Below are 71,700 nucleotides of genomic sequence, written 5' to 3'. Positions count from 1 at the left end.
TGAGCCTGGATCCATATTTATTTTTGATTCTGTTCATTGTGGGGAATCCTGCTTCACAGCAGCAGGTTTAGCCACACATACTCTAAATGTTCAGGCTCCGGTCCGGCCAGGTCAAGATCCGCTATTGCAATCGCACCAAACAGGAAAAACAATGGCGAGAAGATCACATTCGTCAAATTAAAATATATTAATGACAGATCGGTAACAACAAATTAGAGCATAATTCTTATATATTTCAAAAAACTAACACAGTTTATTTAAAAGATTGCATGTAAACTACTGGTACTTCCACAGACCAGGAAGCACATTTCTCATCTCCATCAGAAAGCGGCTAGAAAATGGAAAAAAATATATACTGTATTTTCAGTGAAATATAACTAGATCATCAGTGTCGTCCCAGATCTGTTACTAGAATGACTGATGAGCCATAAGTGGAATAAACAGCTGATAAATGCTGTGTTTAAAAGTAGCTAGCAGCAGTAACCCAAACTGACACAGCTCATTGGCTAATTTCTATCACGTGTGGGCTGGTCTTGGCGCTCTGGATGGCTTTACCAAATTAACAGGAGAAGTGGTGCAAGTGAGTTTAGACACTGTCGTCGGACAACATGCGATAATTTATAATTGTTTTAAATCAGGTTGGGTCCAGATTAGCCAGCAGGTGGGTCCGGATCCGGACTGTGGTCCACTAATCCGTGACCTCTGGTGCATACTATTGTCAATGGAAGTGAACTGACCAACATGTACAGTTTATGTTCTGCAGGTAAAATCTAAAATGTATTTATTTTCACAGGAGGAAACCGGAGCACCCGGAGAAAAGCCCAAATCTAAAAGCTAACCTAAAATGTATGTAATTTCAACTTGAAGAGGACACAGGATCACCCTGAGAAAATTAAGGAATCTAGTCAAATTACTCTAAAATTGATCGTGTTTTAGGATTGTTCTGCTTTTTCTTGATAGGCACCAGACCTAACCCTTGACCTTGATGGACACCCGATGGAAGATGATAGGTGGATTTATTGTGTTTCAACTAGAGTGTCATGATTTTATCTAAAGTCTGACCCCAAGATGCAGAAAGCCAAACAGAGAGACACAGAGTTAAAGGTTAACAGGTTTATTTAGAGTATGGTGATGCATCCTGTGCTGCTCTGAGCACTAGGGAGTAAGTCCAGTGTTGCTCTGAACACGGCTCAACAGGGACTGAAAGGTGAGAGGAAGACACTGCGGTTAGTTCAGGCTTAGTGGGAAATTTGAATCTAGGAATTGGAGGAAAAGGTTGCAGACTCACTTCTCCAAGGAAAGGTGTCCTTTATGGAATCCAGACTGAGAGGATTGTACCAGAGAGAGTTTTGCTTGGAGATGGGTGGACTGGTTTACTTAGACTGCGGTTGTTCCTTGGTGAATAGAAGCTGACTGCCCCTCTGATTTCCTGCGGTACTTGAACCGGCTGCCTTGCTGAAGAAACCTTTGCTAGGAGTGAAGCTCAAATGACCTCTTGGGGAAAGTAGATCCAAACCTCCTGTTTGGAAACCCAGCTCAGTTAGAAGCTCAGTACTTCTTGGGGAAAGTGGGTCCAAACTTCCTGCTTGGAACCCCAGCTCAGTTAGAAGCTCAGTTGAACCTTCCAGAGAGAGAAGGACCGTACAATTCCAGTTTGCAGGATGACTTCCTGCCGAGAGGCAAAGACAAAAACAAAGTTAAGACTCAGGTTGACAAAAACTCAGTTTGACTCAGAAAAGCTCAGCCTGGCTAGAGAATCCAAAAACTGGCAAACCCAAACTCAGGTTAGACTCTGCTAAACTAAGCATGGCTAGAGTGCACAGTATTTGCAAGACAAAGACTTAGGTTAGACTCTGCTAAACTAAGCATGTGTGGCAGTATGCCCTGCAGGCTTTGAACGCACCACACAAGTGCTGATCCATTTGGTCGTGGCGCTGGCTGTATATAAAGGGCCCTCCCTCACCTGGTCATCATGTTGTCCTTCCGGTTCAGACCTCGGTGTTTGCTGGCGCAGCACGCCAGCTTCATACGGATGCGCGCTCGAATGATGCGCTTTAAACTAAGCACTGATCAAGCCTTCTTGTGGTAAGAGTTATTTTATACTCTAATTCTGTTAGCCTAGCCTTAGCTCAGCTTTACTGATATATATGCAGGTGTCCCATACAAGCTGCCTGATTCTTCTCCTTGCCAGAGGCACTACATAGAGCTCAGTGGTAAGTGAAAAGCTCATTCTTCCCATGCTTCTAGATTCTATATTTTTTTGACATGCATGTTTGATTAGACGCTGCTGTTGTCCTTGGCTGGCTGTTTTGTCTGCTGTTTCCGGACGCCTACAGGCGGACTGCCGGCCGCCTGTTACTTTGGCTGTCGGCTCCATGCCCGCTGTCCTGGTCAGCGTGAAGCTGCTTCCTGTCTCTCATCCAGTGTGACTGATTCAGGCCAGGCTGTGACTGGCGTGTACAGATTCTTCTGGTGAATCTTTGTGCAGTGTCTGCTGCGGCGTGGGGGTTCATCCCCAAACTGACTTTATTGAAACTACTGCTGCTTGATTTTTGTGAACTGAACGTTTTTTATTATGAAATGTGTGATTTGACTGTCTTTATTTTGACAGAAACGGCCAGCTCCTGGTGTTGGTGGTGGACATTCCTGGTGGTGGTACTCCTTTTGGTTTGTGCACGATTTTCTTTTTGTTTGTTTTTTTTTGCTGTGTTCTTTTGTAGGTCACTACCCTGATTTACACTGCCATCCTGGAGTTGAGCTGTGACTGTTATTTTAATGTGTGAGTGGTTTTAAATTGCTTTGATTGGCAGTCAGCAGCTTAAGAACACTCCATAGGTAATGAGGCAATGAGCTGCAGGTGTGCAGGGAGAACCAAAGAGGATGGGGCAAATAATTCTGGGTGTTTGTATGTAAAGGGTTGGGATGAGGTGTAGGTTAAGAAAGCCATGGATGAGCCAGCAGATCTTCCAGAGAGGGGCATTCCTTGGGACCACTAAACAGGCTCTTCGTCAGAAAATCCTGGCAATTCCTTGACAGCAGTTGACTAATCTCATAGCGCAGTCCGAAGATAATCGGATAGTGGACTAACTTGAACAGTACCGATCCCAGCTGCAATACTGTTCTGATTTCAGCATCGCGTTTGACTTGACTCAACGAGTCGATTGGTAGGTCATAAAAGTTGATTAAATCTTGATGTGGTTTTCTGTCAAGAAAGGAACTTATCCCAAAGTCTATGAGGTAGACTTTTGGCTCCTCTAAATCTTTCCTTATCAGGATATTACCAAAATTAATGTCTTTGTGGTCGATGTTTGCATTGTGGAGGTAAATGACTGCTTGCACCAGCTGTTTTATTATGATCTTGGCATCATTCTCATTGAGGGGAGGTTTTTGCTTCATGAGGTAGACAAGGAGGTTATCACAAGGCACGGGTCTCTCCATCACTAGAATTAGCTCCTCATCCAGATTGTACCAGTCCAGTAGGTACACCATAGATGGTTGTCGCACTGGTTCATCTCTCAGTTTGAGCATGACAGCCACTTCCAGGGGAAGAATTCTACCATTCTCCTCCATACGGGTGTAACACACCATTTTTTGGGGGATGTGTTTGATTGCCACAGGTAATTCATCCTCCCGACGATAACCTGCAAAAACAGACCCAAAGGCTCCTCGTCCCAGTCTATGAAGCTCAACATATTTTTTCCAAAACTCCATTTCTTGAGAATCTGCTTCATTTTCTGATTCAACAAACTTCAACTTTTTCTTGCTCGGTTGTTCAATTATGTCTTCAGCCTCCCTCTTAAGATTCCTCTCTCTTGAATCTTGCTTTGTACTGGAAAGTAGCACTCTGGGGTCCTTAGACTCTTTGCTGGTGTCCAATGAGAGGGAAGGTTTAGTTGGGACTTGCTCCATCGGCTTCTCCGTCTTTATTTTCTTGGCAGGTTGGTCAGTTTTCTCATCTTCTGTCAATTTCCTTTTTGGACTCGCCATGGCCCTAATCTGGTTCTGGCAACTTGTGTAGGGTCCTACCTCCTCAGAGATCTTAGTGCTTTTTCTGCGGGTCTCATGTTCAGCTTCATTCTTAACAAAATCTTTTTCCTGAAACTCCGCTTCTTGAAAATCTGCTCCATTTTCTGTCTCAGCAAACTTCCCCCTTTTCTTGTTCGGTTGTTTAATGAAGTCTTCAGCGTCCTTAAGATTCCTCTCACTTGAATCCTGTTTTGTACTGGAAAATAGTGGTCTGGTGCTCCTAGACTCTTTGCTGGTGTCCAATGACATGGAAGTTGTTGTTGGGACTTGCTCCATCAGTTTCTCCTTCTTTATTTTCTTTTTAGGTGGATCAGTTTTCCCATCTTCTGTCATTTTCCTTTTTGGTCTCGCCATGGTCCTAATCTGGTTCTGGCAACTTGTGTAAGGTCCTACCTCCACAGAGATCTTGGTGCTTTTTCTGCAACGTTTTTCTGCTTTTTCTGCTACGTTCTTAGGACTGCTGTCTTCACTAGACCTGCTCTCTTGTTTTGTTCTGATGGCTGACGCTGTACACGTCTTTCTAGAGTTTTTGACCATCTTTGTTTGTTGTTTAATTTGTTCACCTACAAGGGAAAGCAGCTTGAAACCTTTTCACAGAGCTCTGAAAAAATGCCTGAGGTCCAGTTACAATGCTGGCTATTTATGCAAAACGTGATGTCATCAAGAATGAAGCCACACCTTTAGAATGTTGACCTTTTATGCATCTGTGATGTCATAAAGAAAGTCGCCACCCCTTTAGAATGTTGTTGTAACCTAGCAACCCTCCCACTGTACATTGTAAAAAAGTCAGTAAAATATACAGCAAAACACCTTAAAATAGCAACAGTAAAAGACCATAAAACCAAAAAACTGTCCTTTACTTTATTAAATACATTAAATAACTGTAAATCAAGTGACTAGAAAAAACACTGAATATTACAGTAAAAATATATAAAACTCACAGTCATTTAGCGTAAAAATTATTTAATATGCTAATAATAAATAAATAAAAGTTGCGGTACAGAATTTTTTTTTCTTGAACCTACATTTTTGCGGCATTTGGATAAAACTCCTCACTATGCGGCTGAGTTCTGCACATTAAAATTGACAGGAAATAGGATTGTGAAGCAAGGATGAACGTTGTTTATGTTTAAAAATATAGCCCACTGTAAAAATGCCAACAGTGCAATTTTGTAAAAAAGATAAATTATTAGCAGCAAACGACAAAAAAAGACATTTTATTATAGAAAAAACATTAAATCTCCGCTAATGACAAAATATTAAAAATAAACGAATTGCTCCATTTTTATCTAATGCTTATTAATTTTATGTTTCATTTTTAATAGACAAATGAAAAAATAAAGTATCATTGAAGAAAAGTGTAGCTGCATTTAAAATGTTTGTGACATTGTTTTGTCCACTTGCCTTTTATTTGTGCTGTAGAAGTCTAAACATCTGTTTTACTATTTGAAATCACATAACATGTAAATTACTGTGACAGCTGGAATTGCAGCGGGCTAAAAGAAAAATATATTTTCCCTCCTCTTTTTAAATCTTTGTTATCCAATGAACCACCAATAGGGTGATGCGCTGCTAAGCTTTGCATTGACTGCCTGTAGGAAGAGCCAGAGAGCCGCCATCAGCTAACGGACTGTACCTGTTGAGCTCCCACCACCGACAGTCAATGCGCAGCAAAAATATTTTAGTTGTCTGATGCTTTCCTCACTTGGAATGCCTAAAATTAATATGCAGTACACCCGCCAGGTTTGAGTATTTTAGATGCCATGCAAATTTAATTGTTTCTTGGAGTTTGCTAGGTTTGTTGACTCGTTTTATCAGCTTTATAGAAAACCTACCAGTAAAGTTTTGAGTATAGAAAAAGATAGAAACTGACTGATGAGGCATACAGTATGTGTGTGAGGTTAGCTAAGTGGAAGACATGTTGAGGTGTAATTTCTGTGATAAGGGTGAACAGTCATTAAAGGTGCTGTAGGAGATCTTGGAAAAATGGTTGCGGCAAGCTATATTTTTGAACATACACAACCATGCCTCTCCCTTCAGACCACCCCGTGAAACCAAGCATTCAAAACACATGAATGCGCAGGCTGTCTGCAGCGCGTCTAGAGTAGCTGAAGTGGCACATCGCACAGAGCTGGCAGGGAGACGGACAGCCCTGATGATGCAGAGCGCTATGATCACTCCTCTGAAACAGCTTATTAACGGCTAAAATAACGAAAAAAGTTGAAATCTGCCGGCAAAACATGTTCACTTTTATTATTCTGGTGCCTGCAGATTGGATTACGAACATAAAAAAGGCCTTCCTGCCGCCGCAACAAACCACGAGGAGGCGATCAGGCCATAAGGCGGCTGTTGAATGTGTTTCCTAGTGACAACCCACGGTGTAAACAGAATTAATATTTGAAGGCAGGATGGTAATCTGGATGAACTGCCTGTACTGACAATGTTTTTCAGGTGGACTTTCTCACTTCAAGATGGATGGATGGATGGATGGATGGATGGATGGATGGAGTATCTATAACAACCCAAACACACAGAATTTCTGAATTAGACATCCCCAGTTATTAATTTCATACACTCACCAGATCTGAATGCCCTGCTAAACAACTTCACACCCATGAGTAGAGGTAATGCAGCCTAATGATATTTCCACCACATCAGACACCGTTCCCCCCATGTTAAGCAGGGGAAACACTATCTGAGGGGATTTAGAAGGCCATATGATACCGTTCCCCCTGAAATTAATAAATGGGGATGTCTAATTCTGAAATGCTGTGTGTTTGCTAAGTAGCTGTGGTGAGATCTTTAGGACAAATTGTAAAACAAAAGAAAACGTTAGAAAAGATCTCCCACTGCACCTTTAAGGGCTATGTGCTACACTGCAGCTAGCTTTATAGTCATGAGCCATGATGTGTTTCTAAGTGCATTGAAACTAACTAAACGCAAACATGTAGTAGATATGGAGCACATTTTATATATCAATGACTCTGCCAACACCAGAGTCAATATGCTAAAGACCTAATAGCTCATCTGGCCAGTTATTTTACAGATTTGTCAGCTGGCTGAATCTTATTTTGTCTTTCTTTTGAACAAAAAGGTAGTTTTGTTCTTGACATGACATCGGCTCTGTTCGAAAACCTAGGACGTGTCCTCCAAGGACGCGGTCTACCTAGACTGGATCCTTCGAAGTCCTTGAAAATAAGGAGACCGGAAGAGTTTAGGCTGTGAATTTGACCAGGTCTACCCTTCAGCGGGTTTTACCGCCGTATGCTCTGTTGCTTAGCAACCGTAAACGTTGACACACAAAGCAGGAAAAGAATGAATACAGAAGTTTTCAAAACTGTTTATTTATTTATTTTTTATTGTGAAGTTAACAAAGACTACACTCACAAGAATCCAGAATGGAATAAATGTTCCAACAGCCGGGAGCAGAACAAATCAAATCAAATGTAATGATAGAAACCTTAGTCAGTTAAATAACCTGCTGCTGTCATTTTGCACATCTCTGATGTTGCTGCTATTTTCAAATATCCATTACTGTAAAAATGTCCATAGCTGCATATTGGTTATTTATTCCCCAGTTTTATATTGTTAAAACACTTTCTAGTATTTTATTGTTTATATTTTAACTCTTCCCTATGTTATTCTTATACATTTTTCTAAGGTCCACATTTGTGTGACCATTTTCAATAATCTTTCTGCTGCTGTAAATTTGCCCATTGTGGGACAATAAAGAGATTTTCTATTCTATTCTATAAAAGGGGTAGAAAGATATAAGTAAATCTAAACAATGTATTTATAAAAAACATATCTGCAAAATCTCTAATATTCAACAACAAAAAATACGTAGTTAAGCATATTGTGCAAAACAGCAATAAAAAGATAAAAATCCTATCAGATTTATAGTCCCCACCCTGCAGATATATTAGAATCTGTCCTTTAATTACAGCCAAACCCATTTACACAGTAACTGATTAAAACCTTAAGATAAATCAAACATTACCGCCACATATCTGACTCAATAACCATTAAAACAACTATTTTTCATTAATCTCAGACGGAACTATTAAATGACTTGTATTATATTAAACTGAACTTCCAATTTTCACCACTGTTCGGCGCCAAGTAATCTTTACTCTGATCACAGCTTGCTTGGTCTCACAATGAATCCTGGGATATCCAAGAATACCGAGGATACATCAGACCCGTCCTTCAAATCGGGCAAAAAGAAGGACGCATTTTAAGGCCGCATAACGAGGACTCTTGGAATCCGACCAGACCTCGGCGCCGCGCTATGACGTAATCGGCCTTCGAATCCGGTCTTCTAAGGATGCATCCTAGGTTTTCGAACAGAGCCATCATGTCATGATCTGCTGTGGTAGCTGGCCTTAATTACTCATGCCTTTCACCTGCTTCACTCTTTCCAGCTCCTAATTAGCATTCATCTCATCCACCTGCCAGTTTCCCTTATATTGGGCTCAATTCCAGCTATCATGGCCAGATCATTAGATTTTGTTTTCTGTTCAGTTCTGTTTATTCTAAGGTTCATGTCCTGGATCCTGGCTGCCAGTGGAAAGAGGGTTTTGTGTCTGTCTCGTCTCCTGTTCCTGCCTGTTCTGAATCCCTGTCCAGGATCGGCTTCCTGCTAATCCCCCGGAGCTGCAGCTCCAGGGACACGCATGCCGCGTCAGCTGTCAGCCCATCGGCTGGATCGCACCCCCTTCAAGGGTGATGGACTGAACTGTTACACCAGGTAAGTGACTCACTGACATCACCATATTCTGTCAGATGATCGTGGTCACTTACCTGTCTTTCTCCCACACAGTGTCAGTGATTGTGACTGCATCCACGAGCCACAGATCCTAGCAGCTCTACTTTAGTTTTGTTTGTTTTTTATTTAATTAATTCTGAACTTTCCTACTGGCTGTCTCAACTGGAATACTGGGTCCATTTGTCCCATTTTATGACACATCAAGAAATCAATTCAAAGGCTACATCACTCTAAGGACGTGGTGAGATTTCTAGTGGTATAAAAGCCAGACATTATCTTTTCTAAAAGCTTTCTGAGAAGCTCTCTCCCATATAATCTCCTCCTCTTTAGTCACTCTTTGCTGGTTTGTCATCATTTCTTTGCCCAATTGTTTGGAGTACTCCTGGTCTTTAGTATTTTTGTGGATTTATGTTTTGGACTTTTGGTAAAATAAACATTCAAGTAACCACCTCAAACTTTGTCTGCCTTTGGGTCCTATCCAACAGCCACCTCCTTTGTGACATTATGAGAACAAATTTCCTTTCAGCTCCATGATGTTCAGTTAAAAAATTCTGTTTTTATGTCGCACATCAGGGTCCATTAAAAAGGAGTTAATCTTCATAGATTCACTGACCTATACTTGTAAGATACGGTTAAACTTCTGAAGTTACACTTTGGGCTGAAGCAGTGTTATGTAACACAATTTGAAATGTTAAATGATATCCAGGATGCTCTGAAATGCTTTAATGCTTAAACCCAAAACACCATTAAATAATTTAAGCTGATGTTCCACATAAACCTGTGAATCTATTTGATTAGCTGTTTTATAAAGCACCTAGATACATGACACATGAATAGAAAGGAAACAAAACTGAAATGACATTATTAAAAGTGTTCTAAGCAATTACATTTAATTTCTAAACCTAAAATACATTTCGTTGCCTGTTTCCGCCTATTTTTGCTTTGGCACCACAGCGCCACTTACAGGCCTGGCATACATTTTGCAGCGTTTTCATGCATTCGTGTGGACGATCACATTTATTTTATGTCTCCGTCTTTACGACAAACGTTCTGGAAAATATTAGCGTTTCGTGTTCGTTTTGACTTCGTGTGGACGGGGCCTTAGAGTGGGCCAACAGTGCCTTATTATGGCTTTGAAAAAAAATGCAAATTGAACTGAAAGAACAGGTTCTCCTTTTAGTAATGGTTCGTCATTGAGGTCATTGTTGTCCTGCAATACCCGATAATGGCCTATGCCTCTGAAAAGGAAGTTAGGCTCACTTTTGTCCTAGCTGACCAGGCGCACGCTTCACAGCAGATGCCGCCCCAATCCGCCTATCGATCTCCCGCTCCATTTTCCCCCTCATTCGTGAACAAGACCCCAAGATACTTAAACTCTTCCACTATAGACAGTACTACCTCCCCAACCTGGAGAAGGCCCTCCAAGACCATGGTCTCGGATTTGGAGGCTCTGATCCTCATTCTGGCCGCTTCACACTCAGCTGAGAACTGCTCCAGTGAGAGCTGTAGATCATGCCCTGGTGAAGCCAATAGAACCACATCATCTGCGAATAACAGAGACGTGATCTTAAGGCCACCAAAACAAATCCCCTCAACACCTTGGCTGCAACTAGAAACTCTGTCAATAAAAGGGAATGAAGGGAATCGGTGACAAAAGGCAACCTTGGTGGAGTCCAACCCTCACCAATGCAGACCAAGCTCTGACACCTGTCATACAGAGACCTAACAGCCCTTATTAAAGGACCTGGTAACCCCTCCCCTGAGGGACCCGGTCCAATGCCTTCTACAGATCCACAAAACAATGGAAGATGTGTTGGTGGGATTAAGGAGGCCTTATTAGTTAAATTAAAGTCTACTGTGGTGTTATTATAACTACATTAAAAATATAACTACATTAAAAATGATTTGTTAGTGTCTAAAAAATATATAAGCTTTATACTTTTAATATATTCTTACAGTACAATTAATTAAAAAGCATACTCTGCAGTTAATATTCAATATACTTGATCATTACTTTGCTGTACTACTATCTACCTTGCACATTCTTGCAAAACTATTACCAGTAAAGACTTTAGTGGGACTACTTCCATGCAGGTGAAAAAATATACTTTAATTTATTTTAACCATTTCCAAATTATAGTGCATTACAAATAATACAAAAACGTATGCATGTTAATCTAGATGCTGCCCATCTTTTTCATCTTCTATTTTAAACCCACTCCTCAGGCAGCTGCACGCCTTTTCCTTTCGCTGGCTTCTTCTGAATGGTCAGCAGGGCGCTTATGCAAATTTGTCAGGAAACAGAACCGAAAAAGAAAAACTGGGGTTAGATATTCAAAATATATCCGGTCTTCCTGGCCCCTTCACCTCCAAATTAAGGGTAGTATTGTTTCTCTTTTTACAGATTTAACATAACCTTGATCAAAAAAAATGTATTATTATTATTTTAGTTCAGTGGACCTCACTATGGGGAATGGAGCACGGACAGCTATAGCATTTTAAAACATTATTAGTGCACAATATGTATTTCATCAGATCAACCACAATTGAAAAAAAAATAAAAATAGTTTGTGGGGAGTTTCATAAAGAATAATTTCGGGAAAAAAAGCTTTCCAAATTAATACTATGTAATTTTTCTCAAAGCTTGTGCATGCCTTGTTGATACTGAATATCAATAAAACAACTGGGGTAATCCAACTTTTTATTTCTTTCCTTTTTTTTTTTTTGTGAATTTTATTGTGAAAATCTTGACCGGATCTTCGCTTCGTTGACATCAGCGACTTCAACAGATGCAAAGCTAGCTCCCAATGATTAGCCACGTCATGTTAACTTAGCATTGAATAAGCTGTCAAACATACAAAAAAGACTTGGACTTTTAAGCGAGTTTGAGGAGAGGTGTTAGAGGCACGGAAGAAGGGCTCCTCAACTAAACGTGTGGACCTGGTTGGTCGTTTGGTGCATGGCGCGTGTTTTGAAGCTGCTCTGCTTGTGGAGAAATGTCCTGGGCCGTGAGTAGTGAGGAAACAGGAAGCGATTCTTGTGGGATGGAAGAGGGAAATAGTGACAATGAAGGTTGGAAGATAGCAGCATCAAAAAATGAGAAAAAGCGGAAAAAACAGAGATCAGTTAAAGGGGAATCTAGTTCAGAACAATCCAGTGATGATCAATCCATACATTCCACAGCACAACAAAATGAATTCAAAGTCATATTCAAAGTCGTTAATCAGGCAGACTCTTTTACAAATTGGAATCCGGTTCACTTAACAAAAACCATCAATAAACTTGTTGGAGAAGTCAGAGGTGCCAGAATTCTGTACAGTGGAGACCTGCTAATTAACTGCAGAGACAGCGCCCAGCAAGGCAAAGCAATACGGATCAACAAAATTGACGGGATAAGAGTTCAGTGCAGCTTAATGGAGAACAAAAAGATCAGCAGGGGAGTCATTGGAGGAGTTCCTCTAAAAATTTCTGAAAAAGAGATTCTGGAAAACATAAGAGGTGCAAAAGTAAAAGAAGTAAAACGGTTAAAAACAACAAGAAACGGAGAAAGATCTGACAGTTTATCTGTGCTAATTAAATTCGAAGAAGAGCAATTACCAAGCAAAGTATTCATCGGTTACATAAGCTATAATGTCAAAATCTACAATCCTCCACCATTGAGATGTTTCAAATGCCAAAAATTCGGTCACATTGCAGCAGTTTGTAAAGGGAAACAGAGGTGTGGAAGGTGTGCAGGAGAACATGAGTACGGAAAATGTGGAAAAGAAGCTAAAATAAAATGCTGTAATTGTGGTGGAGAACATACTGCTGCCTATCGCGGCTGTGAAGCAAGCAAAAGGTCTGAGGAAATTAAAAAAATGAAATTTGAGCTCGGAATAACCTACGCTGAAGCTGCAAAAAGGATCCCATCTCAGTCAGAAAAACCCAAACCTACAGTTCAACACACAGCAAATTCCAAACCTCTAGAGAAATCTCTAAAAATTGATGAAGACTCACTTATTGTTAAAAAGACAAATTTTGTTCTTTTCATGGTAGAAGTTATTAATTGTACTGCACAGACAACAAAAAAAACGGAAAAAATCAAAATAATAGTGAAGGCTGCAGAAAAATATCTGGACATTAAAGATTTGAACTGGGAGATGGTTGGAAGTATGATGGGAGGACCGATGGGACCATCAGAAACTGGCAGAGTTAAGATGACCTAGAGTAAATTAAAATTATATGGGCAAATGTGATTTAGTATTATGTTGGTTTAAGTTACACAGGTTTTTTTTTTTTTTTTTTTTTTTTTTTTTTTTTTTTTTTTTTTTTTTTTTTTTTTTGGGGGGGTGAATCGTTTCCTGTTTTCTTGCTTTACTCCATATCAGTTGGTGGCGGTAATGCACAATTCACAAGTCTGCCAACCGCCATAAAATCCCATAAGAAGAAGAAGAAGAAGCGAGTTTGAGTTTTCCTTTCTCAAAGAAGAGGCGTTATTTCGGACTAATCAGTTGGCATTAGTCCTATGGGAAGATGTCAGACATCGGGGACTGGTTCAGAAGCATCCCTTTGGTCACCCGGTATTGGTTTGCTGCTTCGGTAGCTGTGCCTTTTATTGGGAAACTGGGACTGATTGATTTTAGGAACCTTATGCTGATCCCGGAACTGGTTTTTAGCAGATTTCAGGTGAGTTTATCAAGGCTGTGTGGTTGTGTATGAACGGTGCTCTTATTTATCGTGTAGTTCCTGGTCATTCGTGTGTTCTTGTTGTTAGCAGCTGGCTAATACCAACGGGCCTTCTGCTGCAGCCAATAAGAACTTGACACGTAGAGGAGAGGGGGGTTAGGACTTCCGGGTGCTTTACAATCTTCCCTATGTGTACATAACGATAATCAACATCGGATTGGACGTATTATCGAAGATATTACTTGGACTAAATTTATAATTTTAATTTGTGTAGTAAATTTGATTATAAATGTAATTTATAGAAGGTTTGGGAACGTGTATTTATTTAAAGGATGATGTTTTGTTTGTGTCCACAAGGCGGCGACTGCACGACAGCAAATATAAAAACTGCTAAATGTGTTCTTCAAGGCATCAGGATTCAAGCACAAACTAATTTATAAGTTTAATAGTATTCATTGAACATTGTTCAGCATAATTATGTATGATGAACAAAAATATCTAGATGTTATAATGATAATATTAATAAATAACTGTATTCTCATGTTCTCTAGAAAGAAGTTCTAAAGGTATATAGTTAATATCTGATGGATACCTTTACAAAATTCAACTATCAGAAGTAGCAGCTACATGTCTGATATAATCCACAGGATGTGCCTCAAAATGAGGTTTATATACCAGTATATGGCGCTTTGTGGTCGACAACAACTCAGTTTGTTTATCTTAGGAGTGTGTTTTTGTCTGCAAACAAAACATTTGAAAACAATCAAGATTTATTCTATTTATTTTACATCAGCAGGCAAACTTTGGCCCCTTTTTAAGCCCACATTCCAAACATCCTTATATTCAGTCATATCAGAACCTAATCATAGTTGAATGCATGTTAGATCCCATCCTGTATCAGTCATGGTCCAGCTAACTGCTTTAGCATTATAACTTTAGAACAATTATCAATGGGAAAATATATTAGAGTATATGCTGTATTCATGGAGGTTACAGGTTTTTATTGGTTCTTTTATGGAAACTAAACAAAATTCAATCTTTTCTACTTTGTTTGCATTGTATTTCTTCATAAAATCGTGATCATAAAAACGTGCATCTATTTCCAGCTTTGAGATCAAGCTGAAAATAGCTAAAATTATTAATTGCAAATTTCAACTGTTCCTGGCTTGTTTGCAAATCTTTCTAATCAGCACATTTAATGCTGTGAAAGACATATCACTAGGCCTGCGACTAACGATGATTGTGATCATCCATTAATCTGACGATTATGTTTTCGATTAATAATTATAATTATTAATCTGACAGCAAACGTTCCTTAAAGTAGATTTTATACACAATTAAACTAAGTGAAACAAACTTTTCGACTTGTGGAGTTCTGAAAAGAGCATATTGACAGGAGAAAGTATTTTTTTTATCTTAAATGCAAAATATCTATATATTTTTCACAATTTTGGTATAGTTAACACGCTAAGTGGGCTGCTCTGTCAGCTAAAGGCATGTTTTACTGTCTCTATACTCCGTTAGTTGGCGAGTAATTTCAATAATCGATGAATTTTTGCAGCTCTAGTTATCACAGATTCTGATGGCTAAAAATCCTTCACAGTCCTCGTGATTTTTTTTTTTGTTTCAGATCTGGAGACCAGTGACAGCCACCCTTTATTTCCCTATTACTCCAAACACTGGGTTTCTATACCTGGTCAATCTTTATTTCCTCTACCAGTACTCCACTCGGCTAGAAACAGGTGAGGCTGCTCATTACATAGTCTGCTTCCTGTCATTCTAACATAATCTGTCTTATTTACATTTTAAAAAATGTTTCTTCCTTTTGTAATCTTCAGGGGCGTTTGATGGCCGGCCTGCCGACTATGTCTTTATGCTCCTTTTCAACTGGATCTGTATTGTTGTATCCTTTCAGCGTCATCTACTATAGATTAAAACCTTTAAGGACTGAATGAACATTTAGTTGTTTTCCATGGTAGCTTGTTTTTTCACATACTCTCTCTCTGCGCTGCGTGTCATGTCAGGGTGGCTCTGCGCCAGTGTCCCAGTGTCAGTCGCTCCTCTGCAGAGCAGAGAAACCCAATCTAGGTCACATGCAGCTCTAGCAGCTCTATAGTCCGGCCTACGTCTCCATGATGTTCAGTCAGGAGTTTAGAGCCAGCTTACGCTAAAACTCTGTATAATTCAATATTAGGATATTTCCAGTTTTGATAACTGCATGAAGATGAGAGGAATGTGTGGAGGTAGTGAGGTGCGAAAGATGTCATCTGCCAAGGTCGGATCCTTTGCTCCAGTGTTCCTAGAGCTGAAATAGGGATTTAAGTTGGCGATTTCTTTCTTTTTCTCCCTCTCTGATCCTGAAAATGAAACCACAGTGAGCTTTTTGTCCTTGACTTGGTGTCTCTAGATAACTGGGCTGCTGATGGACATGCGGGTAAGAATACAGTGCAGTCTCTCACTGTGTGCACACCACAGTGCTGGCTGGACTCCACTGAGCGTTTGAAGAAAGCAGCAGCCGTTTGCAAAACTAAGATCCGGTTAAACAAGCATAATGTGCAACATTGAATTCGTCGATTCACATTTTGTAACGCCACAGCCTCAACCTTCACTGATATTATCTGATCAAAATCTGAAAATGAACCTCCTCTGTGAGTGAATGAATGGTTTGTAGAAGCTGGTTTGGCTGTTTTTACAGATCAGATGTGGATCAGCTGGAACCATTGTAGCTCCGCATCACTCCTCTGAATGCTCATGAATGCGAGCCTCCGCCACAACCATAAGTCTTTAGCTCCCATTATCTTCAATTCAATTCTGACCTGCAACAAGTCTCCCCAAAGCATGATGCTGCAGCCACCTTGTGTAGTCATTAGGATGGTGTGTTCTGGGTAATAACAGCTTCTTATTACGCAGAAGAGCTCAGTTTATAAAATATGCTAACTTCTGAAGGAAGTCGACTCAGTACACCCCACACTATTCAGATTGTTGTTATAGGTCAAACACCATCCTCATACATCGTTGTATCAGGTTTGTATTTTTAATCTGAGTTTCTCAGAGATCTATTCCAACTTTTATTCGGGTCCCAGTCAGGAACGGCTGCAGCATTCTTCTGACCAGTAGCCTTGGAGCCAGTCTGCATATTTACATTTAAATGTTCCTGAATATGCACTCTCCCTTTTAAATAAATAAATACCAGTGATTAACTCAGCAACTGGTTAAAAGAATCTCATTTTGCTTCTGCTCTGTTTCAGCTGCTGATGATCCCAATGATTATGTCAGTTTTGTACGTCTGGGCCCAGTTCAATAAAGAAACGATTGTGTCCTTCTGGTTTGGAACTCGCTTTAAGGTAAAAAAGTAAAGAACCCCCCACCTCCATCACCATGAAGGATATGGTTGCATATAAGCCCCCCAGGTTAACAGGTCGTTTGCTGCTCTGTTTGCAGGCGCACTATCTCCCTTGGGTCATCCTGGTCTTCAACTTCATAATCGGAGGCTCGTAAGTTCCACTTCCTGTTCATTGGGTTCCAACGCCATGAGAAGCCAGACGTGTTTCTGTACTCCTCCTGTTTTGGTTTCTCTGCAGGTTTGTGAATGAGCTGACGGGTAACCTGGTGGGCCACCTCTACTTCTTTCTCATGTTTAAATACCCCATGGACCTGGGAGGACGCTGCTTCCTGTCCACACCAGAGTTCCTGTGAGTTTTAAGCACTGATCTCTATTTATTCATGGTTTGCACGCAGCATAAATATGGGTCAATTGGAACAGACGCGTACTGATGACATCACCACATGCTTGTCTAGAGCTGCATTTCATCTCCTGTTATTAATAGTCTCTAGATAATGATAAATTATTACTTTTTCATCTGGCGGGGGAATAATAATTAACACAGTCACATAAACACAAATCAAAGATCATTTTGCAAAATAAAACAAAAACATTGCCATCGGAGCCAGCGATCCTTGGGAGAGGGCCGCTGCACACGGGCTGTGGTTAGCCCTGACTGCCGTTACCCTCGGAGGTCCGCTGGTTACTGCTGTCCTCTCAAGTTTGATTTTTATTTTTTTTTTTATTACACCTTAGGTAGGTAAATATACCATATAGTGAAGCTTTAAAGTTTGAGATTCTGATGATCTTAAAACTCACTTTTATTGATCAACAGAAAACAGAACTTTAAACTTTCAATGGAGCACTCCATTGAAAGCTGCTGCTGCCGCAGTGCATGCTGGGACAGCTGTGAATCTCAAGAACGGTCAAGTCTGCTCTGATGCATGCTGGGTAAATAGGGAGGGGCGTGTCACTACCCGATCCATCCCGGAAGCACGATGCGTCCTGCGCATGCGCGGAAAGATATACATCCCGGTGTCCATAGATAATGTAATTATGATGCTAAAACTACGACTACTTATTTCTATCCTTAACTCACTAAAGAATGCTGATACACATCTTTAAAAAATGTTTTATGAGACAAATTTTATGCTTTTTACATTTTCTTCGTTAAACTGCTTCTCTGACGTCATCATGGGACATGCTCAGAGCAGTCTGGCAAAATATGATTAAAACATGTTAATCTGCATTTAAGTTGTTTCTTTCTTAAGACTGCGCACTATATAGCATGAGATTAAAACGAAACGAAAACATAAAATTCAAAAAGACTAGATTTATGTTTAATCCAAAGCCGAAGAAGTTAGCCGTCGGAAGTAGCGTAGGATCCCATTTCCGGTGCACGCCGGGCAGAGACGAGTGATAAAACAGGATTTTTAAGGAATTTATTTTCTCAGGAAATATATTATTAAACCTTCAAAAAAAAAATAATAATTTAGTATGTTTACTATTTTTGGGAAGGGAAAACATTTAGGTCTTTTTAACAAAATAAAATTGAGGACGAACCCAATGTATATCTGGATGCACATGCGGAAATTACCTGATGGCGCATGTGCAGAACGGATCGTGCTTCCGGGATGGATCGGGTTGGCCTGACGTAGTCCTACTCAATTCTAGTCAGAATATGAGTCTGATACTGCTCCATAGAGCTGTGATTATGGGGCGTGTTTTGAACGAACCAGGAAAAAAATGCCTCTGCACTCAATTGGATAGACCTACAACCAATAAGAGCAACGGAGTGCGTGACGTATGTTAAGCCAGGCATAGTTGTTGTCAACAAAAATCAAAGCGTGCAGTTGCGCGCCTAGAATAAGAAGATGAGCCTTGATCGCGTTTCTCTGTTCCTCCTTTTAAAATTAATTTGCTGTCGATATCTTCTAGAACAGACCTAATAGCAAAATCTACACACCTCAACTCTCCAGCGGCAGCCATTGTTGTTGTCACCCAAGCCCGCTTTGGTCACGTGGTTGATTACGTTACTGTTGATCATCTGTCCATCATCGTATAAAGCCCACCCTGACAATTTGATTGGCCCGCCAGATATTGTGCTAGCATACTCGCGCTACTGTTGAGCAATGCCAGACCGAACTTCCCGACCTCAAACGTTGTGGGCGGGACTAAGTTCGGAATGGCACCCAGGCTAGGATCGGGTAGCAACAGGGCGAGAACAACAACCGGGGACTCTATCTGTTCTGTCTTCGCTTTCATGTGAATTTGGACAACACTAGGGCTGAGGTGGATGACGTTTAACGAGCACACGAGAACGCACAAGTACGCATATTGAGAAACGGCCATGGAGTCACGCCATATCTTGTAATGTAATTACCATAACAATGTAATCAATACATGCACATTATCATTTTAGCACTTTGGAACATCATCAGATAGTATGTGTCTGTAATATTCCTAATATCTGCCTACAGTAGTGTTATACTCCATTAACGCACTAATTTTCTTGTGGTAGATTTGTATGATGTCACATTATTTATAGACTTCATTCTAAATATGCAATGTGATGTCTTTTTTTTAACTGTAAATTACAGTCATCAAGTGATGCTGTGAAACGGCAAATGTGTCAGAATAATGAATTTATCTTTATTTTAAAAGTCTTAAACCCCCCTCAAAATGAGAACATCATCGTTGTTTGATACTGTAGCGCACGTTTTGTTTACATTAAGACCGGTCTTACTAGGGAGGACCAATATGGCGGCTGGTGATTTCAAAGCACTGTGTACTACCAACAGCCTATCAGCAATCCAGTGAATAGAAATCAGTGGTTTTTAAAATAGATCAAAGCAGAGCTTCACTGATCAGTTTTTTGTGATTAATAACTGAAAATAGTAGCTTCTGGTTTTACTCCATCTGTAGAAAAGTTTTTTTTCTTCTTACCGATAATTTTCAGGTGTTTCTGTAACTTTAAACAATTACATGTTAGTAACAAGGTCATTTTTAAATCAACTGTTTTCCTGCTCCAGATATCGGTTCTTTCCGAACACAAGAGGAGGAGTATCCGGGTTTGGAGTTCCTCCGACCAGGAGACCAGTTCCCCAGGAGCCAGCCGCAGGAGGAGGGGGTGGAGGACGTCACAACTGGGGACAGGGCTTCCGCCTGGGGGGGGAATGAGATCTACTCTCCCTCAACTCCACCAACAAACAGCCCAGCAGTTGATTTTGTTTCGGCTAAAATTCTTGCTTCCTCATATTTACTGTTTGAAAGAGAGAAAAATTTTTTACCTCAAATTTAATCTGTGCGTTAGATCCTAAAAGATGCTCCAGGGTGAAATCAGAGGAAGTTTGTATTTTAACCACAACTGCTTTGCACTGCAGGACTCAGACTCTGGCCACTGATTTTACTACTGCACGTGTTTCTGTGTGAAGGAGCCAGACAAAAACTAACTGTTCATATCCTGCCACCCTCTCCTTTCCATCTTTCCTGTCCTCTTCCGTCATTTTCTCCTCCACATGCCATCGGTCGGGATATTGCAGCTGCACACATTGATTCAGACTCCTCCCTCGCTTACAATGTAATTTCAGATTACATTGTAATTCTCAATGTGCCGCCATCAGCAGGAGGACTGAGGCTGTTTAAACTGTAGCTGCCAGGTCTGAGTTTCCATAAGTGTAAAATAATTTGGAGCCATTGAGCGAAGAGTTGGAACTTTTTTTCTGTCAAGAGACACGATCTGAAAGAGGTGAAAATGATTTATTTTGTAAATACAGCTGTTTATTGAAAATATGTGTGGGTGTTTCATTATTTTTCAGGCTGATTTAACGCAATACTTTGGATTAAAATAAACTTGGAATATGTAAAGGAGAAGATGCTTAATGCCAGTTTAATGGTTTCTGTGAAGGTTTTTTTTTTCCCTAAAAGAGGAAGAGCTGACATTAATTGCTGCCTAACAATCTTCCACTACCACAATGATCCAGTCTGATTATCAGTACATCATTTTATCGAGGAGGAGTGATGGCCATCCATCGAGCCGCCTGGGTAACGGGCCAATTACCCCCTCCCCCACCAACGCTTTAGTTCATCCTGGAGGAACGAAAATGTTGCTAGGAAACACTTCCCGTCCCTTTAGCTCGAGCCGGCCCATATTCCCCTGTGGGATGTGCTCAGGAGCAGGTGCAGTGTTTTTTTTAATTAGGAACATGGCTCTTTGCTCTGGGTGGCATCTTTTAAGGGGGGGGGGGTTAAAGAGTTTGAGGACCAACGTAAGGAATCTGCTCACATTAAATTAGAACATTTCTTTGGATTAACGGCTCTGAAACTCAATCACAGATAAACTGACTAACCTCAGTGATAATTTAACTCTAAGGCTAAACTTTTGAATGAGATTTGTCTAATTTGAAATTAAAAGTTTAATCTTAGGTTTCTATTAACCTTCAGTTATTTGTTTTAGAACCATGGTTCTCAGAAGCTGTCCTGCATGTTTTAAGGGTCCCCTCACCAGAAATGTATGGGGGCTGGGGGAGCTGCTAGACCAAGGTGAAAAAATTTATTATGCTTTCTTTGTATACAACAGCTTTTTGCATGTGTAAATATGAATCAGAGACAAGCTACAGATTAACACCAACCACACGCCCCCAACTCTTCCCTCCTCACTGCGTCCCTCGGGCGACTGTTTGAGCTGGAGCGAGTGTTTACAAGGAGGAACAGGAGTGCAAAACATGGACTGATATTGAAAAAATTGAGATGTTATTTATTCAAACCTATACAATAAGGCTTGTTTGACAATATTTAGTGGCAAAGGAACAGAGAGACGCAAGTTTAGTGATGACATTTAAGTTTTCGGGATAAAATGCCCTTCTAAGAGTAGCTGTAATACAAAATATCTTTTACTTGTACTTAATAATGTAAAGTAACAATATTCTTACAGTAACTAGAATCTTTAGAATGTCAAGTAATTTTTGTAAATGTTTTTACAATGTTGGTTTGTTTTGTATGTGGGGGGTGGGTTGGTCAGTTCACCCTGGGTGCCAAATAACCGGTGTCTGAGTGCATTTTAACCACGTTTTTATCTGTGAAAAATGTTCAAAACCATGAAAACTTTAACTTCTACTTGCATCTTTTACAAAGCTCCAGTGAAATAGATGAAAACATGAAAGGTTTTTGAACATCTTTGCAAATCACTGCATGCTAGTTAACAGGAAATCTTAATATAGTCAATTTTGCAGGCTAGTGCCTTCTTCAAAATCATGTTTTTCTTGTTAGAAAAGGGCTGACCAGTGTTTGCTGTCAACTTTGTTTTTATTGAATTGCATCAGACTTCTTGTAGAAAATGAAATTGCAAGCAGTATTCCTTTAACAGGTCAGGAAAACGTTCAGTATTTGAAACCGTGAGGCTAAAGCAGCAGGAGCTAACATGCAGTCAGCATAGTCATACAGCTGATGGCAACTTACAGCTCCGTTACTTGCTGTCTGAAAAGGAAAAAAAACAACATTTCATTCATTTAGAAATCAGAGGTCAAGTTTAAAACGATGCCTCGGTATGAATCAAAAACAAACCCTTGAAATCCATGACAGCTTTTGACTGCTGACATTACATCCGCCTTTTAAATTTTTGTTTTTGTATTCTCGATTTGCCAACCTTTTTAGTTGTGTACAGAAATAAAAGGGAATTCAGTCCCACCTTGAGTCTAAAGAAAAGAAGCTTAGATGGTGTATTTACAGCTGAACAAGACGGATACATGAAAAGGCTCAGATAAAGGTGCTCGGCGTATTCAGAGTGCATGTAGCATTTTCACTAAAAAATAAAAGAGAAAAAAGGCTTTTGGTAGCTTCAGCCAAAACCTACAACACAGAACCAACCATGAAGCTGAAACTATACCCGACTCTGCAGGTATGAGCTGGAAAGGCAGCTTGGTGTCCAACAGACCCTGCATTCTCCGGGATTCATCAGTTCTCTGTAGAAATGTGCACGTTATGTTCTACATCGGCTTCATGAGTGCAGCTTACACAAACCGTGGCGAGGTTTGTTAAAGTATCAGCACCCTGGTGCACTTTTGTTTCCTCAGCAGCACACTCCTCTCGCTCGCCCACATCGTATCACCGTAAAGGCATCTGAAAGCAGCCCTGGTATGAGAACATCTACCTCTACCACAAGAAAATATGCAAGTGCCATCAAGATCTGCTCATATTGAGCAAAATGCATCTATTTTTATCTTTTAAAAAAAGGAGGGGGTGGTTCCCCAGTAAATAGACTATAATACATTTTGATCTCATTACATCAACCAGAAACATTCCAGGTTTTGGGGCAACATTCAGTTATCAAAAACTCTAAAAAGAAAAGCCATCTGCCCTGCAGGAACACCTGAACAGGCCGTTCCCTCTGAATGAAAAACTATTTACAGAAATATTAAGACAACTAAATAATAACAGAAGTGGGAGATCTGCGTCAAGTCCAGCTTTGGCTCTCCTCTTCCTTGTGTCAGCGTCGGCTCTTCTCCACACTGCCGTGGTTTGATGACATCACAGACACACCACGGATCTGATTGGTTGTCTCCACTTGCCTCACGATGGGTGCTCAATCTGCATTTATAGATTTATTTCTCCTAAAGCCGAACAAAAAAACAAAAGAACACATCAACAAGTCGTATTTGTGCTTTTCCAACAATGTTTGTAATGAAATCTAAAAGCCTGAATAACTTTAACATTTATAAATAAATTAAATACTCCTCTGTGACCTTACAGATCGATAATCATGCGCTTTAGTCTGTGCATTCGATACTAATGGGGGTGCATGCCATCTTTTTGAAGGACCAATCAGGCGTAATTACACACCAGTAACTTCCTGCATGGCTGCAGAGCCACAGCTGTGCCCTCTTAAAGGAACAGTTCACCATTTAATTGAAGCCAAGTCACAATCTGTTCCTGCCACCCATTTATTCTCTACAATTTGTCCTGTCAGGAGTCACAGAGGGCTGGAACGTCTGCCAGGATGAACCGAGGAAAAAGCCTGGCAGCTCAGATTCAGCACCAAGGAACTTGCTGTATTGGAAATCTGACTGCTGCAGACGAGGGAAACAACCGAGGCCAATTAAAGCAGAAAAGTAATGGTTTAGTTTCTAAATGTGAATTAAACACCTGTTGTCCCCCTCCCCACGACCAACAAAGACAAGCTACAGATTAACATTTCATGACCATTACTCCTATTGTCTTCCAAGTTGGGGATATTGAACATCTGATCCAGTGTCTTTTCCAGATTCCTTTGCTAGCTAAAGTATTCCCACCCCTCAACCTTTTTCCACATTTAGTCCTCTACCAACTGCAAATTTAAAGTTTTGTATTGAGATTTACTTATACATGTATACACACATACATATCTCAAAGAAGAAAGCCAATGTTCCTTGGACACTATTAAAGGTCCTGTTTGCAGATTAAGCAAACAACCACCAGATGAAACCACAATTAACCTCTCTAGTCTACATGCAAGGCAGAAAACCAACACTGCAGATCTCCCTAAACACTCCACAGTGAGTGCACAGCTTCTTAATTGTTAATCGGATAGGAAGACCGTCCAGTGTAGATGCATGTAAATAAAGGATGTTCCTGGAAGGATGCAGGCTTACAGGGTATAGGTTTCTCTTCCAGTCGGACAATGAAAAAAAGGCTGTTTTTTTTTTTAAAGCAAATTCATGCATTAGACTGGTCAAGCAAAAGTGCAGACCTAAATCCAGTAAAGAATCGGCGAAAAGATTTGTAACGGAAAAGACATAGGGTATAAGGTTCTAGTTTAGCTAATCTGGTAGAAGCAGCCTAGAGTCTAAAGGGGGTAGATTGATCACAGATACTCTCCACACATTTTTCAGACCTCTATCTCCATATGTTGAAAACCAAGAGTCATTTTACTTCCCGTCTGTAGTTAGCCACTTTTATTGATGGTCATAACATCCATCCATCGTATGCAGGTTCATATTTGCATTTTCCCCATTCTCTAGCCTTTTCTCTGCCTCAAGCTTCTTTTCCAAAGCATTTTAATGCCACGATTATCAAATTTAATGAATTATAACGCCAATTAAGGCCTTAATTAAAAAAATTATTATTTAATGGCTTTTAATGATTTTTAATGACCCGCAGAAACCCTGTAATTCCAAATGATGGAATCACTGCTGCCACCATCAGGCATAGCAGAAAACTGCTTGTCCCAAGGTTATTGAATCAAATCCCAGGGGATCAGCAAATCAACTGGTAGGGGGCGGGGCCGCCTGAGTGTTTTTCCTGGGTGGTGCGGTCGCGGTGGGTGTTGCGGCCGGTCGCCGGGGCTTGGTGCCGGGGGGCGGGGCGTGTTTCGGTGCTCTGTGGGGCTGGGGCGTTTCGGTCGGCGCCGTGGGGGGGCTGGTGTTCGGTGCCCGGCCCTACTTCGGGGTGGCCGGCTGCCGGCAGGGCTCGCGGACTCGTCCCCGCGGCTCCCCGGGGCGCCGGCACGGCGGTGGCTGGGGGGCTTCTTCGTGGCTGTCTCTCCTCCTGCCTTGGTGGGGGTCTGATTTCCGGGGCTGGCCCCGCCTTGGTGCCTTCGCTTCTGGGGTCCCCTTGGGCGCCTGGGGTTTTGGGTCTCCCGGCGCTGGACTCAGTGCTCTGGGGGGTGTGCCTCTCCGGCTCTCCACAACCACTATTGAGCATTTTTTCTATGGTTAAAACTTTACATGCACAAGTTCACCCTCACAAACAACTACAGGTGCTAGGCTTCAGGTACTTAGAGATCCACTTCCAAACAGAAACCCCACATTCATATCTTCAGGTAACACAGAGTACATGTCAGACTTAATAATATTACTTTAGCGATAGTTTCAAGGTGTTGCTTTATTGTATATCTCGTACCATGTCTTTTGGTTGTGCTGTTCTTTTTTTTTTTCTTTCCATCTCATTACAGGTGTTGAAGCAGACTGAAAATGTTTTGTCATTGTCTCCTTCCTATCTCCTCTTTCTTTCATCTTTTGTCCTGTTTTTTTTTCTTTTTCTTTTTCCTTCTTCTTCTTCTGTTTTTCTGCTCTACTTACATTGCAGTGTCCATATGAACTGTAAAACTACCTGCATAATTATAATAAAGCAATTTATATACATGAAACAAGTGGAGCAGTATGGCAATTGCCATACCGCTACACTTGTGAAAGTAAAATCTGTTGGGCTCCTTTTGGCATCAAGACAATTATTCTTATTGCCACCTTGCCAGACAGGACACTGTTAAAAAAAAAAAAAAAAAAAAAAGACCATGGCCTTAGATTTGGAGGCACTGATCTTCATCCCAGCCTCTTCAGACTCGGCTGCAGACCACCTTAGTGAGCGCTGTAGATCACTGTCGGAAGAACTCAATCGAACTGCATCATCCGCAAAAAAGCACAGATGCAATTCTAAGGCAACCAAAATGTGTCCTATAAACACCCTGGCTGTGCCTTGAAATCCTGTCCTTTAATGAATCGGCAGAGTCCGAGACTCACAGGAAACAAGTCCAGTTGGAGCCTTAAAGTTCAGCTGAAGTGTGCATGAACATAAAATCCCAGAATAATGTATTGAAGTTTCAGATTGTGTGTCAAGAGGTAAAAAAGGTTGAGCGAATACATATAGAAGAAAATCTAAGATGTATATAGTTGGACGCACCATTAACCAGTCACCCTTCCTGGTTGCTCCATGGTCAGAACACCAGTGTCGGTTGCCAGCCTCTGTCTATCCACTCCCTCAGTCTCCTCTCCAGCAGCAACGGTGACCTTTACCCACCTGGCAAGAAAACGCAAACGAAAACAAAAAAACTATTAAGGAACAGAAGGGAATTTTTTTTTACTGAGAATAATAAAAAAAGAAAACTTCAACACATCCTTTTCTTATCTGCCTGTTTTGATATAAAGTTTAAGGATGTTTTTCCCCAATATGAAACAAAATAGTTTTTTTTTTACCTTCCTTTATCTGAAGCACCACAGCTTTTCTGGTCCTGCCCCGTTCGGCTCAGATCAGCCACTCCCTGAGTTAGCCGCTCGGCCAACCACTGCCCCTTGTCTTGGCTGGACTGTTTCTCTGCAGCTGCTACGTTCCCACCGACCTCCTCCTCCTCTGCAGGTGGAAGGTCCAACAAGATTCAGGTTAAAGCGTTGGGTTGGAGGACGAATAAAGATTTAAACACACAACAGGATGTTCTCCTCCACAACTCACCTCTCACAGCCTTGACTTCCAAGGAAACGCTCTGGCTGTTCTCAGAGACCTGTCCGTTCTGCTGCTGGCCGGCTTTCTGCTGCTCAGTGACGCTTGGCTTCTGGGGAGCCTCCATCCAATCCAGATTCTCGCCGTTCTTCAGGGCCGAGCGGTGGTCCTTGAACCAGCGGACGATGTCGGTGCGGCCCAGGTTTGTCTGGAGCTCCAGCTGGCTGTACTCCTCTGGGGATGGCCACTGGGTCCGGCAGAACATCTGCCGGCAAAGAGCGTGCTTTATAAATACATGATCTTAAACAGAAGAAACATTTTTGGACAAAGTCATAAAAACTGTTTTCATCAGTTCTCACCTCCCTGAGGAGGGGTAGTGTACGACTTGAGATGAGATTTGGGCTCGAGGAAGTTGACAGGAGGGGAGGATGCGGAGAAGAAGAGTTGAGGATGGGAGGAGATCGCGAAGAGGAATGCGTCTGAGGTTGAGGAGAGGAAGCGGCGAGCACAGGAGGGGAAGAGGAGGATGAGGAGGAAGAGGAGAGGACAGGTGGGTGAGGAGAAGAGTGACGGTCCTTCCCATCCTGCTCTTGATGAGATGCTCCATTCAGCAGGGCTCCTCCAAGCCGCTCCACTCGGTCTTCTGTGTTCTTGGAGGCCATGGTGAGCAGAACCTTCTCCATGTTGTCCCTCAGGGCGCGGCGCTCCGAAAACCAGCAGTCCACCTCCGTCTTGGAGAGCTTGGTTTCCTGAGCCAGATGTTCTGCAGCAAAAGCAGTTAGGAGCATTAGATAAGGAAGCGTGGCTTTTATAAACCCTAAATTTCCTCACTCTTAGAGAGCATGTGTCTATTCCCATCATGGCTGCAGCCATAAGAGACGAGTGTTCTGCTCGTCCAGGGTGAAAGTAAACCCAGCCACATGCTGCAAACTCATGTCAACCGAAGAAAACAACCTGATTGCTGTTAGTTATTTAAAAGTCTAATTCATGAGCAGCAGGAGCATTGCTGAATGCTAATTAGACCGAATAGAACGGTACAAAAACTAAATAAACATGTTGATGAATGGATTAATGTCTTTAATTAGTCAGTAAAACGTAACATTTGCCTGATTTATTCCCTTCCTGCATCCCCAAGGAGGAAATCATTTCATATTAAAAGGTTTGCTTCCTAAAATGGATGTAAAATGTAATTTAATGCAAAACTCAGCCTTGATGTTAAAGTTTTCTCACACATTCAGTCATTTCTTATTAAGCTATATTACAGCAACAGCAAACTTCAAGGTATTTAACTGGATTACAATTTCGTACTTTGCCAAAGGTTATCAATTAGATGCAGGTCTGGACTTTGAATAGACCATTTTATTGACTGAATAACATTTCATCCAAACCTTTCTGGCAGCATGTTTCTGGTTGTTCGTCCTGCTGGAAGGTAAACCTCCGCCTCAAAGGTTTTCTCTAAGGATTTTGAGTATTTAGCTCCTCTGTCTCTCCCTTTACCAACTTTGACTGTTTTTTTCTGTCCTAACTGGAGAAAAGTATTCCTATAGGACAATGAAACCAACACCACTCTGTTTTCCCTCTACATTAGACAGCTTAATTGGTCTGACCCGACCAGAACTCCAGCTTCCACATGTTTGCTGGGACTTCTACACCTTTAAGGAAACTTTTTACGCTTTTCTTCTTGCAGCTCTTTCATAAAGGCTACATTTTTTAAGAGAACCCATTAAGTTTGTCTTTGCAAACGGATCACAGAGATGGCTAAGAAGCATGAAACCAGGATGAGTGACTATGGAGATGAGGTTTTTGTGTTTGTGGAAGAGGTGAAGACTCTACCGAGCTCCTTTTCCGTCAGAGTGCTGCTTCTCTGGAAATTCTCCTCCAGTGCCTTGAGCTGCTCCGTCGTCTTCCCCTTCACCCTCTCCAGCAGAGGGAACTGGTGCGGGACAGCTTTCTTCACAGGACCATCAGGAACTGGAGGGGACGCCTCTGCTTTCACCGACACAGGTGAAGAATCTACACCTCAGAGAAGATGAGCAGAAATAAACAGTAAACAACTAAATCTGCCAGAGGATCCATTTTATCGGGTAACTGGTTTGATGTTCAGAGTTCGGTTTTATAAAATTTACTTTTGAGATTAAGGAGCCTCTGTTCACTGAACCACTTCTTGATCTCTCCCCTGGACAGTTCTGTAGTCTCTATCAGCCTGTAGATCTGTTATAAGAAACATCAGAAAAAAAACAAAAAAAACAGAGAGTTGTGGGTTTTGCAGAAGAAACGGTAAAAAGAAAAACTGTTCTGCACAAAAAGATGTCCTTCCACTCACTTATTCTTACCTCATCTTCCTCTGGGAAAGGACACAGCGTGTAGCTGGACCGCAGCACCGACAGCTGCTCCGCCGTTTTGTTTGAGTCCGTGGTGAAGCTAAGCATTTTGGTCGAAGCCATCTTGGACGTAGCTGACGGCGCAGAGGCCGTCTGAATGATCGAGGGTCGCTTGCACTCTGTGGCGATGACAGGAGTGGCCAGTGGCCGCTTGAGGGATTGCGCCACCTGCAGGAATCAGAGAGGTTACCCTCTTTGATGCTTTTAAGCTTTTCTATCAGGAGCAGCTGGAAGTACAGAAATGAAACTTCCACCTTTGGTTTTATACCTGGTTAGCCACGGTGAGCGCCAGCGGTGCACATGTGACACTGGAGCCGTTGGCCACAGGAGTCAGCACCAGGCTGCTCTGTCCAAGGATCTGACAGGGGAGGGATTGGAGGACGGAGGCAGCCGACGGCAGCGGTTTGGAGGCTGTGGTGCTGGCGGTGTGGTTGATGGAGGAGCTGAGCTGTGGAGTCACTACTGTTAGAGTCTGAGGCGCTGAGGAGATGGTGCCATTAAACATCTTCTTCCTCGCTTCTTCTACCTGTTAGGGGGAAAAAAATAAATGTTTTTATCAAATTGATGTGAACAGGTGCTTAAATTTGACAGAAATAAACTGCTGTTTAGTTAAACAACCCAATGTGAGGCCATTACAGACTAAATACAGCCCACATCTCTACCCATCACAATAAGACCCCAGCAGAGACAGTAAGTCCTGCTGCATGGGAACAGAGAGACATCATCATTAGGAGGGAAGAGATAACCTCTTCAGGAGACCAGCTGATGCCCTGTTTGAGCCGCTGCGTGGTGAACCAGACTTTGATTTGTTCCTCCGGGTGCTTGGAGGCCGCTGTGAGCCAAGATAGCTCTGCCTGCGTTGGGTACGGGAACTTGTTGAAGGAGGAGATGAGCGTCAGGTTGTCATCCAGGGATGGGTTGTATTTGGTTGTGTTCAGGGGCACTGCGATCTTCGGCACCTGAAACAGAACCAGTCAGAATGGAAACTGTAGGACTTAAAAAAAATGTATCCTCAATATTACCAGTTGGAGGCAAAACGGATAAAATACCAACAAATTCAATCTGGTTCCTAGTTTGATGGAGGAGTTAAAAGGTTCACATTGTTCTCAAACCTTCTCAAATTCTGATCTAATAAAAATTAAAATAAAAACATTTCTACAATAAAAGAAATCCACAAGTTAATAGGAACGTGTCTTGCTTCCTAGAGGTTTCAATTAGCCTGGCAAACTGTTTTAAACATCTAATCGCAGCCACTGAGGGGTGACTAGCCACCTAACCCTGATTGTTTACAAATTAAACTGCAACCAGTCATTTCTTGTGATTGAGAGACACAAACCCTCCTCTAAAAGATGCATTTAAACAACTGTTGGAGGGATTTTAGGGGTGAACATCCTCTGGAACTGTCCGTCCAGTCCATAAAACTCAATTCTGACATGTTTAAGGGAAAATCCCCTCTGTACCAGAGCTTTTGTCTGAGGTACATTCCTACCCTGGAAAATTGTTTAAACAGCAGCAGCAAATGAAGAGTTTCACAAAAACCCTGAACCCTATAAATGTTCCTTGTAGTAAAAATCCACCTTGGGGCCAACTGAAAACACCAACTCTATAGTGAACAGAGAAGGAAGCTGTTCGGGTTTGAAGAGCAAAATAAAAGATAATCCAGAGAGAAAACATACAGAAGTTTGCATAGATCTGTAGGAGGGAGGAGGATTCTCCTCAGGTGGGAAAAAAAATAAAACAGCCTGTATGTCGATAACGCCACGATTTACATCAATGCATATTAATTTAGAGACGCATCTCTAAAGACTTGAAGCTGTACTTAAAAGAGATGTCACACTCCGATATTAATATCAGATATCGGTCCAATATTAGACAAAAACTAATAGTGAATTTTATCGACAAGCATCTAAAATCTCATTTATTTTCATGCTGATAGAAACACTCTGCTTCTGGTAAAAGTTCCTGTTACTCATTGGTTCATTCAGTTGTTTTCATACTTTTTTGATCACTTTTGTTCCCTGTTTTAGTGATATTACTTGATCAAGCCTTTTCAATCAGTCTACAGTGTAAAATAAGTAAAAACAGCCAGTATGATTTGTGTTAATATTGTATCAGGTCAATATCAGGATCGTAAATGAAAAAGTATCGGGATACCTCCTCGTAATTATTACAAATACCATCGACGGTGTTAAATGATTAGTTTGTGTTTGTCTAAGATAAAATCCAACAATATCCATGAAGGGATGTTTCCAGAAGTTCTTCCCTCCTCCTGTCCTACCTGGGTATAGTTGATAGGCTGCTGTAGAGAAGGCATGATGTGAGAAAGGCTGTCTGCTTTGAGCAGAGTCGACTCTGGGATGATAACCGTCCCGTTCACGTTGAGCGCAGTTATTGGTTTCTTGGCGAGATCAGAGCTCAGTTTACTCATCTGTGATTCTGTCCGTTTGGTATCTGCAGACAATGTTTTTGGTTTAGCAGTTTTCACTGCGTTGCTTTTGCTGAGTGGGGGGGTGCCCAGTCTGTCCGCTTTGCCATGATGGGAAGCAGACGTGTTGTAAATGGCTGCGTTGTTGCTGCAGCCCTCTATCGTCTGCTCCAGGATTGTCTGGTTGTTCCTTTTGATGCGTTTGAATTTGAAGTTGCTCTCCCCTGGGTGGCAGCTCTCGTTGTGCTCCGTTAGGGTATCGAACTTCTTGGTGTTGAAGTTGCAGACGGCGCACAGGTAAAGCGGGTTGAGGATGACGTTGGGGTGGTTGGAGTCCACGTGTTCTTTGAAGGTGTTGAGATTCTGTGTGGAGAAGGGGCAGTATTTGCACTCATAGCCCCCCTGCTGTCTGCGCTGAGGTTTCTGGGGATCCGGCGGCTCTTTTTGTGGTTTGTCAGGACCTGTAGGAGGATCAGCTGCTTTTCCCGTTACATCAGAGTCTGTTGTCGGCTCTGCTTGGATAGGACGGAACGTGTTCATGGGTGCCTCCTGAACATGGTTTTCAGTTACCTGGTAAAAACAAAGGTAATTAGATATATACATACACTAAATAACCAGATCAAATCAAAGTCCTCCATAAATTGAAGTTATTTTTATAAAAACCAAACAAAAATTCTCCTGCCTCCATATTGTGCGAGTCATCCTCATCATCGTCCAGCTCCACCCGAGTATGCTCTGGTCGGATCATGCAGGGAGTGGAGGCCTTGCGCCGACTTGACATGTTTTCTGGGGATGTGGTTAAAGATGCTTCTGCCTGCGGTGTGAGAGGCTAAAGCACACCCAGACCAGGACTTTCCTACACTGCTCAGTCAGAGACGTCAGCGGAAATGTTTTTACTGTTAGTGGTTAGACCAAACAGGAGAATGAGAGATGGGCTGATAGTGGAGCAGCGTGGGCTGCACCAGTTGGCGGTGTCAGCTCCAACACTGGCAGATCTTCTGGGTCTTCATGACAGGATGATGCCTGGATGAGACAGAGAGAGAGTGGGGGGGAGACTAATTACTGCAAACAATCCAAAAACTACACTTCTTTTATCTCTTTGCATTAAAAAAAAGCTAATTTTTACATGGTGTGAGCAATGAGAGCATTTCAAAGAAAAACTAAGATCAGGGTGTCTTGAATTTTGTCTGGAATAACAAATTAGGGTTTTTACGATCCAAGAGTGCCAAGTGTCGATGGGTTTAAAACATAGCTGACAAACAAGCAGCAGAGCAAACTGACAGTCTACAGGTGGCCTGCTTCAGAAAATCCTTTGGAAATAAATCTTTTGGGTTTTTTTTTGTTCAAACTACTGTGGAGGCAGCAATCTTTTAGAATCACTGCAGCGAACCACTGGGAGATTAGACAAAAGGTACCATGCTGCTTAATAAGCATTTGTTGTTTCATGCTGGCAGATCGGTGCAAAGAAGAAAAAAAAAACCAAAGAAACAAAAATAGAAACCTTTTGACTATATTGTAAGTCGAGACTCCCCAACTTCAGGCAAAGCTGGAGCCAGAGACAATCCTGCCGGTAGAGAGTGAGGAAAAATTAAGTCAGTGAATGTAAAGTGCTAATTAGATGAAAATAATTACACACAAGGCAGGGAGAGGAGAAAGCGGAAAACAAATTGTTTTTTTTAATTATCTGAACTACAACAGATGATGATGATCATTTGCTGCTCATTTTGTTTTCCCTCCAAACCTGCAGATCCCAATGATAACTCAGATTCACAGCAGATACGTGCAGATCTACTCAGCCGACAGGAACCGTTAAGAACAAAAGGAATATCCAGAGTAATGCTGGATACTTATTCAGCTGATTGGTCCACAAAGTGGAAAAAGAATGAAGAAATAAGATTCACTCTTCTCAGAGCCAAGAACAGCTTTATTAGGGAAAACGACATCCCATCAAGAAGGTACATTCAGAAATACCAGAGGAAAGTTTTTTTTTTTGGATGCTAATGAGAAAGCTGCTTATCTGACTGAAAAGGTCTATTGATATTCTAGAGGCCTCTCACACAAGCTTTACTCTCATATCCATGAGTAAAAATCTAATGAATTCATGCAGCTGTGCTCCTCTATCAGTAGTTAATCAGCTGCCATAAAACAGGGCTAAATTAAAATCTCACTTACAGAGCAACACTTTATTGCTAGAGTGATAAACAGAAACAGAGGGAATCCAGCTACCAGGCAGAGGCGACCTGAGGCAGTTTCAGCTCAGATTTCACTTTGGAATCCAGGAATCACAATCATGATCTAAGCGTCTACAGCAGCCTTTACGGCCTGGATGCTGCCGTCCACCCGCTGAGACGTCGTCCCAACGTATCTCAGCTCCCCCAGAGTCCCACAGTGGCGTCGTTAGAGAGCAGCCGCATTGCTGTGGTGTCGCTATGGCAACAGTGGACGTAAAGTGGCGCAGGCAGCGTCCAACTGCAGTCAGAGCTGTTTGAAAAGAGTTCAAATAAACTAGATCTGTCATTATTAAAGGATGAAGGCTTATAGATGGAAGTCTGAAGTGTAAAGTTAGCATCAAGTAGAAAACTTGGATTTCCAGGTTCATCGAGATCAGAATCATCTGTAAAAAAAGGCTAACTATACAACGTATACGGGAAACGATAGAGTAAGATCAGGCGGTGAAAACTTGAAAATGTCAAAGCATACGTGCAGCTTTTACATTTTTTATTGGCCTATTTTATCTTCAGCTAGAAAGTTTGCAGCCTGAATATTTTTATAAACACGCAACAGTAATTGTTTGGGGCTGCTTTGCTGCATTATGATCTTAATGACTTCCTATTATAGATGGAACCAGGAATATCGCTTCCTTAAGGAAATCCTGAAGGAGAATGTCCAGCTATCAATCTTAAAGCTTTATTTTAAAGGCACTTCATTCATGCAGCAGGTCGGTATTTCAAAGCACAACTCAATCTCTGATGTGCTCCAAAAACCAAAATAAAGGACTAAGTTCAGTAGCCTAATCAAAGTCTAATTTAGATTTAGTATAAAAAAAAACCTGGAGGTAAAATTTTTAAACTGTGCTAAAAACATCTTTCTGCAGTTTAGATGAAGACTCTATGGGCCTTGTTTATGTGGATCATCCTGGTAAAGCAGTTACTTTTCACACCAGGTCAGGTAAACTAGGACAGATTCTTTCCCCTTTAAAGTTAAATCCTCATATGAAACGTGTACATTGTTTTTATTCACAGAGGGATCAGTAATAGTGAGAAAACTGACACTTTCATTCTGCCCAGTTCTCCTTTATACTGAGATCTTGAGGCTGGGTCAAACAAGGTAATTCATTTGAAAGGGCTCCTCTCAGTGTTATATTACATATAGACTATGCCTCACCAACTGAAAGCAGAGTGTTTGTCCCCTTTCATTCACAGAAAACACCTTATATAACTTTGTTCCATTGACCAACTGCAACATCATGCAGCCGTCATCTCACTAAAGAGCCACCAATATATAGCCTTACTTGGTCTGTACTCCTGCTCTTACGTCACATTCTCTCTTCCTACTTAAGGTACGCGGAGACCTGGCAGGTAAGTGCAGAGAAGCCACGGTTAAAACAGACAATCTGTAAAATAGAAGTCCGATTCATTTCTTCCAAAATCCAGCTAACATCCGATGAGGAGGAACGGAGGGATGCATCTGTCAGCTGCGACCCGAGTGCCACTTGATGTGACCTCCTGAACTTCAGCTGCCAAACTGCTGACACAGCAGGAGCCCTCCTCCAAAGTGATGATGGGGAAAATAAAATTTTGGCGGAAAGCCGCTGCCTGGTAGCTGCAGCTTTATCTCCTGCAGCGGATCTAAACAAGCTGAGAGGGAAGATGAGCAAGCCTCTTTACGCAACATCTTTTAGTCACAGAAACTTGTATGAGAACAGTGTCGTCAGCAGGATGCACAGAAGAGCTGCTAAAAATGTTGCAGGGAACATCAGCCGGCGGTTTACATAATGAAGAAGGCTACTACTGAGTCATGCAAAAAAATAGAAATGTGTTCAAAACATGTCACATTTTGAAGCAGAAGTTAGAAAGACATACGTGATCTTAAACTATATAAATAAAAACAACTCAGCTGGTTTGAACAGTGGCAGTCGAACATGTGTGCCTACATCTCAAACAGAGAGAAAAAGCCTGAGCAAATAGACGGACCCTGGAGGTAGACCAACAGCCTCTTCTTCTCTCTACATTTTAACTGGAGGAGGGGCGGCTCTCCTGCTGCTTCACTGAACGCCATTACACAGAATCCATGTGTGATTAATCATGCCATACCTGCAGCCTTTGCCTAAATTAATCATCTTCTGTTTAAAACACTTAAAATAATCCAACACTCTTTCACTTCGTTTTTGAAAGAGGAATATTTTTCAGCATCTAGTGGTGAGAAACATCTCATATCAGCAGTGCCAGTCTTTTCTCTGGAGCTAAAATGTTTATTAACTCTGGTCCTTATGCTAAAACCTAAGATCTGTTGATGAGTTGGGTCAGACGTTCAGTTTCCCACCTGTTCTGTTGGTGTGTCTGACCCAGTCAGCCGCTGTGTGCAGAGAGAGCTCAGTGCCAGAGAAACAAACTCCCCACTGTCTGGATGCTCATTAAACTTGCATGAATACTGAGCCTGGCTGCCTCTAGCCGGGCCGTCCTGTTGTTTGGCATCATGTTCTAGAGCAGCCTTCTACCTGAAAAATGTTAAGGAAGGCAAATACGTTTATAGGGACGGGCAGTATTAACGTTCCACAGCAGCAACCCAAACGCTGCAGTCAAACGCTGCTCTGATAAATTAAAACAGAGACGTGAAATGTGCGCCTGAAAATTAACGGCTATAGGAGGGATGTGGGTCCAAACAGCAAGAGGCAAATGACACAGAACAGATGAGTCACAGCAGTCAGGCCCTATTTCTGTACTACACTAAGGTTATCTCACACTGAGGATGCTGCTCACTCTGCAAACATTAAAGTTTAGGGGCTGTTTAGCTTAAAGCACCATCACAAAAACACTCATTAGGGCTTCTCCATGTATAAATAACATATGTAAACAGCTAGAACTGTAATTTGTTTGTTTATTCCTGATGGAGCATGTGTTATCTGTGAAATATGGGGACATGGGTGTAACCGTTTTAGATGAGAAACTGACATCCTCCCAACATTGTTTAGTGTGGTCCAGAGGCTGATGAGGTGTTTCTGGATCAGAGGAGATACACATCACCTCCAGCAGGTTCTGAAACCAAAGTCTCCTTCTCATGCGAAACACTTGGGAAAAAAATCTAAAGGAGGGAAGCTTCCTGATCCCTGCCCTGAATCACCTGAAACTTTAAGATGCAGCAGAAGTTTTCCTCCTGGAGGACTGGGCTCCTCGTTCCATTTCTAAGATGCACCCAGAAAGATTATTTTCTTTCCCTGCCACTCATGATCTTGTACCTCTGGTGGCGATCCACATCTTATGACCAAAGGTAAGAAAAGGAACAAACTCCATCCCATCATCAAGCTAAACAGGACACTTCAGCTCCTGGGCTTGATGCACAGACTGAACATTAAACCCATACTAAAGGATGAGGTCTGTGCGATTTTCCCCAAAATGTGTTTGTTTTTGTTTTTTTTCCCCCAATCAACCAAAATTTAAATATAGCTATTTCCTTTATCCTCTACATTAACCACAGGCATACAAACGTTTAGCTGAAGTGTTTGATGGTTGCTTTCATGGCCTTGAAAGCACTCTTCTCAAGAGCCCATTGTTTATGTTGAGAATTTTATTGCTGTGTAAAAAAGTGCTTACTTCTAGCTTTCATAGATCTGTGGGCCACCTGCATATTTCAGGGTTCTCACCGGCACATGCAACTTGCCGTTACACTGTGAGTAGTTAAAGTAATCCTTAAATAATGACGTTACGCTTTTTAACAAGCTGCGTAACGGCTGAAGGAATTTTTTTTCCTCCAAAATTATTTTCATGCTCATTTCCCACGTCTTTGTGAGCACCTCCACTGCTGGAGGAGCTTGACTCAGTGCTCAGACATGTGCGCTTCCCCCACCATTACAAAAAGGGAAATCCACCAACATATCCCCATATATCCAGATCACATTTTAATCCGTTTCTGTCACTACCTGGCCGCTCATTCACTTTCACCTAACCGTTATATAAAATGTAGAGGTGTTCCAATACGATAATGTTGGATATCGGTCCTAAAATCTAATATAGAGTTATACCCGCCTGCATCTAAAATCCCAGATAATTTCACACTGAAACAAATAAACTTTAAATAGAAGCAAATGAATGAAATTAAGCAAATTGGCTGCAAATGAAATCAGCCAATAAACACTGTTAGTCAGCTTCTTTACCATGAGGCAGCTGTTCTCATATTGTTGTTGATTATTTTTCTCTCTTTTAGAAATATCTTTTGAACAAGCCTTTTCTAACAATCTACAGTACAAAATAAAATAAAAGCATGCTGATATCGTATCGAGTCAATATCGATATCCTAAAAAGAAAAGTTGTGTCGGGACATACCTAATAAAAAGCCAAATTTAACAGAAGCTGGATAAAAGTACAAGCTTCATTCACCAATTCACATTCAAACTAGGCTCAAACCAGCTGAGAAAAAAAAAAAAAAGTAAAACATTACTGTATTTTTCGGACTATAAGCCGCAACTCTTTCCCCATTTTTCGACCTTGTGGCTTATATAACAATGCGGCTTATCTATGGACTTTTATAGCTAACGGCCAATAGGGTAATACCTAAATCTATGGATTTTACCATCCACCATGTTGACGTCACATTTGCATTTGCCACAAATACGGTAGCCGTGCGTGGGGGAATGCGGAGGTCCTCCGGAGACTTCTACCACGAGTGGTACGAGACAGAACGACAGGGAGAAAGATGGACATTAAACATAAAAAAAACCTGCGGCTTATAGTCCGGTGCGGCTAATAGTCAGAAAATTACAGTAGGTACAAAATATGTATTAAGCACTTTAAGGTTATTGTGTCTGGGTAACCATGAACTGCCAATGTTAAAGCTCTCATGTGCTTAACAGCCTTATAATTCAGATAAACTAAATATCAGTTTCACTGCTTTATATTTCTGATTGCATTTATTTTAACTAATAAAACAAAGCAAGTTTTTTTTTACTTTACCATCATTGCATATGTGACAATTACCAGGAAATATAGAGAAGATCGCATCCAGCTAGAAGTAATGATAGTGTAGTCAATTATCATTGGAGCAGTGCATGAAATCTTTTATATCAAAACTGAACTGCATAAATAAAAGGAAAGCTTGATTTAAAAAAAATCTTAGATCAATTTCTGAAATCAAACGATTAGTAGAATTAGAACTAAATAGTATTGGTTTTCTAATAAAATGTTGCTAAAATATTGTCCATCTAGTGAACAGGCAGAACTGCTAAACTCCTTTGAGAGAAAAAGTCCAGCCTCTATTCAGGCTGTGTTTTGGGAATACTTCCAAATGATGATGTTTAGGTAGAGAGCTGACAGAAAGGTCAGATGTAGCAGAAACAAACACAAAGGCATGTAAGTGACAGCCTCTCCGGCTCCAGACTGGAGGCAGAGCTTAAGAGTACAAACCAGCAGGTCACACTGAAGCGCCAACATAACAGGCACAGGGCGAGACAGCAGCCACAATCCTAGGATCACTCTTCTGTCACTTCAAACAAAAATACTGCAACTTGATCAAATATGATGCATCAGAAGCTGTTTTTTTACTCCAATCATTGGGTTGAACCTCCCTGCTCTGTGGGGCGTGTTCCATCGTCTCTTGTCATGTTCTGAGAGTGTTTTCCCTCATGATCCACAAGTGAGACACTGCAGCGAGGAAGGACAATGCGTGTGTGTTGCAGGACTTGTGTGGGAGGGGAGAAGCTCCGGCACAAACGCAACGTGTCCCAGAAGGAGGGAGACGGAGGCTGAATTTTGGACTGTCGCAGAATTAATTTAAATCTCATCACGCCGCTCCTCTGGAGCAAAGCGAAGTGCTGCACTGTGTTTGAGTGCTCGCTATGTTCTGCATAGCAACAGAGCAGAGCTACTTTTTCTGGCCTGTTATGAAGACTACTGTAAATGTAGCTCCATGACAGAAATGAAAAATTTTTCCCTCTCACAATCAGGTCTGTAGCATGCCTCTGTTGCCAATTTTACTCAATTAAAATCTGAGATAAAACACCAGAAGACAGGAAAAACAAAAACGATCATACTGTAACTAAAGGTCTTGTTTTGTGGTTTAGAAATAAACCCGAACTCTACAGTGGTCTTACATGAGATGCCAATATATATATATATATATATATATATATATATATATATATATATATTTTTTTTTTTTTATTTTTTTTTTTTTTTTTCTCAAATTAGACCGATCTTCCTCTAAGTAAACCTGATGCTTGGTATTCATGAATTGTTTGACACACATCTCCCAAATCCTGCTGCAGACCAAATGCCCACAACAATGTTTTTTCCAGCTTGGCAACACACTCCGCCTCACAGCAAACACTGTTTGCGCTGATCTTCCTTTGAAGCCCATTAAATGTGTTTGATGAGGAAAAAGTCTAAACCACAGATCACCAATCTGCAAACAGAGGCTCTGCAGCGTCTCGGTGAATCAGACCAGAGGACAGCAGAGTGTTTCAGCTGTTAGACAGGAGACTCCATGATATTAAGTTCTGTTTCTTTAAAAAAAAACCAACCTATATTCAGTGTAGTAAACAGGCTCATCTCTGTTCAGTCCATGGAAACAGACTTCCTCTCCTCCCCTCAGTACCTGCCTCCTTACAGAACGCACAGCTTCTCTGGGACGCATATACAGGGCAGGCTATAAAAATATCCGAGAAATGATGGTTGGGTTACTATGGCAACGCTGTAACCAACAGAGAGCGTGGTGTGTGAGTGTACGCTTCCATCCTAGTGGAGAAACCCCACAGAGGTCAGAAACCGTCACGGCAGCTGCCATGTTGGAAATCCAGTTCACAGCGTCCTCTGAAACAGTCCGACAACTTCATTCAATTCAGTCCAAGTAACTTGATCAGAAGTGAGTCCAACACATCCCATAATACATCAGCCTAAACTGATAACTGAGGGCAGATTTGTGATTTTTTTTTTTTTTTTACAGTATTTTGCTAAAGTATTAATATCCAAGGTAAGACATAAAGGCAAAGTGAACGGAAAATCATCCATAACCGACTTAGAAGTGTAATTCATTTGTATTCAGCCCCACCGAATCAATCCTTTCCAGAATGTTTCTCACCAAAATAAGCTGCAGTTTAACTCTACCAGCATGCACGTATTAAGTGATAATATTCTGACAATATTCTTCATAAAGATCACTTAAGTTCCCCCAGATTAGATGACTGATGGCAACATTCAAGTCTGACTGTACTTTCTGAATTATATTCAGATCTGTACTTTGACTAGGCCATTCCAGCAAAGGGAGATAGAAGCTATGTACTGGGGCCCGTTTCATGAAGCAGGTTTACTGAAAACTTTAAGTTGACTAAACCTGAAAACAGGGAAATTGACTTTTCCGGTTCACAGAGTGTGTATATCTATTAGGGACGGAAAGGTTTATGAAAACCGTCCGAAGATGAAGCGAAGCCGCATAGCTGGGTGTAGCAGAAAAAAATCAGTTGTTGTGGAGAATTGTGTGGGTATGGCGAGTGAGAAAGAACAGGAGTTGGAAGACGCGCCAGCAGCACTTTATAGGTCTGCTGTATGGGACCGCTTTGCATTTAGAGTGACCTACGATGACAACAGTGTGCAAGCATTGTGTTGTTTATGCTAACAGCAACACGACCAACATGTCAGTGTAGAGATTTTCCTAACAATCAACATATACCGACCGAAAACAATGACCACGAAACCTTGAACCGAACCAAACCGTGGATTTTGTGAACCGTTCCACCCCTAATATCTCTCTCTCTCTCTCTCTCTCTTTGAAAAGGATCTCATTATATTTTATGTAGTTATATTTACAGTACATGTAACACTATTGAAATTATTTTCAGATTACACATATTTAGATTCATTAATTCTGTGGAGGAAAAGGCATCACTTCAGGGTTAGGATAAGGATTCACTTAATGATAACATCCTAATGAGCCTACTGGCACAATTTGTGAAACCTGCTTTGTGAAACAGACTCCTGGTTTAGATAAATCCCACTCAAGCCTTTTGTTGGCTCCATCCGGCTCCTTTACATTAACGCCTTATCACAGCTGAGCCAAAAATCATCAAAACTTTTTTTTTTTTTTTTATTGCTGACCAGAAATTTACATTTTCAATCATATTCATTGCATTTCATCTTTTGCAATAACCCCATATCTATGAGGTTGGAGGAACATTCTTGCCAGAATCTGAATCTGGCAAGAATCTGCACATTCTCATCTTTTCCAAAACATTAACACTGACTCCAGTACAGATGAGATGTTGGTAAAATTGAACGATTATATGAAACTTAACTCTTAAGGAAGAATTGTGCCGAAGATTTAGGATTAGTTTTGAGATTAGTTTCCCTGTTTCTGCAGGAGAAAAGAAGCCCCACAGCTTCCATCAAAGTGAAACTGGAGATGCGAATACATCAACTCCTTCATTTCTTTTACCCACATAAACTGGATTGCATGTTTAGAAACTTTTCTTTAGCGTTACTTAATGTTGGTTTCACATAAAAACATCAATAAAACAAAGTTTGTGTTTGTAGCGCTACAAAGGGTGAAACGGTTTAAAGCAGGGCTGAACGATTTAGCCAAAAATTCTAATTGTGATCAATTTTAACCAATATTGGGAATTTATTGCGATTCACCTATACACTGAGCAGAAATATGTAGAAGTTTCAGTTTTTTCACAACCTTGTTGCAGGACTTTACAGTAAACTTTGTGTGAAAAGTTCCCGTCTCTTACTGTTACTGTCTCTTTCCTTCTGGGTTGTGGCAAAAAAAAGATTTATGTATATTATTGCCACCTAAAAAGCTTGAGGGAGAAATTTACCTACATTTAACAATCTTACCGTTGTTAAATGTAAGGTGACTAAAATTGAGCAGCTCTCTGACTTGAATAATTGCTAAATTGCAGTTATATTGCAAATGCAATTAATTACCCAGCCCTAATTCAAAGCCTAATACCCTTTTTCCAAGGTGTGATACATGATCACAACTCCTTTTAAAAACAACGCTTTTCTTCGTGGTCTTCTTCTATTTGGATTTTCCCATTGGGATCAGCTTGTCATGTATGCTTCCCTGCAGTAAATTACCCTAATGTCGAAGGTTAACATCTAAGCGGGGTTCTGTACAAGTCTTTAAAGACAGTAAAGGTTGGTTGCCTTGACAAAGTTCTGCTCATACAAATAGAAAAATACTGGATGAAAGCTTTGTTGAAACTTTTTTTTTTTTTCTTAAATGGGGCCAATGTAATGACCCCCCAACTGAAAAGGTTGTGCACTCTCATTTCCACCTCCTGTTGTTCAGTCGGGGCCACTCCTCCATAAGCTTCACATTCTTCTTTCTCTTTCTTCCAAGCCTTTGTTCAAAACCGGCCAGCCACAGAAATACTGTTATTCTCATCTGACTGTCCCAAACCAAGAATCTTTGCACTACATGAACTAAACAAAAATGCTCTGCAGATGTGTTTCCCCCCTTAACAAAATATGACTCTTTTCTCTTAAGGTCTCAGAACCACCAGACTGTAGACATCAAAGTATTTTGTAAAACTTCCCCTGGGCATTTCAGTCTGATCATAGGAAATGCAATCTCTTTGCATTGCAATAACATGAGATCCTATGCGTTTCCAGGTTAGCCCGTTTTCCATAAACCTCACCCAGCAGTCAGCGCTCCTGTGGGTCTGAATTTCCCCCCTGTCAATCTTTGCCTTAGCTGTGGTGGGTGGGGTTGCTGAGCTGTTCCTAGCCGTTTCTTTCTGGTTTCAAATAAACAAAAGAACTGCAGCTAAGCTCTTCCAGTGGCTGACAGAGTACAGTGTGTTTTGGGAAGTTCCCCTGCTTGCAGCCTCTGCTTTCACCTCACAAACTTAAGCTTCACAGTATTCAGGGGGGTATGCCACACATTTATCCATCTAAAAACTATTCACCCCAGAAAGTCACAACCACAATCCTCAGAGTAATTTATTGTGACAAAACGGATGCAGGAGAACTGGAGAATTACATTGTAAAGTAAAAATCTTTTAGATTTGTTAATTTAGGTCCTCCATGAGACTTAATCCACAACAACATTTTATTGCAGTTACAGCTTGGAATTTAAAATGATCCCCATCAGTTACAAAACAGTCCAGAAAAGCTTAATGGAAGCTGCAAAATTTTAAAATACTCCCTCAAATTCACAAAAATTATTTTATGCTCACCTCAGGGGATTTAGGCGTTTGCGAAAAATTAAAGTTTAATGCACAAAACCAGAGATGGAAATGCTTTTTTTTTTTCAAAATTAGCTCTGACGTAGCAAACTTCTTCCTCACATGACCGATCAATCGTTTCTGCTGTCAGCATCTTCCCAGATGTTCCTATTATTATTTTTAACGTTTGCTAAAACCCTGCATTTTAATTGGACGGAAAAACACTGACTGCTGTCTTTAACACAGATGGTCATCGTATTTCATCATCACAGCAGGAACAATCTGTTGGTATTGCTTCCACTGGCACACGTTTTTATGCAGATGATATCCAGATTTATCCACCATTAAAGCTGCAGTCTGTAACATTGAGAAGAGAGCAGACTTCGACTGAAAATTTGAAGAAAAACAGGTTTCACTCCACTCCCCCACCCTCTCTGCTTCACTCATGCCCCACGTCCAAGCTCCACCCCTCTCACAGCATCTGCGCGGCTATCGCATGCGACCAGAAGCGTCAAGCAGCGTACGCGGCATGGAGTGTGAACCGGTAAGAGCGATAACACTCACCTCCAAGCAGCTAGATATAAGATGTTGGTTATACCAAAGTTTGCCGTGTAAGCAGTTGTCGGCAGGGGCAGTAAGGGCAGTTTCTCTTTCGCTGGTGGCTGTCGCTCCGCCATGGCTTCCAACCGCGTCCTCCTGACTGCGGCAGCCGCACGGATGCGGCAGGTTAAGTGGTGAGGGGGGCGCTTTTCAGCGTGTGTGAGCTGTGATTGACACTCCATCAGACGCTCCTCTGGCTGTGATTGGTTGTTTTGACTCGTCCCGAATTATTCTTTCCAGATTGAAATACAGGCAGTATGCGGGACCAATTGAAGCAGTTTTTTTCACAGGTTACATATCACATGTACTGCTGTCTGGGCATAGGGACAGTTTTAGCCAATATGACAAAAAAGTGATTTTTAAAAACTTACAGACTTCAGCTTTAAAAAGTGGTTGAGGCAAATTATTAAAAAATCTTACAGAATGCTAAATGTGGATGATCTGATAAAATGAAGTCTAATATTAGGGTTGTCAAAAGTATCAATACTGAAATGTTGTATCCGGATACAATACTCATTTTTAAAAGTATCGAGTACCAGTGGCACCTAAACAGTCATTCATCAAAAGTGCAGAATAGAGGAAAATGCACTTTCAGAACACTGTGTGATTAAATAATTCTGTGCACTTTTCAGTTTCAGACTTTTTTTGTAACAGGTGCAGCTGCTGAGGATTATTTTTGTTTCTTTACCGGTTTGGCTAGTGTCATTGTTATGTGTGCAAAGCATAGCCAAGGAAGGAACACTTAATTTTAATTTTGTAAGTTTTTTATCAAGCTTGCTAAATACGGTGCACAGCAAACAACCTAAAAATATTGTTCTTATTGTTTATTGTATTTATTTATTTATTGTATTTTAATTCTTAATCAAAATATTTCTGTTGAAATTTAGAAATTTTATCCTTGTGGTATCGAAAATGGTATCGAGTATCGAATATTTTCCTTAGTATCGGTATCGAGTTGAAAAATTTGGTATCGTGACAACCCTATCTAATATAAAATGAAGGGCTCAACTAATGACCTAAGGAGAGATGGAGCCTTCAGGTCAATTTATGCTTGTGACGCATAGCCTCTGCAACCATTAAATCTGTCTCTGTGCATGACCATGTCCCCCGTGCAGAGGTTCTGCAACCGTCGGCGCGCACCTCAAAAAAGTCCTGACTACACGTCGGACTGTCGCAAACCCGCGCCTACAAAAAGCTGTGATTGGTCCTTGGTATGCCTTTCCGGCTGTCTGTGTGGTCGTCCTTCTGGAACAATGGACAACTACGACAAAAGGTTAATCAAGGAGGTTTGGAAGTACAACCACATGTATGATGCCTCAGACAAATTATAAAAATAAATATATCCTCTTTGATGTCTTGCAACTATGGATCCATCTCTGTGACCATGATATCTTGCAGACGCACTATTGTTGTTTTGGTAGATTAACACTCTCGCCGGCACCTCCAAAGTTCTAATGACCATCCGTCGAAGTTATCGCAGGTTCTTGAATAGGGCTCCTCCTTGTGCTTTGGCGGGAAACTGCTGTGCGTCCCTAGAAACCCCAGACAGACGGTGCAGAAGCATACCAGCAAAACTGGTTCGCGACCAGACCCAAGCGACATTTGATGTGTGTGGCGGCAGAAGTATAATCTGACCTTTAGCCTTTTGTTCCAATTTTTTTCTCCTGTACAGCTCTTCGGTCATCTTCTGATATGATCAGTGCTCTATGTTTTATAATTGAGATCATGTGAACAGTTGAGGGCATCTTTGCTTGCATTACGGTTATTATTATTAATATAGGGACATTCCAACATATATAAGCTTAGCACCAACCAAACTCTGGCCTTGTTTGTACGTTTAGGCTTTGTTGTCTTGCAGGACTGTGAACCACCACCCCAGTCTTAAAATCTACAGCTTCCAAAAAAGGCTCCCCTTACAAATTTTACAAACTTTAGCCTCACTTTTGTCACCTTTTACAGAAAGCATTTTATACCATGGTTGAAGCACCATGTTTAAATGAAGTCGGAGTGGCCTATTAGTTTTTTGTCACACTGTTTTGTATGCAAACCAAAAAGGTGCATTTTGGTCTCATAACCTTTATCGATGAGTGGACTTATCCTTTAACAATTGGGTTACCGTACTACTTAAGATAATTTGTAGCTTTTTTTAATTGTTAGTTTTTCGAATCAAATTAAAGGTAGGTTGAGTAAAAATATGACAAATATTTAAATATTTGCATCACTTTCTTTCCACTTCTCAGTCATGAACTGTGTGTTGCGTCATCAAATAAATAGCAAAGAAAACAAATCAAAGTGACCAACTGTAGAAAGTAAACCCTAAGCTTTAGTGATGTCATGTATACGCCAAATGAGGATGAGTGAATGCATTTCTCTGCTGGCTCAGTGCAGAGGTTGCAAAGGCGCTAGCAGAACTTCAACACTGCAGTGAACATGATGAAAAAAAGGCTGATGGTTCATGTAGAGTGGGACGTTTAAAGCATGCTTACACATGCAGAAGCCAATCACTGTGAAACCCTCCTTTACACACTTATATCCCAACTCAACATTGAAATTGTTAGGATTTTAAAGATGTTTAACGATCAACAACCTGGGTTATAACAAGCAATTTCATAGAGTCTCTGTACTCAGTCGTCTCTCCTTCATGCATTCCTACTCTGGTGTCCTTCTTTGTCCCTCTCTGGCTCACTTAGTGTCGCCCTCAGCTCAGTTTGAGTTTTTTTAACACGTTAGGCAGCAGAGAAGCAGGGCAACTTTTATGATGCGTCTTGAGCCATACGAGAGGGAAGAGCTGGTGCCTCTAGTTAGATTAGGACTATGTTCATGGACACATAACTGGCTGTGACCTTTTAAATGTGTTACCTGGAATTGTTCTGATGGAATAATACCAGGAATCCAACTTTTCAACCAGCATATCAAAGCCATTTACACTGAAAACTGACACCAACATGAAGAGCTGCTTATTAAAGGCTAAAGGGGGATTTAAAGTGTAACTTACTTTTAATCACCTTTATGAAGAGCAATTTCATTGTCTTATTCCCGTTTATCTAACTCTCAAACATCCCACCTCCTCCACCATTTGACCCACTCTGATTACTCCCAGCTCCACCTACAGGTGATGAGCTCATTTCTGTGGTTGCCTTAGTCACCTAACATGTCTGAGGAGCTGGCAGAGAGGAAGGACCTGAACCAAAAACACAGGAACAGAGCTCTGCGTTAGATGGTAGTGATTTCATCAGGAGGTCTGGCTGAGCACGACAGCCTGTGATGACAACAGCCTCCATCCTCCAAACCCAGAATGACTCACTCCAGCGCTCCACGGAGAGAAGGGGCGGCCATTATACAGCTCAGGATGAGAAGTGGAAATCTAATGTGTGGATGGATGGATGACAATGGATGGTGCTAATCGCTATGCAAAACAAGAAAATACGCCGAACACCCACCATTAGTTAGACAGCAGATTATACAAGCAAACAATATTTCAAATTTCTATTTTTCAAACCGGAAAAGATTAGACCTATTATACTTTCCGTCATTATCAAAATATAGAAAGCAGGTTCATAGTGGTTATAACTATCAATGCAGGATGATTTATACTCAGAAACCAGGTCGTCTGCGTTGGTGTCCCAGTCAACGCAGTTATGCCCCCGCCCCTTCCGCAGACACTCAGCTGCACCTCTCCAAAATTTTAGGTGACCGTAGACAGTGCAGCAGACTGGAGGCCTCTGATTGGTCAAATCTACATCTGCTGTACACTATCTTTATTTCCTGTTTGATACCTTACCGGCTTGTTTTGTTTGTATGACGCCATTGTGGAAAACAACTTGTGGACCGGCTAGAAGAGGGAGGAGCGCAAGAACGCTGGGACCCTTTTCCACCTGGATCCCTGCTCTTTTTCGCCGCTGCCAACCCCCCACACCCCCCCTTCCTCACTGCCTCGGCCGTATATAGACCCACAGCTAGTTGGTGATGGTCTCTCTTGCGTTGTGGCGTGGAATAACATAGCGCACACTACACTTCAATATTGGGCAAAAACATCGGCGACAAGCTCACTGTGACACACTGCAGCGGGAGTATAACCAGCCCTTTAGAGTTGGATATACTAACAGTATAAAGTTAAACACACAACTCTGTAACCCAAACTACAATCCAGAAATCGCTCAATTAGAACCAATCTGATAACTTGAAATAGGAATATATTGTCAGGGTCGATGTTAACTATCGCCCGATCACCCGGGGCAAGTCGTTTTTATTGTCGGTAGAGTACAAATTTCATTGCATTTGCCCGCTGGGCAAGTGTAATGATTGCAAAAAAAAATTATTTATCTCTCAAAATTACTTTAAAATCACCGCCATTCACTGAAAACGACCCACAAGCGTTGTCTGCGCCATCTTTGTTGTTTTGTACACATTCTCACGTGATTTGAAAAAGATGCGTGATTTTCTGCTAGATGGCGTGATTTTTCTCTCCTTGGGGAGAGAATTCTACAGAGCAGCAGCTGGATGATGAATTGAATCTATACTATAATACACGCTAGATTAAAAATGATCAGTCAGGGATTAGGAAAATAATAATAATAACTATGTGCACAGTGTAAATATTTCTATCATATGGCAGTCTTCTGTACAGTGATACAGGTCATACATTAAAAAATTGTCATTAAATTCTTCTCTTAGACATTGGAGTGGTGCATTTAAATGTTATAGAGCTAAACATGTTAAATTGGTGAGTAGTAGTGTAAGTTTTTAAACTGTCATGTTTTTTTTGGCTTTTTAACGTTACAATTTATATTTTTCCAAGCACACAACAGTTTAAAACAAAGATTAGTTTGAAAAGAATGTGCAGGAAGGATTGAAAAGCATGTTAACACAGTAATGTAGGCTTGAGTTCATTATCTGACGCATGCATAAACACACCAGGAACCTGGAAACTTACTGAATTACAAAAAAAACATTTAAAAAACAAACATGTTTCATTGATATATAAACAAAAATGAATATTAGGAACTATATTTATCAAACATTATACTGGGCAAGTAAAAATTGTTTCTGGGCAAATGAAATGTGAAAGTCACTTGCCCGAAAAATCCTTAACGTCAACCCCTGATTGTAGATTTAATAAAGTTAACAAATACAACTGCAACTCAAAGAAACTTCAAGAACTGATGAAAAAGATCTGATATCTAGCAATTCTGAGATGGTAAAAAAAATATATATATTTCTAAGACTTTGGGTCTCCGGCAAAGCGCACAGGCAGATGTTACCCATAAATGGTGCAAACACTCACCGGTGAAGAAAATACCAACAAGTATTGGACCTAAAAACTCTCATAATCTATCCAGAACAACATCTGAATTAAAGCTTTCTGGAAAATGTTTAGAGGATTTAAAAGGCAGAAGTGAATGTTATAGATAATTCCCATGTAAAACTACCAACATTTAGGCAGAAAAAAAGGGCTTCAAAACAGGTAGAGCAACATCTTGGTGAGTTTTGCTGTCAGATTAGAAGAAATATGTCTCAGGTATAAACGCTGGCTACCCCTCCAAACATTGTACATAACATTCATGCCGACATCAACTTCTCTCCTATGCATCCAAAATAACATTTACGTGTCACAATAATAACTAAAATAATCACATAAAATGCAACTAAAATCTCTTAGATAACCTTTGTCTTGTTAATAATTCTTGAAGGTAAAGGAACTATAATTCACTAAAACTAGTTTAGTTATATTATCCTTTTCTGTCCCTTGCAGTTAAAAACAAACGTACAAACCTTGCTGCGTTTGTTCTCTGGAGGGATTTCTTCTTTCATTCTCACACTATGTTTAAAAATACTTCAACCAGTAAAACAAAATAACTTGATGGGAAATGATCACACTTTACAGCATCACTGCTGTCAGTTACATGAAAAGCTTGCTGCAGGCATGCTGATGAAGGTATATAGGTTAAAGTAGGGGTGGACTGATTGCAGGTTTCTGGCCAATCACCCATTCCATATTGATTCATATAGATTTTATTTTATAACTGACACCGTCAGTTTCTATATGTTAACAAGAAACCTTCATTATTTCAATCTTATCCTATAGAAAGACATTAATTACGAGTCATGAAACAATACAAACTTGTGAAATAACTGCTCTCAAATATAAATCAAAGTTTAGAGCACTGACAGTGACTGAACTGCAGATTTTTTAGAGGTAGATAAAAGAAAAATCTGTGGAACGGATTGGTTTAACATCCAAGTATTCACCAAAATGAAGAAAGCCGAGGCTGATCGATTGGCTGGCCAACATGTTTGGTTAAATACTCACCACGCCATTAACAAAAACAGAACAGAATAGAAGGTAGCAATGTGCTCTATATTTTAGGCAGCTCTTTTGTTTCCTGACTTTTTGTCCTGGATGAATTGATTAATCCAGATGTGTCTGGCCTCAGTAAGCATGGCCAGACACACCTGGATTAATCAATTCATCTAATACAGAAACAAGAAACAAAAAAGCTGCCTTAAGTTTAAGAAGTAGTGGATAGAGCCCATAGATTCTGAACTGAATGCATCTGGTGTTTGAGCTGCATGTTATCTGCGCTCTTCCATACCCAACATTTGGAATGTTAAAAACAAGCAATATCATTTCAGCAATTTCATGCTGAACATCTGACAATGATAAACAGAATAGTAATTATCACCAAGTAAATAAAAAAAAATCAAGAACAGTGGGAGCTAACAAGCTTGTAAAGTTACACTGCATCAATCTGCCTCAGATACAGGTGCTGGTCATAAAATTAGAATATCATGAAAAAGTAGATTGATTTCAGTAATTCCATTTAAAAAGTGAAACTTGTATATTATATTCATACATTACATACAAACTCATATATTTCAGATGTTTATTTTGTTTAATTTTGATGATTACAAATGACAACAAATGAAAATCTCAAATTCATCATATCAGAAAATTAGAATATTGTGAAAAGGTTCAAAATTGATGGCCCCTGGTACCACACTCTAATCAGCTAATTAACTCAAACCACCTGCAAAAGCCTTTAAATGGTCTTTCAGTCTAGTTCTATAGGCTACACAATCATGGGGAAGACTGCTGACTTGACAGTTGTCCAAAAGACGACCATCGACACCTTGCACAAGGAGGGCAAGACACAAAAGGTCATCGCTAAAGAGGCTGGCTGTTCACAGAGCTCAGTGTCCAAGCACATTAATAGAGAGGCGAAGGGAAGGAAAAGATGTGGTCGAAAAAAGTGTACAAGCAAGAGAGATAACCGCACCCTGGAGAGGATTGTGAAACAAAACCCATTCAAAAATGTGGGGGAGATTCACAAAGAGTGGACTGCAGCTGGAGTGAGTGCTTCAAGAACCACCACACACAGACGTATGAAAGACATGGGTTTCTGCTGTCGCATTCCTTGTGTCAAGCCACTCTTGAACCACAGACAGCGTCAGAAGCGTCTAAAGAGAAACAGGACTGGACTGCTGGTGAGTGGTCCAAAGTCATGTTCTCTGATGAAAGTAAATTTTGCATTTCCTTTGGAAATCAAGGTCCCAGAGTCTGGAGGAAAAGAAGAGAGGCACTTCATCCACGTTGCTTGAAGTCCAGTGTAAAGTTTCCACAGTCAGTGATGGTTTGGGGTGCCATGTCATCTGCTGGTGTTGGTCCATTGTGTTTTCTGAGGTCCAGGGTCAACGCAGCCACATACCAGGAAGTTTTAGAGCACTTCATGCTTCCTGCAGCTGACCAACTTTTTGGAGATGCACATTTCATTTTCCAACAGGACTTGGCACCTGCACACAGTGCCAAAGCTACCAGTACCTGGTTGAAGGACCATGGTATCCCTGTTCTTAATTGGCCAGCAAACTCTCCTGAGCTTAACCCCATAGAAAATCTATGGGGTATTGTGAAGAAGAAGATGCAATACACCAGACCCAACAATTCAGAAGAGCTAAAAGCCACTATTAGAGCAACCTGGGCTATCATAACACCTGAGCAGTGCCACAGACTGATCGACTCCATGCCACGCCGCATTGCTGCAGTAATACACGCCAAAGGAGGCCCAACTAAATACTGAGTGCTGTACATGCTCATACTTTTCATGTTCATACTTTTCAGTTGGCCAACATTTCTATAAATCCTTTGTTTTTATTGGTCTTCAGTAATATTCTAATTTTCTGATATGATGAATTTGAGATTTTCATTTGTTGTCATTTGTAATCATCAAAATTAAACAAAATAAACATCTGAAATATATGAGTTTGTATGTAATGTATGAATATAATATACAAGTTTCACTTTTTAAATGGAATTACTGAAATCAATCTACTTTTTCATGATATTCTAATTTTATGACCAGCACCTGTAATAGTGAGTCTGTAGGATAACTTTCAAATAACGGGGTTTATACAGGAACGAGAAACTCCAATTGAATGCTCCTTTAATGCTCTTAGAAATAATTTTAATGCCACCAACAAGTACTCATGTTTTTATATATATCCTTCATCATCTTTACCATTGACAGGCTGCAGCCATATCCAGAATTTTTCCTGTTTTCAGCCACTTTTCTTGAAATTTACACTTTCCTATTCTCTAGCTTTTTCACCTTGAGCTCCTTCTCCGAACACACGGCTTTACGATCGACTGGAAGCTGTTCTGCGGAAACAAACGGAACAACTTATATTTGCTATAATATATTTGTCATTGTTTGAGGTATAAATGTGTATATATATATATATATATATATATATATATTTTTTTTTTTTTTTAATTAAGCATTTATAAATGCCACTATGAACACATTTAATGAATTTCAATGCCAATTAAGGCCTTCATTAAAAAAATTATAATTTAATGACTTTTAATGATTTTTAATGACCCTAAATAAAATGTTTTGATTTTTCAAATCCAAGATAATAAGGAAAGGTTAAAACCAGGTTGTGTCATTTCGCAAAAATCTCATTGTGATTTTATTCCAACTTTTTTCCTCACCAACCGTAAAGCTTATCAAACATGTTTAATTTTATTGTTTTGAGGCTCTTAAATATTTTCTCCTCCAGAGTCCATTGTGACAAAACATCTTGCTCCAGTTCATGGATCTGAATATTAGCTGCAACTCTTTTCTTCAGTGTGGCAGCAGACCTACTATAAGCATATTACTGCTACCTAAAGAGCTGCAGTGGGAATGTTAAGTGTCTTAATGTGAGCAAAAATCATTGACATCAGCGGCTTGAATAACTTTTTTTTTATTTCAATTATATTTCAAATACAATTAATTGGGCATGCTCAGTTTAAAACATTAGCTCCCTTATTTTGCCAAAGCTTTTAACCATTTTTTCCCCAACTGTTTTAGAGCATCTGCTCTCTTCCAAAATGTGAGACATTCCCCTGCTTCTTATCTAACAACAGCCAGATGCATGTTTCGCTCCGCCTAGCTCCACTCACATACATCTGGGAACCCGCTCATTGAAAGTGATTTCCCCAACCGAATTTATGGTCTGTCCAATCAGGACGCAGGGCGGGTGAGTCCTGGAGTGGAGAAGCGACCGTGAGATTCCAACAACAATGGCGGCTCGCATTGAGGAAGCAAGCGTTAGCATTGATGCTGCTATTTCTTCTGTGTTGTCCAATCTATCTGATATTGTTTCATTAAAAGAACATCAGAGAACGGCTTTGAAGGCCTTTGTTGGTGGAAACGATGTTTTCGCCCTTCTCCCGACTGGATTTGGCAAGAGCTTGATCTACCAAATGGCTCCTCCTCTCACAGCGTCACGGGTTAGCTTCGGTGTGAGTGGTTGAAATAGCATGTCAATAAAGATGACAGACAAGTGGCTTATCCAATCATATGCAAGGAGTTTTGATAAGGCCCAGCCTTCAGTAAAGGCAATTCCTATGGCGGGTTCCCAGATGTATGTGAGTGGAGCTAGGCGGAGCGAGACATGCATCTGGCTGTTGTCAGGTTAATTTAAACTTGTATTAAGGGCCATATAATCAGAATCTATGGATTTTAGTTCTAGCTCTACGAGTTACACAAAAAAAAAAGTTTGTTGGCAAAATATTTTACAATCTAATAAAAAGCAGAAAAGTTGTGGTAATGAGTCGTGTTCACCTTTTAAAACTTACATAAAATATCGATCAAACACAAGGACTAATTCTTGTCAATCTCCAACTTGTTCAGTGGGTAAACTTCCCGACTCCACTGAAACATTTCGCTGCATAGAAATTGTCAACCATCTCATATAGTTATCTCTCCTACAAATGAATACCAAATTGAAATGGATCAAATCTCACAAGAAGACACAAAAAGTCTTAGATAGTAAAACCAAAGTAGCTTTGATCACTGCGGGAGTTGTGCGAAACACGGGCCTCTAATTTACTGCCGTCAAATGCAATTCCTTCTTTGATTTAACAGCTTGCCTTTGGACTGCCTCAATAAATATGCCTAAACAGAACAGTCTCTGTGTTTTCTCTTCCTTCCGCTGCTCAAGTCTGACACGCGTTTTTGAAGCTGTTTGATCTAAACAAATGTGACAGAGAGAGTCCGTTTACCATCTGACTATGGTAAACGGATAAACGCCGTTAGGAACAAATAGAGATGATAGCTTCACAGCTGGATGTTTTGATATTCTGAAAGAGCACAACGTGTTGAGAAAGACCTAGGTTGAGTAGAGTGGGATAAGCAAAAAAAAAATAAAAAATCACAATAAGACAAGAGATTTCTAATACTGCTTGCCAAAAAAAAAAAAAAAAACATGATGTACATCAACCCAATGACTGTACGATGAAAATATCAAATCACCAAACCATACAGAAAATAAAACCCCAAATCAAAAAGACATAAATCTGTATTTCATATGTGAAACCATACTAAAACCGCATGTAAGAACAACGACATGGAGCAGTTTAAAAAGGGATTGTGTGATTTTTAATCAAAAAGCAGGTACATGCTTTGATAGTTCTGGCACCGAAACAAAAACAAAACATGAGCTATCAGCCCGAATTACATAACATGATCTCTGATGATCACAAGCAGAAGCCACGCAAAGAACAAACAGGAGCCAAATTTCTCCTCACAATTGAAAAGAACAGGAGTTCAAGCCTCATCGAGCACAGTCAAGTTAATTCTCTAAGGAGCAGCTGCTAACGGGCCTGACAGGAGGGTTAACTGCGCTGTGATCAAAATCACTTTGCATCTAATACAGGGAGGGGAGGGGCTGTTTATCAAAGATTGGAAAAAAAAAAAAAAAAAAAAAACATTTTAAATTAAGAACATCAGGTCATCCAAGAGCTGCGAGGAAAACCATTAGACGAGCAGCAGATTTCTCACGACGCACTGCATGAAAGCTTAGAGAGTTAAAAGTATCTAGTGCAATGAATCATCCTAACCATCACTTTTAGATGCTCCTTTAAAGTTAGAGACGGCAGCTATCATCTCTAACATCTCCATCCTTTTAATTTTCTCATCCAATGAGGACTTTTTATATTCTTACAAGCTGGTACATGCTAGATGCATACACTGGCTTCACTGTCACAGCTTAAATGCTGACATTAATGTTTGAATAATTCAAATTTAGATTTTTCTCCCCAGAGTCATAGCCAAAATTAGCATTTCTAAGTCACAGCGAAAAACACAAGCAACAAAAAACATATTTTGTCACTTTGTTAAAACAGGAAGGATGGGCCAGCTCCCCTGTGAACTGGCCCTGGCCCTTGTGATGAAAGCATATCCTACAAAAATTTAAATAAAAGTCATTTCTTTCTTAAAAAAATGTAAATTCGCTTGATCTGAGGAGGCAGTTAAGAAAAATTACCCATAGACTAAGATTATTAATGTTTCAAATACTAAAAAATAAAAGCTTAATTGTTTTATTTCAAGATGAAAACATGTAGTTTCATTTTACAGGCAAAAATACTCAGTCCTCTGGCAGATCATCTTATTTACCTAATTAATTTAAGGTTTGTTACAAGGACTTTAAGGATTTTTGTACTTTTTAAAATAAATGTTCACAGTGTAATACTAAAACAGTTTATCATATATGCACTGACAGACGAGAACAAAAAAGATTTGTCAGTTGGACAAATGTCAATTTTCTCCATTACAATGGAAACTACAGCCAACTTTAAGCTTCAGTCATAACAAGACAAAAATCACAGCTTTCATCCGTTGCATCAGGAATCTGCAACTTTGGTTTTTGTCGCCCACTTTACATACTGAACCAGAGGTCTTCAACAGGGGGTCCGTGAACTCTAGTTGGTCCACAGAGGTACTGCATGGGGCTCGCAAAAGTTTTGGTTGATCACATTTTTTTAAATATTCCCTCCTGCAATTTTTTTCCACTAATTGAAATGTCTTTAAATAAACATTAACATGAATTCAACACACTGTAGGCTTTGATGCTCAATTCTGATTTTTTAGTGAAATCCAATTTTTTCGCGTTGCCGTTCACATTTCCAAATATATGCGACTTGTATGTGATCTCCTGCGCGAACTGCAGTCATACAACACAAGTGTCCCGCATGCGCAGTAGAGGCTGCAATGACATCACAGGCCAGCGAGCTCTGTGTAAACCTGGATCGCAATGCTGGAGCGCATCAAGTGATCTTTCCCAACCATATAAACACAATCTTTTCAAGTTGGTTAAACATAAATACTACTCTCCGCATCGTCGTTGTCATTTTTCTTGTTGCTTGTTCATAGCAAGACTCAGAATAGTGACCTTTGTTGGGTAGTAAAGGCGTTCAGGTCGGATCAATGCGCCCTGGCTCTTCAGACACAGGTCGTATTAGAAAAGATCAGATTCTTATCGGATTCAGGACCACATAGCCAAGTGGCCTGGGTCGCATTGGAAAAAAGTCGGATCTGTGTTGTTCAGACTGTCATGAAAAGATCAGATCCAGGTCGCATATGGGCCAAAAAAAAATTTATTGGATTTGGGTCACTTCAGTCTGCAGTGTGAACGTAGCCAGAAACAGAAATAGTTTAATAATCCCAGGGCGAAATTACTTTCTTTAAATGACTCCATCTGTAATAGAGTGACAATAGGACCAGTTTGATATAACAGTTTTATACAATATATAATTAGGGGGTCCCCATTCCATCTTGCCATCAGTTTGGGGGTCCTTGGCCTGGAAAACGTTAAAGACCCCTGTACTACTTATTTTCCATTGTTATTTTATTTCCCGCCTCGGCCCCCCTGTTAAATTTAATCTGAAACCGACACAGGATCCCTATTAACACCACACACCCAAAAAAGTTTAATGAATAGTAAATTGTAGGGATGGGAATGGAAAACCGGTTCCTTTTCAGAACAGGTTCCATGTGTTCCAATTCCATGGCACCGTTTGGCAGCTCGCTTAATGATTCACTTAACGGTTCCAGTTAGCACCAGAGCCTAGGGCACACCCGTCATTTAGTAATCGCGTACAACGTGACCAGGCGTAAGTCTAGAAAAGCAAAACAAAAACAAAAAATAATAATATGGCATCCCATTGGGTAAACCGATCAAAAGTTTAGATGTAAAGTGACAATAACATCCGCGGGAGGAAATCCATCCAACATGCAGAAACACCTGCGCACACAACATGGCATATATTTTAACGAATGCCGTGTTTTTGATGCTTCCGGACATAAGCTAAAGTTACGACCAGCATGGAAGGCAACTCTGGTGGGAAGTAGCTAGTTCTATATCACTGGCTGTGCTTCATGTGGTTCCTAGTAAATCATATGCCATTCCCGGAAATAAACCAATGTCTTACCTCTACCTGGGACTATTAAACATGCTACGAAGTTGCAAGAGAAAGGTGACGCTCATTTATTCAAAGCAGGGGAAGAAGCGTTTATTTCCCAAAATTGTACAGTAATGCTTTTTTATTAAACGGATGCCTTCTCCATTAGATTTAGATGACTGTGATGAGACGGGTTGGCTGGCTCAGGCCGGCAGCTCCCGTTCACTTGCCTTCTGTTTTCGCAGAGGCAGATAGAAACAGAATGTCCCAGGTTTCACAGAATCGATAAGGGAATCGAACCGTTTCACAGAATCGATAAGGGAATCGAACCGTTTCCCAGAATCGATAAGGGAATTGGAATCGTGAAAATCGTATCAATTCCCAAACCCAGTAAATAGTGTCAAAGAAAAAAAAAAACTTTATTAAGGAATGACTGATGACAAATCTGTGAGCCAACTGTTCTAGCTGTAATGGAAAATCCTTGCAGATGTGTAGCAGGTGTTGTAGCTGTTTCTGTCACCTCTGTGACCTCACCCACATAATCCTGCTGAAGGCAGGACTCAGATATGTGTCACATTAAGGACACTTTTCCCTTCAGCCAGCTTATATACAGGGAGCACTGATTTTATAACCTAATACTGAGTAATGGAAGGAAAATATAGTTTGAAGGCAGACTGCAGTGAGGGCAGCAGCGCTGTGTGTGTCGGTGGGGAGGAGGCATCACTATGGGCAACGTTCCGCCTACATCTCAGAGCCAAAAATCAAAGTCTAGAAACAAGCTCGGAGTCTAAAAGTTGCGGTAAACCTCAGAGAGGAGCCGCACTGGCTGCTGAGTGGACTTCCTCCGTCCTTTCCGGAGAGGTGAGAGTGGGGGGGCGCTGAGAAACACATCCTCTCCCCCCCTCTCTCTCCCTCTAACGTTTCCCCCTTCTCGTCACCGACGTAACAACATGTCGGCAGAGACGGCCATGTTTTGCTGGTTATGTCGACACGGGGGAGGAGGAAAAGTAGACACGATGTTTCTCCTCTCTGCCTGCTGCCTCCACAGCCGCAGCCTATCCTGATGAAACTCTCACACCGGGCGTGAAAATGTCCACTTAACTTCGGTGTTGTGCCCCCCTCCCTTCCCCCGAACGCAGGTGTTAACGGCAGAGCCACGCAAAGTTCACGCGGGGAGACAAGTTAAAGTGTTTACACGGGGGCGTGGGGACGTCACGAAGCCCATAGAGGGGCGTTAAAAACAAACAACTCCACCTAGGTTTATCTTGAGGGAGTTTTGGGAGGCAGAGCCCCCCCGGAGTGTCGGTAGAAACGCGCAGGAAGAGTTTAGCTGCTTTCCTTACCTGCCCACCGCTTGTTGACGCGACGTTCAGGTACTGCGATGCTGGAGCAGCAAACACGCCGACTGGCTCTGACGAGACAACAGGCGACGGGGAAAGGAAAAAAAAAAATTGGCGATCACAAGGAGGATCTACGCCAAAAGCCACATGATCGCCGACGTCAGAGGACGTATTTGCATGTCGTACCGGAGCGCCGGTGTCCGTCCAGAGCGGCTCCATGCTGAAAAGTTTGGCCGCCGGCGAAGAAAAAGTGGAAAACTCTCCTTCCCGATAGCAGGAGGGAACCTGAAGTATCATCCAGACATGTCCGCTGCTCTGAAAATGAATGAACTGCGGGTTGTTGCTGTCAAATTGCCCCTTGATGATGTCCTCTGCTCCGAGCTCATTGAATATTACACCCCCCGCCCCCCGTGTCTGTGACCACGCCCACCAGCCCCATCCCTCACAGCAGAGCTGCTGCAGGTAACGCTGCTACACACTCATGTACAGTAGGTGGCGGTATGCACCTTAAAGTTGCTTGTGATCCGCCATAATAGAAGAGAAGAAGAAGAAGAGCTGCTGCAGTGCTCTCCTCTCTGAGCTGGAGGCGGGCTCTTCCAGCATGCAGCAGGGGAAGCCCGCAGTCAGCTCTTCAAAGTTAAAAACACTGAATCTAAAGGCTTGGTGTGAAGCATCGGCGTCGCCAGACCCCATTTACTGGGGCACGTGCCCCAGTATAAATGAGCTGTGCCCCAGTATAAATCTCATGAATATTTGCAACAGTATTACATTTTTTTAATGCATCAATTTAGATGATTCCAACGGGAGGAGACGTATATTTCTACTCAAATGCGCAGCAAGTGTGTTGGTAACTCCAAATTGAGGATGAATTAGCGCCCCCACGTCAGCGCATGTCACTGCATGAACTGCAGGTAAATTAACACGCTGCTCTCAGCTGTTTTGGATGGGACACTGTGCGGCCGCGACGCATTTTTAGTTCTGGTAACGTTTCTTACCTGTCAGTTTTATTATTTTCCCAGTGAAACCACATGATTTATTTATAGACTACTAACTGGAAATGACTGCATTGGTTTGTAGATGGATATCAGGAAATTCCTCACACGAAGCAGAGACAGGGAAGCAGTAAAACAAGATGAGAGAGGGAGGTAAGAGCCCGAGATGAATTAGTGATTTAAGCTAAGCAGTTACATTAGGGACGTTATAAGCAATATGATAGATATTTACATAATTATAAATTTGCGTTTTTTTATGTTTGCTGTAGAGAATGAGAATGAAGGTGCTGGAGTAGGAAAGGGAGGAGGAGGTGAGACTGACAGGCAAGAGGCAGGTGAAGGACAGGAGAGACAGGACCATGAAGGAGATGAGGATGCAACAACCAGCGTCCACAAACAAGAAGGGGACATTAGTGACTTAGGGGGAAAGCATGATGGTCCTACACAAGTGAAGTTGTCCCACCATCCCCAGGACAAATTTGGAGTAAAACAAACGTTCATTTAATTCAAAATGGTTTGAAAGCTTTTCCTGGTTAAAAAAGAAAGCCTTGTCATCAAGGATATGCAGTGTGTTTTCAACTTGCTCGATAACACCATGTTCCCCACACTAACGCAGATCATCCAGATCTCCTCACCATCCCAGTCTACAGCTGGAGGTGTGAAAGGTCATTCAGTGTGTTGAGAAGGATCCACACTTGGCTGAGGTGCACAATGGGACAAGATAGGCTCCATCATCCTGCTATTTTATCAGTTGAAAAGGAAGAACTTTCTAAGCTGAGTCACAAGTGATTGACCGCTTTGCAAAAATGATAAATAGGAGGTACACTTTAATGCTCAAAAAATAAAAGTAAACTTAGCTCAGGATGAGTTAAAATTTCCCCCGAACTAAAACTCTAAAACCTAGGAATTAATGATTACGTCAGAATGTGTATAAGGAAACTTTTTATTTGTCAAAGTTGTTGATGTCTTATTTTTTATAGCTGCAATGTTGAAAATGTTCATGTTTGTTAAAACAAATATGCTCTTATACTCATTAATATCTCAACTGGTAATTTTGGTAGGAATGTATCAGGGTGGGGCAGTGTGCTTGTCTGTATTTATGTATGGAAGGAGGGGCATATGCACTAGGGGGTTAGTGCCCCAGTAAAGCTTTGTGCCTAGCAACGCCCCTGGTGTGAAGTCAGATAATCAGTGGCGGAGCCAGATGGGGGGCCAGGGGTGGCCATGGCCACGCTTACCAAATCTGTGGCCACCCCTACCATTTTTTCCCTCAGCTTTAATCAGTAAACAAAATCATATTTCAGAATGATGAATCATATTTATTTGGGTGCCAGCAAATATAGGGATTAAAAGAAATGAATTTACAGACAAGATGGCTAAGGAAGCATCACTAAATAAAACAGCTGATATGATGATTAACTTAAGTAAGAGAGAAATGAAAAGTATCATTAAACAAAGGATGAAGGAAAGGTGGCAAAAACAATGGGAGGGAAAAAGGAGAGGAAGGTGGTTTTATAGCAGATTTGGACATACAGGATTAAATAATACACTATTCAAAATAGGGAAACATATGGCAGGCAAATGTGAATATTGTGGACAAGACAAAACAGTAAAATATGTAGTGGTGGATTGTAAGGAGTATGAAGAAGAAAGAAAGAATATGGTTAGAGACCTAAATAGGGAGAGAGGTAAATTTGATTTGATAGATATTCTACCGAAAAAAATCAAAAATATGTGATCAATATTCATTTAACTATTTAATAATAACACAAATAATTAGGAAGATTTAGTATTTGTAAAGTAATATTATAGATATAGATGGATATGGATAAATAAATATAAGTATCTTTATGAATAGCCATTTATGAAAAGTCTTCAGTGAAATCATAGATAAATAACAATTTCAATAAAAACTTATGAAAATAATTAATTTATGTAGATTTTAGTGCTTGTAAATATCAATTTTAAGCAGAATGTTTATTGATACAAGTAGGTAAGTAATGACGACGGGAAAGATTTACGCCCCAAATCTCAAAACTGAAAGAATTTTATCCACTTATACCTTTTATTAAGAAAGCACAGATGTTTAAATATATGCGTCTATTTGCTGGCAAAGGCTGTAGGAAAGTATAGTTTGTCTTTATTTAGAGAAATTTAGGTTTTGCTCGTTATTTTTCCAGTTGGAACAGTATAGATTGACCCAGAGGTTCTGGCGCCTATCCACTTCCAGCCACCCCTCAGTGTACCTTGGTTATTAGCTGGCCACCCTTATAAAAATGTTCTGGCTACGCCTCTGCAGATAATAACTCAGAAAAAGTAATTCGAGCTCAACCAGAGCCTGACGTCTTCTGGATTGGTTAAAAAAAATGCTGACCTTGGGTCAATCATGGACTATTCCTAAAAATCCATAAAATATTGACTTTTATTATTTGCAAAACATAAAACAAAAAACAGAACAGAAACAACAAGACGATGAATAAGATTTGAAATCCACAAACACTTTAGATTGTTAGCATTTTTGTTCAGAGTGGTCTAGAATAACACTTTAGGCCGCATGTCCCTGAAAAATGTCTTCTAGAAAGATCAATAACAGTTTTTCTTCACACAAATTTTTGAGTTATCTTGTATTGGGGACAGAAGCTCACTTGTAACATTTATGGGAAAAAAACAAACATCAGGTTTTTTTTACTTTGGTGGTGATGGTAGTGATAGTGGTTGGCCTCATACCCTCTTAGATAATCAGTGATTATTTACTGGGGTAAAACTTCTTACAGGAATAATAAAGAAACAAAAACAATAAAATTGTGCAATCATCTGGCTGACATTATGTCTTATAAATGTGTGAAAATACTCTGCACCTAATGATCTAATCACAATTCTAGAAGGGGGATACCTCAAGGCTTAATCATAGGCCCATCACTTTTAGCTGATACGGTATTTAAAATATTTACCTAAAAACTTTAGAAATGGTAACTTCCAAATGTATACGGGTAGCACACTCCTGCTTTTGCAGGAAATGCCTAATTCATCACAAGAGTTTGTTAATAATAAGAAGACTAAATGCTGAAACTAAATTAAAATGTGTTTCTTCATAGTGTTGGTGTGTACACCTATTTACCCAGATGATTGGACACATTTCTTTCAATTCTAATAAATATTGATATTTTCCATTAGAATTGTAAAGAGTTAAGGGTACATTATACATGGAAAAAATATTTCCCCATTGCATTTTAAAGACCAGTAATTTTATCATTGTATCTTCTAACACCACACCATGGAGATGTGGTTTAAAAGCTTTAAGAATTACAATCTACCACTAAAGGATGCTTAAATATATTTAGGTTTGAGCACCTCTCAGTTGAATTGTGCTTTGTAAAGAGTTTTTTTAATCAACTGATAACCTGCAAGGGAAAAATACCTGCAGACTTTATTTACTAGTTACAAAATGGATATGGGGGGAATGCTTAAAAGTACATAAATATAGAATATTTAATTTAGGAAGCACTTTGTTTAAGACCACCTGTGTTCTCAAAAGTTTAGATCAATGTTCCTTAATGCTGTTCCACTAAAATAAAAATGTTTAAGGGACACTAGGAGGATGATTACGACTTACTGGAATAAATGTTGAGCTTACAATCAAACCAAGGTTAAATATGGCTGCATAAAACAATAATGGAATATATAGTTTTGACCTCTGACCCAGAAAGTCATACATAAATAAGACAACAGCTGAATAAGTTCTATTTCTTCAGAAAACATTCTGAATATTTAAGGTTTCTTAGCCTGGCCTTTCCACTAAACTAAGTGTCACAGGATTTTTTTTAAATCAATTTGCTTCATCACATGAGCTGAAGCGTATCCTTTGATCTGTGAGTGAAATAATTGGTCACTAGATGGCGCCAAATTGCTGCTATAACCCACTGCACTGAACTTTGCCCCTATCTGCACAGTGGATTTGGACCAGCAAATATAATGAATGACTGCTGGAAATGATAGTGACAGATTGAAAATTAGAAATTAAGTAGATATTAATAGATTTTGATATTTTTACCAGGACACTTTTATCTAAGTCTTCTAAATACATCTGATTCTGTCACATAGATTGTAGGAGGTGAAGAGTTCAATGATCTGTCCAGCCTCTTCTATGAAACTAAAACCGTGGCCGTGTTAATTGGTTTTTAATAAAACATTATCAAGACGTAGTTGTTGATCAAAACTGAAGTGACAGTATTAGCATGTGGAGAAGCCTGCAGGCAGGAGATGTTCGTTTCTTTTTTTTCCTGGAAGAACAAGCTTTCCCAGACGTGTTCTGTAAAGTGACTAATTTAAGTTCCACATGTCATTTGGCAGCCAACATGTTTAAAACTTTGGATTTGCTAGAAACATTAAACTGGACTCTGTGGGTGAATTTGTGTGTGGGTGTGTGATTGAGGACCACTTTCACTTTTAAACTTTTGGAGTCTGGCAATTTTACATAGTAATGACATTTTGACTAGTCCTTTCATGCTATTCTGCTATTGATTGGTTTTAGGGCTAAGGCGTCAATTGCGTTAGAGTTAGCCTCAGGGTGAGGAATGCATGGATAATGGTTGGGTTTAGGGATAGGGCATTAAAAGGGCTGAAAATGACTTATCAATGGAAGTCAATGGGAGTCCACACATGGTCATCACTACATATAGAGTGGTACGGTAGGGTGGGTGCTTAGTATAAGCAGAAAACAGGCTTCAGTTGAGTTACATTACATTTTCTTTTCAAGCTAAAATAAAAAAGCAGGGATCTTTTTTTGTGTTCATCCAAGAATATTTTTTTCTATTCTAAGCCCATGCTTAGAAATAAAGACTTACCTTAAACCACAGATTAAGGGAAAGTGTGTAAGATTTAGCCTCATCTATTGGTGCACTAAATGAATTACAAACAATTAACGACAATGCTTGAAGGCCTTCTAACTTCACACACTTGAGCTCGTTACCAACGTGAATCTATTAATATACCAGTGGAAACATCTGAAATAAAAATATTACTTGGTATTAATACATTTCCCCTCACCATTTAAAAAAAAAAAGTCAGAAAAAAAAACATTTACAACCTTTTGTTTTGTTAACAACGTAAGGTTTTTTGTTTTAATCTTTTGAATATTTTTTTCCTGTTTAATAATGATTATTATCTCTTCTAAGTCAATCAAATCGATCTCTCACTCGCTTACTGTGCTGCACATGCAAAATCCTTATTTAAAATTTGCAGTTCATCAGTTCTTCATGCGTAGATCAAACCTAAATAGGGACATGTTTAAAGCCATATTTGGTTTTGGATGATTCTTAATTTACAAAATAATAATCACTATTTTATATTTCAAGAATTTAGTAACAAGGATAACTGCTTGGAAACAGCGAATAAATAAAGTTCACATTATGCCCTCATTGGATCTAAATGGCTCAGCCAATTCAGTCCTTTGCTAATTAATTCCTCTATTTTCTATGAACACTTACTTTTACTTTCAAACTTGTCAACACACCTTTTTTAATGACAGCAATTATGAATCAGTGAAATTTACCCTTTAGTTAAATATGACTGAACTCCACTTTCAAAAGATTATATTTAAAACCCTTTTTTTCAATTGACTGTGGTTCTGATTTTGACTAAAATATGCTTTTGTTTGGCAAAAATAGTAGATAATAAACTATAAAGTACATCATTCCTATTAATACACATCTTTTACTATTTTGAAACCCCCTACCAGGATTGATACGCACACATCAGAGCTTCTTTAACAATAATTCTAATAAAAGTAATGAAATATCTATGACTGTGTCTGTCTCATTCACTGTTGCATCTCTGGTGAGCAGTTGTGGACAGGTCAGACAGCAGTCAGTTGGAACATGATCAACAAACTGTTTTGGTAACATTAACAGAGCGCTGGGAGCTATCAGTCCTGTTATCACTGCAGCCTCAGACTGACTCCTCTTCCCACGATCAGGTTCATCTATGACACAGCTGTCGGTCTGGCCCTGGATATCACAAACGGAGAGTAGTACAAACAAGCTTAACTGGATTAAAAGAACAAGATGACCCTTTTGATAAAGAAATCATCATTTAACAGTTGCTGCCCATCGTTTATTCTCTTTTTTTCGGAATTCCTTTAAAGTGATAGATATTTGAAATGAGTCTCGCTTAGGAAGGTTAAAGGAAGTTTATATTTTTCCCTTGTAAGTGATTTTATTACCCAGCTGCTGTGGTCCCAGAGACAAAAGCTTAAAAGACCAGGAGGCCATGACTTCTCTTAAATCAGCCTCAATCTTTCTCTTATGATCTTCTTTAAATCTTTGATTTGCTGCCATTTGAAGTGGGTTGTATAATACACAAACGTTAACATGTTCTGCTCCTAAAGGAAAAGTCCGCTCAGCAAGAAATAATCAATGGATCATTATATTAATCAATAAAAAATAAAAACAATATTTTTCATCGTGATGACTGAGTCCGGGAATGGCCATTTTTGCCCAAATATAGTAACACCTCACTCCTGACATCTTCAGGCAGTGATGTCACTGTGCGGTAAGCCTAGCACCATTCTCCCCGCTTTACAAGCAGAACCAATGGGAACTTCGAGATACATCTGCAATTAACAACAATTTTTGAAGATTTTGAGAGGACTTTCCCATTTAGATTCACCAGGGCTATAGTTAAACTGACAATGGCCACATTCATGGCAATTGGATGTTTGAATACATCGGATAAAACTGAAATTTTTTTTGGTGTTATTTCACCTTTCCGATTCATGATCCTCCACGGACGGGTTTGTCGTTGGATTGACAAATTGAAGAGGGAAGATTTGCCATTGAACTTCTGGCCAGAGAAAAAAAACATGTAATATGTAGGCAACATTTCGAAGAAGAATGTTTTCAAGATGACTTGGATAATAGCGCGCTGTGACAAACACCAGATACAGGACTTGATCAACAGCCGATACGCACCATGAAATCACAAACCAGTAGGTGGCAGTAGTGTTCTTTGAGAAACATGGATGCCTCCAGTAAAGCACATTCAAATGAAAATAATTTTTACTTAAAAACACTTATCATTTCATAAACAGTATGTAATTATTTCATATTTAAAGTACTTTCAGAAGTTTGAATTCTGAATGTGACTGTACTTTTCCTTTAATATTAGCTTTACATTGGAAAATTATTAGTAGTTCACTTCTTTCTACCTCCATCAATTATCACCTTTTGTGTAAACAGCCTGCCCAATCCAAATTACAATTTCACAATCCAGTAATTATTGTTTGCATAGACTACCATAAACTGCTTAGATTATATAAATTCTACCTGGTCTTGGTCATTTTCAGATAGCTGCAGCTTCAGTCACATAAGGTATCTAATAAGGATAAGGAAATAAGGAATCAGCTCTATCTGTATTGTTGTGGATTATACATTACAACAACATGTGTTTTCTGGATTTAAACTATCACCTACAGAGAACAACGAAGCAGTGCCCGGGCAGAAATCTTACAGGTGATGAATGGTGCTGGTCAGGGACCTGGAGTGGCAGCCTGCTGAGTTTAAACCAGGTGCTTGCAGCTTCTTCAAGCAAAGAGAAATAAGCAAGTGTGTGGTAATCTGGATTTATAATAAATTAAATTTCCAAGATTGTTATAATACATTTCTCACCGAATATTGATTAAAAAATCTTGAACTGTTACCTTAAAATGTTTAAATTACACTGTTGATTTTTTTTTCATACATTGATTCGAAAGTAAAGCAAATATTCCCTCATCAAACTTCGTCTGGATAAAATTATACAGCAACCTATAGGTTCCCAGTTTATTAATGTTTGACAGCCACATTATTTTATGTAACTAGCAATTATGAAAAGGCATAAGTTTAAGCTTTTCTTGGCAAAATGCGTATTCGCCTCAATTAAATAAAAAAAGACTCTGTAAATCAGTTAGTCATAACAAAAAGAAAACTAGATACATGTTCCTTCTCATTTCCCGCTCATATTTGTTTGATTAAAAATGAATGTAATTCCTTTGTTTTTCAGGATTGAACCAGCATTCTTCTTAACTGAGAAAGGCGACAAAACAATACACAAAGCTTGGCATCATCGTGTCTTCTCAAAGAGAGTGGAAAAGCGAAGCTTTTATGAGCCATTCCTTTGCTCATTTCCATTTTTATGAAATACTTATCCTTTGCGGTTCAGGGTGCTGTCACTTCACAAAACCATGATATGAAAATTTTCACCACAGTGACATTAACCGGGAGGAGATATAAAACTACTTCCTCTCTGCGTTTGAGATTGTGCGTCTTTAGTTTGGCGTGGCCCCAGACCGGTTGCACGTGTGCGAGGGTTCATGCGTGCTTGTCTGCGCACACGTCTTTCCCTGCCACCTCCATGTGCTACAGTAAAGGTTCTCAGAGTCCGACAGAGCTACCACTGTAATGATCAAACACACACATGGTTACAATTAGACCATATGGCTTCTAGTGTCTAAGAGAGGGGAAGAATGGAAAGCAGACAGCAGAATAGGAGAGGCAAAATGAGTGAAATTACAGTAATGCATCCATGAGAGAGGGAGAACAGAGGAGTACAAAGGGATGGGAAGGAGATGAAGGAGCAGAGATGAAGACCCTGAAGTTGGAGAAAAGATTACACAGAGAGTGAAAGGAAAGAATGGGTGGAGAACACCCAAAGAGAGGGAGAGAGAGGGGCTGTAGCCAAATTTTCATTCAGATTCATTTTCAAGAATGGGCAAATTAAAGGAACCAGAACTAAACTGAGCGGTCCTTTGAGTCAGGAGTTGGCTTGAAGCTGCTGACCTTAAAAAGAGGGTAGAGAGCTGGACTGTCTAAAACAGAAGAGGCAAGCTCCTGAGCTTTGTTGCACCACTAACTTCGACTTAATCTCTTCCATGGGGACATAATCTGTTCCAGGGGTTTGAATGCAGTTGTAAGACAGGGGTCAATGACGCAAATCCATCTTCTGAATAAACCATAACTTAGCAACTTTTGGGAAAAGAGTGCACATGGGAGAAGTTCGTCCTCAGGGCTTTCTGGCAAAGCGCCTCTATGTTGTTTTTACCAGTTGTTATGTTGTGAAACAGTCTGGATCCTTTTCTAAAATTTAGATGCAGATCGCCATCCCATTACTGTTACTGAGCAATAGTGATAATCATCATCATTAACTGCAGGTTAAAGATAAAACAACAGTGATATTTGGAGACTAGAACAAGTTTTCTTTACAACTTCATGCATGCATCCTTCTATAGCTTAGCTGTTAGGGTCGGGGTGCGTGTGTGTGATGGGGGGGGGGGGGGGGGGGTCATTAGTCAATCGAACGGCCTGCGGCATCACTTTCCATGTAAAGGGTGTAATAATTATTTACATCCGACCCAACATTGGGAAACAATTTATGATTGCACTCTGAGACATTTTTGTTCACATTAGATCCCAGAAATTAGGCACGTCAGAGAAAATACTACACTGACCTAGATTTTCTCTAACTGTACGATCAGAGCAGGCCAGCCCTGTCTGTTCCTCCACTTGACAACAGCTGTTCCCCCTCTTAAAGAAGGTTAAATTTTTTTTATAGATTTTTTATATCTGGGATACACCATATTAGATATGAATATATTGCTGTTATAAAGTACAAGTATAGCGCTGTTTTCTCTTATAATAAAAGTTTGTGCTTCTAAAGGCCGGAGCACACCGGAGATGATTTAGCGTCTGATGTTGCAAAAAATTGGATCCAATGAGGTCATGACAATTACATCTCATTTAAATGCAGGGGGCTGGTCAGACCACGTATGATTCTCTGCAACTGTGCTTGCATAATTACGACCAAGGTAGACCCTGGGGGGTATTTTAGTTGGACCCGTTTAACAATTTGACGGGATGCAATGACTCAGTCAGGAAACGAGAAACAAATACTGGTAAAGTAAAACACATCATATAAAATCTCTGAAATGCAAGGTAATCTATATAGCAAGTGGAGTATACTCTGACTTAAGTGATCGATAAAAAATAACCTTATGCATGGAATGACCTCAGGAGTACTTAAAACAGAGTCAACAAGGTCAGACAGATCTTTGAGGTTCAAGTAAAAAAAGTGGAACAACAAGGATATCTATGAGGGACAATGTGGGACATGTGCAGCTTTGATATGATGCACTTTAACAGTTACTTTATTTCCCTCTCTATGACACAGAAAAATAACTACAGCAGACTTTCACCAGCCTCACTGAGTTATTATATGCTGCACAGTCTTTGTTGTGGCTGCGTTTTTTCTTAATATTAAGTTTCCATTATATTTTGTATGTACCTAATTCCTTAGGCTGCTCTGTTTTCTTCTAAGAGCATCATGCAGAGGTTGGTCATGACGTGGGGTGCGGGCATTTGATGACAGCTGCATTGGCTTTGTGACAGTGACTGCAGCTCTGATTTATGTACATTTAAGAAAAGTGCCTGTTGAATATATATTTTTTTCACTCTACAGAATTTGGCCCTGTCAAATGTGGTAAATGATCATAATTTTTGTGGGATCCTGGTGCAGAAGTCAAAGATGGAGCTTAGTCCCATATATATCATGACAACTGGTTACTGTTGCAGTTTCTCCTCACTAGTCTGCTATCAACTAACCCTAACATCACAGGACTCCAGCCATCCATTTTCTGACACAATTAATCCCAAGTGGGGTTGCGAGGGGTGCTGGTGACTATCTCCCTCACAGGGAAACACAGAGCCAAACAGGACAAACAACCATTCATGCACACACTGACACCTATGGAGAATTTAGAGAAGCCAATTAACCTAACAGTCATGTTTTTGGACTGTGGGAGGAAGCCAGAGTACGCAGAGAGAACCCATGCATGCTCAGGGAGAACATGCAAACTCCATGTAGAAAG

The 71,700-nt window shown here is 40.4% G+C and overlaps 2 protein-coding genes and 1 long non-coding RNA gene across 9 annotated transcripts; 2 read left to right on the top strand and 1 right to left on the bottom strand.

Moving 5' to 3' along the window:
* The first annotated feature begins 1,966 nt into the window (after positions 1-1,966).
* On the top strand, positions 1,967-2,782 carry LOC119785692. Its single transcript, XR_005281077.1, has 3 exons — positions 1,967-2,085; positions 2,154-2,213; positions 2,721-2,782. It is a non-coding gene; the product is annotated as an uncharacterized LOC119785692 (long non-coding RNA).
* Positions 2,783-11,534: 8,752 nt separating this feature from the next.
* On the top strand, positions 11,535-20,573 carry derl1 (derlin 1). Of its 3 annotated transcripts, none has more exons than XM_038289534.1 (9): positions 11,535-11,684; positions 13,243-13,459; positions 15,090-15,201; positions 15,298-15,362; positions 15,867-15,893; positions 16,708-16,803; positions 16,901-16,953; positions 17,041-17,151; positions 19,814-19,961. In XM_038289534.1, exons 2-9 carry the CDS (start codon positions 13,307-13,309, stop codon positions 19,959-19,961), a joined length of 765 nt encoding a protein of 254 aa, XP_038145462.1. In that variant the 5' UTR covers positions 11,535-11,684; positions 13,243-13,306. The 3 variants fall into 3 exon arrangements, with proteins under 3 accessions (XP_038145462.1, XP_038145473.1, XP_038145481.1); XM_038289545.1 differs by having other exon boundaries at positions 11,545-11,678; positions 13,237-13,459; XM_038289553.1 differs by lacking the exon at positions 11,535-11,684 and having other exon boundaries at positions 13,307-13,459; positions 19,814-20,573.
* A 1,493-nt stretch (positions 20,574-22,066) lies between these two features.
* On the bottom strand, positions 22,067-60,171 carry zhx2a (zinc fingers and homeoboxes 2a). Of its 5 annotated transcripts, XM_038289500.1 has the most exons (14): positions 59,815-60,169; positions 33,274-33,336; positions 32,455-32,795; positions 31,626-32,342; positions 30,094-30,306; positions 29,616-29,873; positions 29,300-29,515; positions 29,093-29,177; positions 28,800-28,985; positions 27,326-27,729; positions 26,979-27,231; positions 26,726-26,879; positions 26,433-26,549; positions 22,067-23,389 (listed from the first exon to the last, which is right to left on the bottom strand). In XM_038289500.1, the coding sequence occupies exons 3-13, from the start codon at positions 32,551-32,553 to the stop codon at positions 26,435-26,437; spliced, it is 2,700 nt and encodes an 899-aa protein (XP_038145428.1). In that variant the 5' UTR covers positions 32,554-32,795; positions 33,274-33,336; positions 59,815-60,169; the 3' UTR covers positions 22,067-23,389; positions 26,433-26,434. The 5 variants fall into 5 exon arrangements, with proteins under 5 accessions (XP_038145428.1, XP_038145446.1, XP_038145437.1 ...); XM_038289518.1 differs by lacking the exon at positions 33,274-33,336 and having other exon boundaries at positions 26,982-27,231; positions 59,815-60,171; XM_038289509.1 differs by lacking the exon at positions 33,274-33,336 and having other exon boundaries at positions 22,067-23,395; positions 59,815-60,170.
* Between the last annotated feature and the right edge of the window lie 11,529 nt (positions 60,172-71,700).

This window comes from Cyprinodon tularosa, unplaced genomic scaffold (genome assembly GCF_016077235.1).
Source record: "Cyprinodon tularosa strain WSP-4 unplaced genomic scaffold, ASM1607723v1 ctg107, whole genome shotgun sequence".
NCBI classification, from domain to species: Eukaryota; Metazoa; Chordata; class Actinopteri; order Cyprinodontiformes; family Cyprinodontidae; genus Cyprinodon; species Cyprinodon tularosa.
The sequence above is the reverse complement of the archived record's forward strand: the minus strand, read 5'-3'. Positions and strand labels throughout refer to the sequence as shown.

What these genes read in the sequence shown, in the direction of transcription:
- derl1 (XM_038289553.1), top strand. Translation starts at nt 13,307, where the DNA reads ATGTCAGACATCGGGGACTGGTTCAGAAGCATCCCTTTGGTCACCCGG. An exon ending in GGTTTGGAACTCGCTTTAAG is followed by an intron (nt 16,804 to 16,900) that starts GTAAAAAAGTAA and finishes CTCTGTTTGCAG; the next exon opens with GCGCACTATCTCCCTTGGGT. An exon ending in CTGTCCACACCAGAGTTCCT is followed by an intron (nt 17,152 to 19,813) that starts GTGAGTTTTAAG and finishes TTCCTGCTCCAG; the next exon opens with ATATCGGTTCTTTCCGAACA.
- zhx2a (XM_038289509.1), bottom strand. Translation starts at nt 32,553, where the DNA reads ATGTCAAGTCGGCGCAAGGCCTCCACTCCCTGCATGATCCGACCAGAG. An exon ending in TCAGCTGGTCTCCTGAAGAG is followed by an intron (nt 29,874 to 30,093) that starts GTTATCTCTTCC and finishes TCCCCCTAACAG; the next exon opens with GTAGAAGAAGCGAGGAAGAA. An exon ending in CTTTCCCAGAGGAAGATGAG is followed by an intron (nt 29,178 to 29,299) that starts GTAAGAATAAGT and finishes TTCTTATAACAG; the next exon opens with ATCTACAGGCTGATAGAGAC.